Source organism: Pinus tabuliformis, chromosome 8, assembly GCF_031772625.1.
Source record: "Pinus tabuliformis cultivar Carrire ecotype Pingquan chromosome 8, CPIR1, whole genome shotgun sequence".
Classification (NCBI taxonomy): Eukaryota; Viridiplantae; Streptophyta; class Pinopsida; order Pinales; family Pinaceae; genus Pinus; species Pinus tabuliformis.
Window position 1 is genome coordinate 497,271,211 of NC_142294.1, and position 72,089 is coordinate 497,343,299.

Below are 72,089 nucleotides of genomic sequence, written 5' to 3' on the forward strand. Positions count from 1 at the left end.
GTTTTCAGAAATGAACGTGAATTTTTTAAATGTCAGCACTTCTAACTTGTTTTTATGGCTTGCGCAGGACATCATGGCTTTCCAATGGCAGGAGAGAGTTCACGATGTGGAAGATATAGCCGCTTGGGGGGATGTGAATTGCTGCAATGCCATGCGGGCTTGCGGTTTTATGAAATTCTTCCTCACGCCGTGCCTGAGAGCTCAGCATGATCTTCTTGAGCTACTGATTAGAGCATGGAACCCGGTGGATATGAAATTCACCATCCGCGGTCACGATATTGAGTTTGACCGTATGGATATCTTTTTCTTGACTGGGCTGTCGCGCCGAGGTGCAAGGCCCATCTTGGAGGGGCAGCGACCTAGCGGCGGCACTTTAGATGACCTGATGGCTCGGGTCTGCCCGGAGGCAGTGAAGACGCGAAGCGGGAAAGTAGCAATCCCCACGGTGAGAGACATAGTGCTTCGCACCATTCTGTTCATGGTGACCCGGGCAGCGGGTAGTATGGCCAACCATGAGGCTTCAAAGACTCATCTCCTACTAGCTCTTGATTGCCTCGAGCCTACAGTGTTTGATTGGTGCACGGCAGTGGCCAACAACATGAAGAGGCAACTGAGCAACTGCCGTCGCGGGGAGACAAAGCAGTTTGGCTATGGATCGATCCTGGTCCCGCTCATTCTGGAGCGAGTGCCAGCCATGCGGCTGCAGACGATGGCCGTGGATGCCCCCAGGGATCCTCGGGAGACGAGGGCCTCACGATGGGCTCGTATCATGCCACGTGGAGGTGGCGGCCGGCCACATAGCTGGGGAGCATTCTTCCGAGACTGGCTGGATCAGCAGGAGATCTTTGTGCAGGATTGGCCATATGCGGGTATGGATTTCCGCAATGACCCTGATTTGGCACTGCCCCCAGGTGAACAGTGGGATGATGCAGGTATGACACTTTGGCTTTGAGTTTTGCAATGTTTTTTAATTTTTTATGTACATGTCCTAATAAATGTCTTGTTATGCAGATGTGGGGCCTACTAGACCGATTGGCCTGGCTGCCACGGCACGGAGAGAAGGACAGGGAGCCGAGGTTTTGGCCTTAGCCCCTCCAGGGGTTAACGCATCGGAGACTGTGGCTCGCAACCTTGAGGGGTTGCTGGAGGGGGTGCCTGACTACCAGGGGGTCGAAGAGGTCCCCTTAGAGCATCAGATCAATACAGTGGGGGTGGAACCCAGGGTGCACCGCCTTCTGAGGCGGGTAGCACGAGCAGCTGTGTACTACAGAGAGCATCATCCAGCTGACTAGTTGTCTAGGTTTTATTTCCACTGCTATTTTGAGACATATGACTCAGATGTATTGAGATTTTTGGACATGCACATCTATTTTTGAGCGCCTTAGTGCGCCACACGATATATATATATATACATACCGATTTTTTGGATGGGTCATTGTTACATATGATGATGTGTTGTTTATGTTATGCGTTTATTCAGTACAATTGTGATCTTATGTATGAATTTGCACGACACATGACCCACGGATTTTATATTTTTTAATGCAAGCTTAAAAGCACACACATGCAAACTATGCTTGAAATGATTTATTTACACATGCTTATGGTCTTACTATGCTATCTATGCTTTCCTGTATGATGTTTATCTGTTACGCAAATGTCTATCTAATACATGATTTGCCAATGCATCAGTCAACGTATTTAATCGTCTCGGAATGTGTTGATAAGTAATGTAATCAAAATTCCGTTCCAACAATCTTACACGTAGGTACAACCTTAGTATGCGCTGGTCTCTGACGGAATATTGTCCGTTGAGTTGATGGACAACCAGCTGGGAGTCCAGGTTCACCACTAGCTCTCGGATGCCGAGATCAACTGCTTCGGCAAGTAATTCGATTACAGCGCTGTACTCGGCAACGTTGTTAGTGGTACGACCTAGGCAGACACCCTGAAGGTCTAACAACTCTCCGTGAGGATCGTAGATCACCCACGCTGCCGAAGACAAATTGCAAGTGCTACGGCAGGCACCATCAGCGAAACCAACAGAAGGGGTACTGGACATCTGCGCAGGAAAGACAAAGCATAATAAGGGGCAAGACACGCCTTTATACCAAAGCAAAATGAAACTCATGCACTAAAAGCTCAAAAACACACGTATATACAAATTGAATGTGAGAAGCTATGCATAGTATTTTTTCAGATATAGCCCATTACGGGGCTTGTCAAGAGGATTTCCTTCATAGTCAATCAACTCATATGCGCCCTTTTGTAAAACTCGTTTCACAATGTAGGGACCTAACCACATGGATTCGAGTTTTCCTGCCCCCAGCTTATCCTTAGCTTGATCGTAGAGCAGTACTAAGTCTCCCTCAACAAAGGAACGAGGATGAATATTCTGATCGAAGTGAGCTTTGACTCTCTTCTTCTGTGCTTCGATAGCCAGAGAAGCCAAACGACGAGTCTTGTCTAACCGTTCTAGGTAAAGAAGCCGTTCCTCCACCGGAGTGGTGTTGGGAAGCAACTCGACAGCTAATTTCAATGAAGGAATCTCGCATTCGACGGGAAGGGTAGCCTCCAGTCCATAGACCAGTTGAAACGGGGTGAAACTGGTGGCATCCTTCATAGAAGTCTGGTAGGCCCACAAGGCCGGGAAAAGCATTAGATGCCAGTTTGACTTGTGTGTATTGACGGTGCGTTGAAGCATGGTGATCAAAACTTTGTTCACAGCTTCGACTTGACCGTTAGATTGAGGATAGTACGGTGACGAACTATCTTGACGCAAGCCTAGCTGGGTCATTAATTCTGTCATCATATGATTTCAGAAATGCTTTCCGTGATCTATAACAATAGCCTGAGGGACTCCGAAACGAGAGATGATATGATTGAATAAAAACTGCGCCGCTGTGTGACCGTCTTCGTTTAATGTAGGCATCGCTTCGGCCCACTTGGTGAAATAATCCACAGCAACGATAATGTACCCATGCCCCCCGGCCGAACGAGGGTTACAGGACGTATAATCGATGCCCCATTTTGCAAATGGACCTACGGTTACGAGAGGGTGCAGTGGTGCAACAGGTGCACGCATCTTCCGGTGGTAAACCTGGCACTCGTGGCATGCGCGTACAACAAGGATGCAATCCTTGAAGATAGAAGGCCAGAAATAACCAGCGCGGAGGATCTTCTGAGCGGTAGCGTATCCGGACATATGGTCGCCACAAGCGCCGGAGTGGCAGTCATTCAAGACTTGCTCAGCCTCCTCGAAGGTTAAGCACCGGCGAAGAATAGAATCGACGCCGAGGCGGTACAGGGTGTCGCCCAGGATGCGATATGGTTGAGCTTGGTGACGAATTCGTCGTCGAGCATCCTTCGATGTATTGGGACGAAACGAAGACGTTTGTAAATATACGATAATGTCCCCGTACCATGGGTCGAGAGTGCTGATGAGAAATAGCGTTTCATCCGGAATATGCTCCTCTGAACGAGATGGTGCAGACTTAGATGGTAAGGAACAGAGCAGTTCAGCAAAGACCAGTGATTTCTTAGACTTGGCCGCAGTGAATTCCAAGTCGAACTCTTGGAGGATTACGATCCACTTCGAGTATTTGCCCCCCAGCAACTGACGTGACAGAATATAGGTCATGGGGTTGCAATCAGAGACCACGGTCGTCGTGCGCAACAGGATGTAATGACGGAAACGTTGGACGGCACAGACAGCGGCCAATGCCAACTTCTCGACATATGCATAGCGAGTCTCCGTATCCAGAAGGTTGCGGCTAAGATAGTATACAACATGCTCAGTGCCATCGTCGTCGTCTTGCACTAAAACCATGCCGATGGTGGTATCGGCAGCGGCCAAGTAAAGGGTGTAGTCACGGTGGTAATTTGGAGGTCTTAGGAGCGGAGCTGAGACCAGGAGGTCTTTAAGACGCTCAAAAGATTGTTGAGCGATATCGTCCCAACGAAAGGGCGTGTGTCGCTTTAGTAATCGTGTGAAACCCTTGGCCACCTCGGCATAATTTGGGATGAATCGTCTGAGAAAGTTAGCTTTTCCCTGCAAGCTCTGTAACTGCTGTAGAGTGGCAAGGGGAGGAAGATTCAAAATGGCCTCGACCTTAAGGGGATCCAGGCGGATGCCCTCCCGGGAGACGATAAACCCGAGTAGTCGGCCGGATTCCACGCAGAAGACACACTTATGCGGATTGAGTCGAATACGGTAGTGTCGACAGCGGAGAAAGATTTCGCGTAAATGAGATGGATGGTCTTGACGTTTAGCTGAATGAGCCAGTAGGTCATCCAGATAAGGCTGTACGATGTGTCGGATATCATGAAAAGCGTATGACATCGCACGCTGGAAAGTGGCGCCGGCATTTTTAAGACCGAAAGGTAGCTTCTTGTAAGCGAAGGTGCCCCAAGGACAAATGAAAGCGGTCTTGTGCTGGTCTGCGGGGGCTATGTTGATCTGGTTGTAACCAGAGAAGCCGTCCATAAACGAATAAATTTTGCTTCCTGCGCAATCGTCGATAAGCTGATCAATAAAAGGCGTAGGAAAGTTATCTTTTGGACAGGCGCGATTGATATCGCGGTAATCAACACAAACCCGAATAGTGCCCTGTTTTTTATTCACAGGGACTATATTAGATACCCACTCCGTAAGAGGAATGGCATAAATGAAACCAGCTCGGAGGAGTTTTTCAACTTCGGCCTTGATGGCTGCAGCCTTTCGAGGGTGCACTGGGCGTAAACGCTGACGAACAGGCTTAGCGCCGGGATAGGTAGGGATTTTGTGCTCCACGATACTGGGGTCAATGCCAGGAATTTCCTCGTAAGACCATGCGAAAACATCACGGAATTCACGAAATAAATCTGTATAAAGTTGAATTTCCTCAGGAGTACACGTGACTCCAATGTAAATATTCTCGACGACCCCTGTTTTGACAGAGATGTCGATAGCCAAAGTCTGCGTAATGTTACCCATGTTTCCTTCCGAAGACACTTGATATAACTGAATAGGCGTTTGGAGAGGGATAGATGGGACACATGAAGCAAACCGTCCGAGACATGTGGCCATTTCCGAATGAGGAGGGAGAAACGAAGAGCGATGGTGGTGATCTGACCAAGGGAGCTCTTCGGGAGACATAGTCTCGATGATAGCCTCGTCAGAGGGAAATGATTCCTTTAGGGGATCCGAAGTGGCCTTTTCTCTCAACCAAGGGAAGTGGTCAGATGAATCGGGAACGCTGCTTGGAAGAGCAGGTTCAGGGGGTGAAGCCGATGCAGCGACTATCTCGATGTAGTTGAGCTCGGCAGGGCTCAACGGCATCATCTCGCCCCAAGAGTCTTCCTGACTCAAGGGAGGGAGAACCCATGGATCAGAACGTACTGTGATCATGTTAACGGAGGCGAGATTTGGAGGCGGGAGGGGAAAGACTCCCATTAAGGAGGGATCTTTAAATAATCCGGCACCCACACTCACTAGCGATTTGGAGGTATGCTCCACGAATGGTACATTCCCTTCAGAAGAGGAAGCAAAAAAGGACAGCTGGTCCACCGTGACGATTTTCCCTTGATGGGGGAAACGAACGACACGGAATAAGGAGGAGGCCACGGCTTGCATGGCATAAGTCCAGCTTCGTCCAAGGAGGAGGTTGTAAGTGAGATTAGCGTCAACGACTTCAACCTCGACTTCTACCGTTTTCCCTTCTAAAGAGATAGGTAAACGCGGGAGGATACCATATGGACGAGATTCTCTTCCATCGAAAGCCTCAAGGGTGGTGGGAGACTGGCTCAGAGCAGGCGAACCAATAGCCTTCCAACAAGCAACCGACATGATGCAGGTTGAGGCTCCCTCGTCAATGACGGTACGATGGATCGTTTTGCCATTGATGAGAACTTGTATAAGGAAAGCCACCTGGTGAGGCAATCTCTGTGTGAAACCTTCGAGATCAAAAGAGATTAAATCCGAATCTGCCGGGTCTATGCCACCAATTGCTGATAGCAGGGACTTCCTCTGGGAGGGGCAGCTCTGGAGGACTTCTAACGCGGACATAGCAGACGGAGCCTGAGCTAAGTCCTCGACAATGCTATAATGATGGGCAACACGAGCATTGGGGTTATAAGATGACTTCCTGAGTACACCTTTGGGAGGGGGTCGGGGGATCGTCTCGGTGCTGGGCCGTTCGATGTGAAGAGGGCCAGAACTGGATGTAGGAGCGCTGGAGGGGACCTCCGGCTCTTTCCCGGCTGAAGATGGATAATCTTTCGCTCGAGTTGTGACATGGATGGGGATGGTTCCAGCCATGAACACTTGAGAACCGAACGAGGAAGAGGTTTGAGAGGGGTCTGCCACCTGATGCGTCTTCTGGGATGGGAAAGGCTCTTTAAGCACGGCAGGGGACCCTGAAGCACCTTTCAAAAGCCGACTAACCTCGGACCGCCTGGGGCAATCTTTGGTGTAGTGATCCTCCTCGCAAATGAGACAAGGATACTTAGGCTTCCGTTTGGCTCCTTCCTCGGAGGGAGGTTTAGGAGGGTTCTGCTTAGGTTGTCCGGATTTCTCTTTGGCCTTTCCTTTCTTTTTGCCTTTTGAGGATTTGTCTGCCGCGGTGGACTGAACGGCATTTACCTCGGAGGTATTCCCAGGAATAGATTGGCTCTGAGAAGCATTCTCGTTAGAGGCGTTTTGTTTCTGCTTCCCAGGGTTCGCGGTCGATTTCTTACTTGATGAATTCACGGAGCCAATAACCCCATCAACGGAAGGCTTTGGTGGAGCTTTGGTTTGTCCGTGCCTCGGGGCATCTGGCAAATACTCATACAAAGTACCTGACTGAGAATACACTAAGTCAAGGTATTGAGCTCGCGCGATTGCTTGCTCCTCAGTTACACATGCCCCCATTGCAATATCTTTGGAAATTTTAGGGACAAAGGACGTGGTAAACCAGTCGGTCAGGAGTTGATCGGGAATCCAAAATTTAATCAAACGACGGCGCCTTCTCCATTCATGTATATGATCGGAGATGTGCGTCGCCGTATCCTGTTTCAGAGACGTGAGCAGATGGGTCCCAGTCTCGTACCGAATGGGTAACTAAAAATGAGTTAAAAAGGCCATAGCCAACGAGTTAAAGTCTGAAAACATGCCGCGGTTGAGTTCGATGTACCATTTTGCAGCTGAACCAGTGAGAGTCCTCTGGAAGAGGCGTAGTCGGATAGAATCATCAAGCCATGAGTTAGATGAACACCAAAGGTGATAAGTCATTACATGGGCCTGAGGATCCTCTCCGGCTTTGCCGTCGAACTTTGGACAGTCACCTGGTATCTTGGTCGGAACCGGTGGCCAATATGAGTTATGCAAAATAGGATCGTTTGTTAACTTGGACACATCGGGTAATTCCAACGTAGACAAAAATGGTAGCTGCGGGTTGAAGGACATCTGTGGCTGAGGGTTCGAGGCGATATTAGGGTTCCACCCAGATTGGGGTTGCCCCCACGAACTTTGTCCGGACGGGCCGGACCCAAAAGGACCTGGCGCGTAGGAATTTTGTCCCGATGGACCTGGCCCAAAAGGACCCTGCGCATAGGGAGTTTGTCCGTGGGAGTTTTGTCCATATGCGGACGACTGTCCCTGTGTCTGCCCCCCAGCTCCCCATGAATTGGCAGCTTGCCCGACAGGTTGACCGTATTGATAATTTTGATAAGGGGTGACCTGTGGTTGCTAATAATTTTGATAAGGAGCGTACTGATTTTGCCCCTGGGGTTGCTGGTAGCCATATGACTGCTGGGTCCCATACGGAGCCTGGTAGGCAGGCTGCGTTTGGTACGAGGGTTGATAACCTGTTTGAGTTTGAGGCCCAGAGTAGTGTCCTTGAACCGGCTGGGGTTGAACCATGCGTCCCGAAGGTTGACTTGGTCGGATTCGAGATGGACCTGGTTGGCCAGCAGGATAGCCTTGCTGGGCGCCAGGTTGTCCATGTGCCGCCAAGGGTTGTCTTTGCGGAACGGGTGGTCGAATTGGCTGGATAGCTGGTTGACGCCGAGGTTGGCCAGCTTGTCCAGGTTGACGATGAGGGTGGACAACGGGTTGATTTGGCTGTATAGACGGTTGGCCCGTTTGTCCCCCAGCGTGACCAAATTGGGAAGAGGGTTGGGCTTGCTGTATGGCAGGCTGCCCTCCTTGGTGTATGGGCTGAGCGGAGGGTTGGCCTTGCTGTATAGCAGGTTGCCCCCCACGCCCAGAAGGATTCGTGATTTGAGGGGTAGGTTGGCCCTGTTGAACATAGGGTTGTCCACCCTGCCCAAGAGGATACCCTTGCTGGACGGCTGGTTGATTTGGAGGATTGTAAACTGAGCCAGTTTGTCCAGAGGGGTACCCTTGCTGGAAACCAAGTTGGTCTTGTTGAAAAGACGGTTGTTCTATTTGCCCAGTAGGTTGATTTTGATATGGATATGGCGGACCTCCAACGCCCATAGGCTGTTCCTGGTAAGGTTGACCTTGTGGGTGCCCAGATTGTCCTGGGTCGGGCGGGCCATACAGTGGTTGCCCCTGGGGGGTTCGCACGTGGAATGGCGGGCCTTGGTTGGTTGGTCCTATGGGCTGCAACACAGTAGTGTTATCGTACATGACATTCAAGGGTTCCTCGTTTTCTTCAAAAGGACGATTAGGGAGGCCTGGGATGCTCTCAAGAAACTCACCATTTTCATCATAGTAGAAGAAAGGACCTTCGTAATCTGGGTCCGTTATAGGTTCCCCATAAGCATCATACGGTCCTGATCCTGGAATTCCACCAACAAAAGAACCAGCTTGAGGGTTTTCAGACGAGGAAACCGGTACAGCACTGACGACCGGAGTCGAATGCGCTATACAGACAGTAGGTTGAGTGGGAACTGAGGTGACGGGCGTGTTAAGCCCTGTCGTAATGGGTGTAAAAAGGGGCTGCGAAACAAAAGGTCCGATGGAGGCAGCGAGATTAGGATCCCATATAGTTGTAGAAGTGGTTCTAGCGGCATACCTATCCCTCACTGATTGATATCGTGAAGGGAGGGGAGAGGAAGCCGGGATCGGGGTCTCGATGTCTGTGACCACGGGTGTCTCACCAGTACTGGAAGCTGTCTCATCCATTGGAGATGACATACCGAGAGGGGTACGAGGGGTACGGGGGGTATGATCCGGCTCCCAGATGGGATTCCAATCCTCTATGTAATCTGGGTTGCCTGGGGCACGTACGTTGATGGGCTGGATACTCGGAACAACGGGAAGAGTACCGCTTACAACTGGTACCTCGGGAGCAACAGAGGACGGAGAGCCTTGATCACTTGGACCTGGGGCTGATGGGTCAGCCAGGATGACCAGACCCCTTAGAAAACCTAAGAAAAACTACCGATAAAACTCTACTCAAAACTATCGCACACAAGATCTAAAAAGGGTAATGTTATCGTGGCCAAATTAATTTTAAGACGCAAGAACCAAACTTGACCTTTTCATATTTCAGGAGTCGAGAAAAGGACAAAAAGATGACTCCAGTCTCCTTCGAATGTTTAATGAGCACGAAGTGACAAGACGCTCACAGGCACCTTTTCGTTTAGGGAGTCCGAAAAGGATCAAAAGCGACTGCTCTGGAACTCTAGGTAGAGGGTGTGCCAAACTTTTCGCAAAACCACAGAATACTTTTTAGGGTACGGGTGGTCAATCTTCGTGAATGCTGTGTTCACTGCATTGCGAATCGTAGGGCGGCCGACTCGGCTTCCTATGGATAAAGGATAAAAGCCTAGTGGGGTCTCCCTATATACGCGATGGTACGTGGGAGCGCAGTCCGTGTTAGACCACTATCGAGTCACAGAAGGAGGAATCACCCAACCTAATGTGAAACAACAGTGACTATGTTTTAAGACGCCGGAACACGTCTCTAACCTAGACCTCTAAATGTTTGCGTTTAGTTCCAATGCGTTTTTAGATTCATTTGGTTCATTTTACAGTTGATCTTGAGATTAAGTTTCGATTTCAAGCTCTATCGTATGTCCACTCACAATTACTTAGATGCAATCTATATGCCAAAGAATTCCGTTTTGTTCGATGAATTCTAGCTATGGGAGAGCAAAGAATTTTAAATCAAACCAAACGAATACAAACAAACAAGCAGCTAAATGCAACTAAAGCGAGGAAAGGAAACTTTTCTTTTGAAGATGCAAGCCAACGAAATGTTCTTTTCCTTTTCAAATTTTTAAAGCAAACCACTAGTTTGATTTCTTTTCAACGACATAAAGCACCTAAAGCAATTTGGAGGAACCTGAACACCAAGTAAACTACTTAATGAGAGCACACAAAGTTCCCGAAACACTCAACCAAAGTTTCCAAATCAACGGAAAACAAAGTAATGCACGAGCTATGTAATCTAAGCTCCGCAAGACAAGCAAGGATTGCAAGAAAGGAGGAAGCGAAAAAGACCACTTGGAAACACAATCCAAAACACTCTAACAATCACTGAACAAATGCGAAAACAAGTCTAGAACCAGCTGGTCAAACAAGCAAACAGAAATCCTACGGTAGGCTTGACACACACACGGCCTCTAGATGTCCTAGGGCTCAGAGTGCAAAATCAATAGACAAAAGCAAACACCCGACGGATGAGAGTCACGACCAGTCAATTAAGGACTCAACACAATCCAGCAATTGCAAAAGTAAGGATGGAAACACGAACCAAGCAGCGAAAGCAAAAGAAGGGAAGGTATTTGCAAACTCAAAAACTGAGCAAAACGAAACCCTATGAAGCCAAGCTCCGTAATCAAGCAGTTCAAAGTTCAGACAGTGAAAAACAAGTCATTAGACAGGTGGAGAGAAGAAGGGAAAGTCACAGCAAAAGGTTTAGGAGGCCAATTTGGTCAAAAATGAATTTTTCAGGCTCAGCGCGGGTAGCCTTCAGCAACTCGGCGCTGACAGGGGGAGGCCTGTAGCAACTTTGCGACGTCAGCGCGGAAGGACACGGATAAAGCGCGCTGTCTCAGAAAAACGAGGTCAGCGCGGAAATAAAGCACACAGGCGCGATGACAGAAACCACAAAGAAGTGAGGGCGCGATGTCAGCGCGGAAGGACACGAATAAAGCGCGCTGCCCTTGAAAACGAGGTCAGCGCGACTGTTAGACGTACAGGCGCGATGAAGAGAAAACCAAAGAACAGGGTCGCGATGTCAGCGCGACTGTTCGGAATTAAAACGCGCTGAGAGCAAAAAACAAGGAAAGCCAAAATAAAAACTTCCAAAACCAAAGGCAGGAGCTTTTCAACAATAAAAATGTTTCCCAGAAACACCCAGCAAGCTCATAAGCAACAAAGACAATCCCAAAAACTCGGAAAGAGGTCAATCAAAGCCAAACACAAAAGTGGACTCAAGAGACAAAAAGGCTGATCCCCAGCGGAGTCGCCAAATTGTTGGAGAGGTAAATCCCCTCTACGGATAGAGGCGATCCCTACTAGCCCAGCAAGGGTCTAGCAAAAATCACACAATGCTGCCACGCATGTTCCTAATTGCAATTAAACAAGAGGTAAAGAGCACCTACTTGGATTCCCGCGCTGTCGTTTGACGAAGGGATGTTGTCTTCGCTCCTTCATTTCAGCTGGTCACGATCCTCCGCGATCCCCGCGAATAGATACCTGCACACACGAAGAGGAAACAAACGCAAGCGTGAAATCTAATAAAAGCAACCATACATCAGTCAGAAAAGACGTAATTCATGTTTAATCATTGCATAAACAAGTGAGAATGGAACAATAATAGTAGTCATCTATTATTAATCAGAATAGAGAAGAATACAACCAAATGTTCTGACGTCGGTAACCTTCTCAGGAGGGGCCAGTCAGCATGCGTCTCAAGCATTCACTTTTGAGGATGATTCTCCCAAGACAAACAACTCTCTCTCTCACACAAAAGTCACAAACAACCTTCCCTAAGCAATCAATCACTTCCACCTCTAGCACACCACACCTATAGCAGCAATCTGAGCACTACAAGCTCTATACAATCCAAGCTATTCCAAGCTAAGTCTAACTAGCTGCTCATGGTAATGGTGAGAGTTTATATAGGAGAAGGAGTCTCCTAAAAAGGTGGAAGGATGAGCTTATCTTCAAGGGAAGTTGTTGGAAAGGGTCGAACAGACATGCCATAGAAGGGAGTCGACAGTCACAAAGCTAACAACCAAGCCTGGAGGGATCTGGAAGGCAGGTTGTTTGAACAAATTCGCCTAAACTGGATCAGCGCGGATTATAGGGAAACTGCCGCGCTGTCGGCGCATCTCAATAACTGAAGAAGTCATGTCAGCGCGGAAGCACACGGCAAAGGTGCGCTGTGGACCATCGCGGAAAAGTGATGTTCTTCCGCGCTGGCAGCGCACAGCATACACTGGAAGGCGCCTGTCATCGCGGTTATTTTAGGAACAGACGCGCTGATGAACAAAACTTTGGAAAAATGGGTTTTTAAGCCAGTTCAGGGAGCAAGCACTTAGTGATTGTGAATTCTGGGCACAGCAGGGTGACTGACAGGAAGGCAGTGATAAATTACTGTGTAACAATAACCAAAATAAAGGAGAAGCTATCTTGATGAAGTCTTTTATAAATCTCCGATAGTATCTAGCTAAACCTAGAAAGCTTCTAACATCCCTCTGTTTTTGCAGAGGTGGGACACTTTGGATGATGGCTATCTTATTTGGGTCCACCTGCAGTCCTTTCAGGGATATTGAATGACCTAGAAAAGTCCCTATAATCATCAAGAACTCACATTTTTCGGGACTAAGGGACAAGTTCATTTCAATTCATTTGTTCAACACCTTACCTAAGTTGGACAGAGCCTCCTCGAAATCCCACCCATAGGGTGTAAAATCATCCATATAAATTTCTACTGCATCATGGACTAGATCGCCAAAGATACTCAGGATTGCTCTCTGGAAAGTGGCAGGGCATTGCACAGGCCAAAAGGAAGGACCCTATAAGCGAAAGTACCCCAAGGACAAGTGAAGGTGGTTTTATCATGGTCTTCTGGGCTGATCTAGATTTGATTGTACCCACTAAACCCATCTAGGAAAGAGAAAAACTTTTTCCATGCTAGGCCATCCAACACTTGGTCAATGAAAGGTAGAGGGAAATGGTCCTTCTTTATTGCTTTGTTTAACTCTCTGTAATCGACAAAAATCCTCCACTTCCCATTTTTGTTTGGAACCAACACCAAAGGAGAAACCCACTCACTATCCGAGATAGGGTAAATGAATCCTTCATGCAACAGATTTTGTAATTCTTCTTTGACTATATCGTTGAGAGTTGGATTCATTCTCCTTTGGGGTTGTCGGACTGGTTTGAAACCTTATTTGATATAAATGTGGTGAGTACACATCGAGGGGTGTAATCCCTTCATTTCCTTGTAACTCCAAGCAAAGGCATCCAGATGTTCCCTTAGCATGTTGCACAACTTTTCGTCTTGGTGTACAGAAAGAGGGGTTGATTTTCAAAGTTCATTCAAGGTCAAATTCTATGGTTTTTACATGGGTAGGGTTTGAATCATCTAAGCATAGATCAATCTGATGGTTGCTCTTGGTTTCCTTTACTACTTCCTCTAAGGATAAGGTGCTGGGAGTTGGAATTTGGAGGACGTGTTCAATCAAATCATCTTCATCCAGATGTCCTCCTCCCATGGTTGTTTCTAAAGTATAAATTTGGGCTGAGTAGATTTCATCTTCTTCCTCCTCTTCTAGCCATAAAGGTAAGTCATGTTCTAGAGATGGCTTAGAAGGAGGGTACACGACTAATTTCTTGGACATATGCCCATTTTTGATAGTCATATTTCCAGCCCTGCAGCTGATGTAGGCATCGACAGTGGCTAACCAAGGCCTCTCGAGTATGAGAGGGTAACTAGTAATCTTGGGCTTAGGCTAGAGAACTAGGAAGTCTTTAGGGTACTCCCAAGAGTCAATGGAGACCATCACTTCCTCAACAATCCCCTCAGTGGTCATTTTGGAACATTCTACAAGTTGCAAGACTGTTGTGGTATTTCTTAATGAACCCTAGAGATTGAGCTTGGGCATGGTGTCCTTAGTCATTACATTAATGGAAGCCCCAAGATTAATCAAAGTGTGTGGGACAATGGTGCCATTGATGTTCACATATACTACAAGGCTTCCAGGGTCCAAATACTTTGGAAATATTAGCTTCCCCAACATTAAGTCAAACAACTGTCTAATAACATTAATGGTAGGGGTGTCTCTTTTTCACCTCCCTAGATGTTTGAAACACTTCTCTTTAATCAACTTGTTGTAAATAGGTACATCCTTGATGGCTTGGAGAAGTGGAATTTTGACACAGATTTTTCAGTTCACCCAAAAGTTCATTCTCTTTTAGGGTAGGCTGGACTGGATGAGTTAATCTCTCAGGAAAGGGTAGTGGATTCAGTCTAGGCATGATTTCCTCTATTTCCTCCTCACTCTCCCTAGGTGGAGGTGGAGGTTGGTTGTCTGGGTGTACTCTTCCAGATCTTAGGTTGATTTCCTGAATCTCCACATCATAAGCAGGGTAGGATGTCTCTCCACTATACACTTGATGTGCATGTTGGTTGTTCAGGTTCAGCTTTGGCTTGGCAGGCATCTAAGGTTGTTTAGGTGGAGAAGGGTCTAAAATCTGTGGTTGAGTAGGAGGTGAAGGCAATAAAGCTGGAGCATTGTTGTATGGGGGCCTCCACCCCTGGGGTGGTGTATTCCACTGAGGTTGTAGCGGAGTATATGGCTGAAATGACTAGCTAGTCAACTTGGAATGGTACTGAGGTGCAAAAGACCAAGGAGGAGGTGTAGACCAAGAGGGATGAGCAGGCCCCCCCCAAGAGGGAATGGATGTGTTCTAGTTAGGGTTGTAATATGCATGGGATGACCCTTGCATGCCCTACTGGTATTGTCGAGGCCCATGAGGTCTCCTTTGATTTATGTTGCAGAGTTGTTCAGTCACTCCTTTAGTTCCCTGATACACAAATTTTAGTCCAGATAGAGAAGGGAACTTGTCTGTGGAGTGGTTTTCTTCACAGATCGAGCATATTTCAATTAGATTTAATGTACATTCATTCCTAGGGTGCCTCCTTATGCATCTAGGGTAGAAGATGGCTAATGCTCTTTCTCCTTCCTCCCGCTTTCTCTTGATGTGGATAGTGTCCATCTGTAGGGAAAGGGTTTGAAACATTTCACTCTTAAAATCTTCTAGTATATTTCAAATTTCACCTTTGATGGATGTATTGGAAGAGAATGGGTTGGCCATTGGTTGACTACCCATACCCTTTTTCTTAGCTTCCCTAGAATGATTCCTAAAGACAGTCTTAATTTCTTCATAGGGTAGTTGGTAGACATCACCTCCTGCTAGCAGGTTTAGGGTATCCAGAAGATCTTCCCTTACCCCTCGAAGTAGGACTAGCTTCAGTGACTCAGGATCAAGTGTGCACCTGGCCCTTTTGTAGCTAAGCTGGAACCTTTTTTCATAATCTTCTAGGGATTCATCATGCCTTAAAGTCATCCTAAAAATTTCTTCTTTAGTGTATTTGGACCTACAATAGTATCGATACTTGATGTTGGAGGCTTACTGCATATGAGCCCAGGTTGTGATGCTATCCCTAGGTAAACCCATGAACCAGCACAACACTGCATCCTTGAGAGTGGATGGGAATAGTTTCAACTTCTACTCATCAGTCTTGTAACCATAAGTTCTGCATATGAAATCAAACTCAAACAAGAAAGTGTCTGGATCTTCTGAGCTCAGGCCATGGAAATGAGGAAGAGAAGAGGGGCTTACGTTTTTCATCTTGGTATCCCCATTAATTTCTCTGATGGGAAAGGCACCCTAAATTCTTTCTCTATCTCCTCTATCATTTCTATTTTCAGCCATTAGGTCAGTTGGAATGGGTTCTCCTTCTTCTTCTCCCCTTGTAGGCTCTTCAAATATCTCTGGTTGTTCACCTAATGGGTCCTCCAATTCACAACCACCGAAGAAGAGGGAATGTTGGCTTTTTGAAGTGGTGGGGGTATTTGGTAGAAACTTTCCTAACTTATCCCTATTCCTACAAGGAATGAAAGAAGTGTTTTTGTTTTTTTTTGTGTTTTTTTTTTAAGCTTTGAGACTAACTGCATAATTGAAATCACAAATTGAATGGAAACTAACTGCTTGAATGAAATCTAAATTGTAGGATGGAAAAGAAAGAAAACTAACTTAGAATTATTTTTGCAGAAATGAAGCTAATAACAGAATGTCAAAGATGAGAAATGGAAGAAAGAAAGCATAAATCACATCTTACTCAGACACCTCCCCGACAATGGCGCCAAAAAGTGATGAGCACCAATATTGCAGCAAGAATGTTGTAACTCATGGGGATACCAACTTTACTTTATCAACCCAGGGTTCGTACAAACTTGGAGGTGACAGTGTTGTATACACAAGCAAATGTGATGAGTCCACTCTTTGTCACTACTAAGCTGGCGATAGACCACTATGGTTTTTCAAACCGGACTTTTATTGATTCAGAAGAATCTTGATTACCAATGAGGAAAAAGGAAATTTACACTAAATGAAATCTTGTCTACTGTAGTAATGAAAAGACTGAAATCAAATGCTTGAACACACCATTCAGCTAACTAACTGCTAAGAGGATTTTCTACAAAAGAATTCTAAGTTAACATGCGTGTAATCCTTTTGTCCTAGGCATGTAATTTGAAACATCAAACATTCTATTATTGTGCATGTAAATAAACACAATAACTCGTTTTCCTTTTTGTCTTTTTTTGTGTGAAAATGTGAATGATAACTTCTCTTGGTGATGTGGCAAGTAGATTAGGGATGATGGTGAATGGTCAGATGTCTTGGGAGGAAAGTAGGGGTCTTCTGCTATATTCCTAGGTGCTTTTCCCATAATTCAGCCTCAAACAGGCTAGTACAGGTTGACCTACAGGATGTCCTAATGCCTCCTACAAGATGTCCTAATGCTCCTACATTATTCCCTATATTCCTACAAGATCCAACCGAGAGAAAGAGGAGGGATTTGGAAGGTGGTGTAGGGCTCAGGGAAGGTAAATGGTGGGAGAAATGAGGTAAGGGAGTGGCTAGGACTCCTTTAGAGCTCAAAACAGAGTTTGTGAGATGGTTGGATTTGCTCGACAAGCTTGGAGGAATGTTCTTAAGGAATGAGGAATTTGGTGAGGGACTTAGTGGAAAAAGTGATATTCATGGATGGATGAGGTTAGGATGGGGTTGTTAGTCATGGAATCCCTCTGCACTACTAAAACTCTTGTACTGCATCAATCACTGACATTTATCCATGAATCATGTTAAAGAAGAAAGATTTTCAATGAACTAAAGAAAAATAGAATTTCATTATCTAGTTGCCTATTTCATGCATGGGAAAACTTACAGAATAATGTGAAACCCTTATGAGATCTAATGAAAGGCTGAAGATATTAGAAATGACAATTAAATCCTATTCTTTAAAACTTGTAAAATGTTGGTCTAAGTAACAGAAAACCCTAAATCCCATGAGAAACCAAAATTCTATCTTTTTGGGGCTGCATAGGAGTTCTTTCCTCAAACCATGGTCCCTGAAGAGAGGAGTGACACCAAATCCACCTACTAACAACTTTTTGATATCCCTTTATCTTCCTAAGCTATTGCTAAAGCAATGCACAAATGGAAGCAAACTAATCAAATCCACAACTACTTGAAATGAAATAATGCTAAAGATAGTTCAACCATCAATCTATGAAATCAACTAAGTATAAAAATACAAGAAGAGGAGACTTTACTGCCAGGTTTGGGCCCTAACCCAAGAGATTCATCCCTTTAATACAACTTAGTGCTGGATCAAGGAAATTCTCAGTCTCATTATCATATTAGAAAATTACATAACAATGTCTTCCAAAAGTCTTCAACTCGAAAAATTCTTAGTGATTTTACATCAAAAATTTGAATCCTAATGAGGATATAGACCTCCTTATTTATACAACTAAAGTCTCCAATGAATTCCTTAAATCTAGGGAGGCTTGGCTTCCAAAATCAAGATGAACTGGCTCTTTAACTGTCACTGGCTCGGCTGCTTGTAACTCCGAGCTAGTGTGATTTGATGTAGGAATAGTCGAATGAGTGAGGAGTAAATGAGGAGTATCTATCTCCTACAATCTCTCCTCCTTGTCTCATTTGAGTTTCTACCCTTAATTATCCAAAATTTCCATGATTTACTCTCGAAAACCTGCAATCAATGCACATTAGTCCACTAGGAATAACATCTCACTTTTACTCATCTCATTAAGCAAAATATAATCAAAATATGTAAGGAATTATGAGAAGAGTTGACTTAAATAAGCTTGGAGGTGTATTAAGGTCCATAGATTTACCGAATGATGAGGCTCATCAGTCTTCTCCAAGATTCCATGGAAGTCTCTTTTGCCATGAAATCCCCTACATCATACTTCCATGAACACATAACTATCAGTGTATAAATAAATATAACTATATACCAGTTATCTTATCTTGTTGTGCCAAGCAAATTTCTCTATAACTAAACACGTCCATGCCATGTCTCAAGGGAATCTGATTCCCTTAACAGATCCAACTAGAAACCAGCTAATATACCTATCAAATACACGTTCACGAATATATTATATATCCACATAATGTTAGAAAAAATCAAGGTTAAGAAGACTTCGTGTATTCATGCGAAGCACTCATTTGTTTGGAATTGTGGTTTCCAAACATAACCAAAGGAATTCTCACCCAATTACTTTCTTTTCCCTTTTTCCTTGTTGCAATTGAGTCTTGGGTACTGTCACATCACCTAGCTGTTAGTTATATAAAAAAATTAACAGTTACCATGTCATGCTAATATCGAGCATGTTTCCTCACAAATGTTCACACATGTTAGCCACATGTTCCAAAGATCAAAACATAATGTTTATTAATATGAATTAAACCTTTACCAAGACTAATATCCATATCATAATCAACAATTATCTCACAATCATTAGTCATAATACTACAACTAGCAACCACTTACACTCAAGTACATATCAGTTGTATTAACACATATTGTGTTAGTACAACCATCTTAAAACAAGATCATTCCTTCAAGAAATCTTATAGATGCATACTCATATCATGCAATTAATCAAACATTCAGAAAACCTATAAGCATACCATGTTAAATAAACCAAATAGATGACATAATCAAGCTCATACCTCAATGTATCTCAAGGGAGGTTATCACATCTGCACAAATAAGTCCAAATTAGTATGACACAACATCACAAGTATATCGACTCATACCTAAATATCATTACCATAACCATCTACACAGGCCAATCTAGATTAGCATGATACATAATAACATGAAGATCTTAGCTGCAATGGCCATAATAATCATGCATGTGACCATAATGCATATAAAAACAAGTTACCACCATTCATGACTATCCAACACATATGTGTATGACCAAACTGATTAACTAACATTTATCATGCATGTAACCACAAAAACAATAATATGATAGGCATTTTTATAACCATAATTCTTATAACAGGCATTAACCATCATACCTGCTTTTCCAACATAGAAACCTACATGACGATCTACTCTTACCCGAGGTCTAGTGTTGCAACCTCGATTTGATGATTTCCTTCTCCTAGACTATCTCAAACAACATATCATCATCATAACATACCAACAACATCATGATGAAAAAAACTGCAAAATGACTATCACAATGTGTGCATAACAATCACATAGACAACTAACATGCATGCATGACAAACACATTATGCCCATCTAGTCCAAGTGTTGAACCATTCCCTGATACCACTCTGTGGTATCAGATATCACCCAAAGAGAATAAAAACCCACCCTAATACCAATATGTAACCCCTCCTCCCACACTTACCCAAGATTACCAGTCCACTGGGGTAAATATGTGACAAAGAATTACTATGATATGATTCAACATCATAGGTCACCTTAAGGAAATGGAATCGATAAAATGAAACCTTACTGACTTCCCTCAAGTGCTACAGGACCCCCAAGAGCTAAACCACCCTTCTAGGTGCCCATACCCTTAGCTAACTTTGTTTTTCACTAAATTGAACCCCCAGTTGCATGCACAATCCTGCAAGGGAGAGATTGAAGGCCTCTAGTCTCATGCACAGGCCTGGGAGGGAGAGACTGTAGTCTTTTTTTATAAAGTTTTGTGCCTACGACCGGAAGATTTGAGACACTTTTTGAGGGATAGGATCCATACCACTTCCTAGAACTTGATGATACTTTCCAAAACAATAGATGACACAAAGGAAAAACCTCTAACACAAAACTTGATCAAGGACCTCACCTAACCAAGCCATGGAAGACATGTAATCTATAGATCATGAATGCATATCTGTTGTAGTCTAGTTGGTTAGGATACTTGGCTCTCACTTGAGAGACCGAGGTTCAAGTCCCGGTAATGGAACCATTTGTTAGCTTAGGGGGCCTCACCCAGAATCAGAGTTAGTTGCACCAAATAAATCCATAGACTACTGGCCCTTTCAGCATCAATCTACATTGTGCGGACTAAAGTCTCACCCGAAGAAGTATGGGGGGATGCTAACCAAAGTTTCTGCAGCCAAAGATCAGTGTGATGTCCTTTTGCGACCTAGATCTGCCTTTGCACAGATCTCTAGACCCTTATGGCCTATTGCTATAACTTCCCTTAAATGGCTTCTAAACCTCTGCAAAGGTCTACAACTAGCTTTTGCGAACCAAGAATAGGTCAATTAACTACTTACGTGCACCTTAGATTACTCTTAGATTAGTAATTGCTCGGATCTACCTAAGTGTTCGATAATTTTAATAGAAAGCGTTATGATCTTCGCGTATTCACTTTATATTAATTATGTTCAGATAACAATACAGAGCAAGTAAAGTCGTGTATCAAAACATCATTATCTCATAAAACCATCACAACATAGAGCACATTCATATATAATAGAAATAAAGAGATTAAACACAGGATTTCTGTAACAATCTTCTTTATTGATATTCAGTTAAGCTTGTAGACTCAAAAATTCCATGCAAAATTAGATGCAGAGGTTCACGCACTCAGTTGCCAACACTACTCTAGGCCTCTACGCACGCAACTACGGATCCTCTTCCTCCTCTAAGAATACTATCTTGATCTTCTATTGACCCATTATATTCCTCTTATATCATTGTCATCCTCCTTGTCTTAGACTCTCTAAGACACACCTATTTATACAATCCCATGGTCCGTGGACCATGGGTAAATCTTCAAAAACCAACTCAAGTTACATGAAAGAAGGGTAAACCCCTTTTTGACTCTTTACTAGCTACGTGCTCCATGACCACAACTTGCGGAGACTTTACATCTTTTTACATCAAAACTTGGGCTTTTGCCCCAAAACTGACCTAGGGGATGCAATCCCAACAGGTTCTGAAACTTATTTGAGATTCACTAAGAAGTTATAATGCCCTCTCATAATAACTGCAATAAAAAATTTAGTCCATGCATTCATCAACCATTGATATATTTATCAAACATGTCAAGAGTCATAAACCATATACATCATATAACCAACGTATAAACCAACAAATAACCAACATATAAACCATGACAACTCAGCCTTAAAATCACCATCATAATCAATACATATATACATGAATCACAGTATAAAATACCTCTTATTAACATATGAAAATTCCAACCAAGTCAGGGACTTCCACGTACCACCCGACTATACACTGGGCTAAACCAAATCTTTCTTTCAGTCACCCACCCACATGCCATATTCCAAGCATGAATGTGGGATCTCATGGAATAAACCAAACATAACCAAACCAGGGCTTCTAGATGTTGTACCTCATCAACCCTCAACCAATGATTACACCTCATGGTCAGACATTGCTAACTATGATTAGAGAAGTGTCTACCCAAGCTGTCTAGGGCTCTGGAGCATTTGTTCCAACCCTTCTTCTAGGACTAGTAATGCAATCCATAGTTTTCTGTTGGGTCCCTATAATACTAATGATTACCCCATTACTATTGTAGTTATACCCCTTATTTATATTGTTGTGCCCCTATTACCCCCATATTGTTATTTCTGTGCCCCATAGAATCCCTCTATTGTTATTTTTGTGGCTTTATATTATTATTGTTAGGTCGGCTGGATTATATTGTGACTCCTTAGACTCCTATATATACAAAGGAGGTTTTGTCATTTGTATCATCCAATAATTGTTCATTTATGTAATGTAAGGGAGGTTTCCCCCTCGAAGACGCTGAATTCTAAGGCGTTGATCTTTCTTTTCTATCTTTTCTTGAGCTGGTTTCATAACATTTGGTATCAGAGCTTTGGATTCTAGGGTTTTGCTGCTCCAAACAGGTCATCGTGGAATTTTCACTATAACTTTTTTTCTGTGACGTTTCAGAAGTCGCAAAAAAAACCCATTTGAGAAGAAATCACGCTGAATCTTGGGTCCAAATTTCAGAGCTTTTCGCGCGATATTTTCGGAGATATGATCTGATGAAGTTGGTCTTTTTTCAGACTCCTGAATTACACTCAAAACAGGTGACCTGGAGAAAATCGTCATAACTTTCTTTATGAGCATCGGATGGAAATTTTGTAAGAAGGTACAGAAAGAGGACAGACTGTTGTTTTTTTTTATATATTTTTCAGAGTCAAAGGTTGCAGCAGTGACACGTGGCACTTCATACAAGTTCGCTCTACTGAACTAGTCTATAATCAGGTAACTACGAGAGATTGTGCATAACTCTTTCTTGGAGAATCCAATTTGGATCAGACTAGTGGAATTGGAAAGAGGACATACAAGGCTGCTACAGGTCACAATTTCAGAATTGGATGATTCAAAATTACAGAGATACATCAGATTCAATATCAGGCTTCTACAAAGTAAAAAAAGGTGTGTAGTTTTTTTTTTTAAAATTTTGCATAAGCTTGGTTTGAAGGAATTCAAAGTGCATAGTAAAGCATTATTATCGGTAACTGATGCACTGAGGAAAGAAAATGCAAACACCTAGTAAGGAACCTGAAAGCTCTAGCATGACTCATGAAGAAGAGGAAGAAATGCTACATGATATATCAAAATTACAAGAACAAGTGCAACAAATGTCACGCTCACAAAAGCTAACAGATGCTAAGATAAATGGCATGGAATCTAAGATAAAGGGCGTGGAAGCTAAGATGGATGATCTGAAGACAGATTTGAGGACAGATTTGAAGACAGACATGGCAGATTTGAAGACAGATTTGACAAATTTTCTACAAGAAATACTTACTAATGGTGAAAAGGTTGTAAAGGAAACTCATGATGTGAACAAAAGAAATGTTAATCATGATTCCATAGACTCTAATGTTGGATCGAAGACCCACCATATTCCAAAAATCGATATGAGGAAGTTTGATGGCAAGGATCCCGCCACATGGATATTACAGATGGAGCAATTCTTCGATCTCAATAATGTGCAAAACACACAAAAGGTACGTATGGCAACTTTATATTTGGAACCAAATCAGTTTGTATGGTATCAATGGCTTTGTTCTCGTAAACAATTTATCACTTGGGCAATTTTTACGGAAGAATTGATAGCACATTATGAGGATACAAAAAGCAACACTTTTTTTAGCCAATTGATAAGTCTCAAACAAAAGGGTTCAATAATGGAGCACATTGAGGAGTTCCAAAAATTGAACATAAGGGTAAAAGATATTCCAGAGGAGCATAGGATTGATGTGTTCATAGGGTCTTTAAAGGATAATATCCAACATGATGTGCGCCTTTGGGAACCTGATTCATTAGAGAAGGCATTCAGGTTAGCAAGAAAAATGGAAAGCAAAATTATGGCAACTAGGAAGCATACCATTCACAACTATAAAGACGGAAGTGTTGTTGCCCATAGTCTTCCACAACCTACAAGGTTGACACCACAACAATTGGAAGAAAAAAGAGCAAAAGGGCTTTGTTACAATTGTGATAGCAAATACACAAAAGGTCATAAGTGTGCTGAGAAGAAATTATTCTACATAGATTGTGAAGAGGAAGAAGAAAAGGAGCAAGAAAGGTCAAAAGAAGAGGATATATTCCAGGAACAAAGCCTAGATGAAGAACAAATAAATCCGACCATATCTTGTAATGCATTGGCGGGAATTACCACTCCTCAAACCATCAAGATAGAAGGACAAATCAAGAAGAAAAAGGTAATAGTGTTGATTGATTCAGGAAGCACCCACAATTTTATTCATTGTAGGGTAGCAAAAGAATTGAATTGCTTCCTATATCCAGCACCAGAGTGTCAAGTGATGATTGCAAATGGAGGAACAATAAATTGTTCTGGAAAGTGCCATAATATCAAGCTATCCATGGGAGAATATGTATTGACTAGCCCAATGCTTTCCATTCCAATGGGAGGTGCTGATGTTGTACTAGGAGTCCAATGGCTACAATCCTTGGGTACAATAGCTTTTAATTTTCAAGAACTTTTCATGAAATTTTCTGTGGAAGGAAAGGAAGTTGAATTAAGGGGTATTGCAGGGAAACCAGGAAAGATAATCAGCTCTAATGGCATGACAAAGCTTCTAAAAAAGGAGCAAAGAGGTGTAATTGCACAATTATGTTCGCTAGATGTTTCCACATTGGAATCATCTATTTCTCCAGATCTCCAAAAAGTCCTGGACAATCATTCCAAGGTATTTGAGACTCCCAAAGGTCTCCCACCTATGCGTGATCATGATCATGCTATTCATCTGATTCCAGGAAGTGTTCCTCCAAACATCAGGCCGTACAGATATCCATATGTCCAAAAAAGTGAAATTGAACGTATGGTTGCAGAAATGCTAGAGGCTGGTATAATTCAACCGAGTCAAAGTTCTTTCTCAGCTCCAGTAGTATTGGTGCACAAGAAGGATGGATCATGGCGCATGTGTCCAGATTATAGGGAGCTCAACAAGCTCACTATTAAAGATAAGTTCCCCATTCCTGTCATTGATGAATTACTGGATGAATTGCATGGATCAATTTACTTCACCAAGTTGGATCTTCGTTCGGGATATCATCAAATCAGAATGAAGATTGAAGACATTCCGAAAACGGCATTTAGAACTCATGAGGGTCATTATGAATTTTTGGTCATGCCTTTTGGCCTTACCAATGCACCTTCAACATTTCAAGGTTTGATGAATTCAATTTTCAAACCATTCCTTAGAAAATTTGTGTTAGTATTTTTTGATGATATACTAATCTACAACAAGTCTTGGAAGGATCATGTTGAACATGTTGACAAGGTGCTACAACTATTGGAGGAGAAACAATTATATGCAAAAAGATCCAAATGTTTCTTTGGAGTCCAGGAGGTGGAATATTTGGGTCATATTGTATCTCATGAAGGAGTTAAGGTAGACCCTAGCAAAATTAAAGCCATTAAGGAATGGAAAATCCCCACATCCATAAAGCATCTGCGAGGATTTCTTGGGTTGACAGGGTATTATCGCAAGTTTGTTAAGAATTATGGGAGAATAGCAGCACCTCTAACAACATTATTGAAGAAAGATTCATTTTCATGGACTCCGGAAGCAACAAAGGCCTTTGAACATCTTAAAGAGGCAATGTGCCAAGCACCGGTCTTAGCTACACCGGACTTCACAAAAACCTTTATTGTGGAATGTGATGCTTCAGGAAATGGAATTGGTGTTGTTCTAATGCAAGATGAAAGACCCATTGCTTTTGAAAGTCGTCCAATCAAGGGAAAGTTTTTAAGCAAAGCTATTTATGAGAAGGAAATGTTGGCAATACTCCATGCACTTAAGAAATGGCGACCCTACCTAATGGGAAGACACTTCAAGGTAAAAACGGATCATGATAGCCTTAAATACTTTTTAGAACAAAGATTATCCTCTGAAGAGCAACAAAAGTGGGTCACAAAGATGTTGGGTTATGACTTTGAAATCATCTACAAAAAAGGGAAGCAAAATGTGGTGGCAGATGCACTCTCAAGAAAGGATGAGGATGTGGAAGCATTGTTGTGTGCCATTTCTATTATCCAACCAGATTGGATAAACGAAGCAAAGGAGGAATGGAAGAATGACGAAGAAGTGTGGGCACTTATTCGAAAGCTACAACAAGATTCCAGTACTTCTGATACATTTAGCTGGAAAAATGATTCGTTATGGTACAAAGATCGCTTATACCTCTGTAAGAATTCCCAGCTAAAACAAAAGATTCTTATGGAATTGCACACTTCTCCCTTAGGAGGGCACTCAGGATTTTTAAAAACTTACCACAGGGTTAAGAAGGAATTTTTTTGGGATGGCCTTAAATCAGATATTCAAAAGTTTGTGGCGGAATGTTTGGTTTGCCAACAAAATAAAGTTGAAACAATTAAGACACCGGGTCTATTACAACCTTTATCCATTCCAAGCCAACGTTGGGAGGAGGTTTCAATGGATTTTATCACAGGTTTACCCAAGTCTGAGGGAAAGAGTGTCATCATGGTGGTAGTTGACAGACTTACCAAGTATGCACACTTTTGTGCATTATCACATCCATTTAAAGCCAGTACAGTTTCTACTGCATTTATGGAAACAGTTCAAAAGCTACATGGAAACCCAAAGATTATTGTAAGTGACAGAGATCCCATTTTCACTGGAAATTTTTGGACAGAATTATTTTCTTGTCTTGGTACTCAGTTAGCTCATAGCTCATCTTATCATCCTCAATCTGATGGGCAAACTGAGATAGTAAACAAATGTTTGGAAGGATATCTTCGTTGCTTTGTATCTGATAAACAGACACAATGGGTCAAATGGTTGCCTCTGGCTGAATGGTGGTATAACACTTCCTTCCATACAACAACAAAAATGACCCCATTTATGGCACTTTATGGGTATCAACCACCATCCATCACATCATATTTAAGAGAAAATTCTAAGGTTCAGGCAGTGGAACATCACATCGAACATCAACAACAAGTCCTCCAACTCTTAAAGGATAACCTCGTGTTGGCACAAAATAGAATGAAACAACAGGCAGATCAACATCGCAGTGAAAGAAGTTTTGATGTAGGTGATTGGGTATTCCTACGGCTACAACCATATAAGCAAATGTCCCTAAAGCAAGCTAAGAAGGATAATAAATTATCACCAAAGTATTATGGTCCGTACAAGGTGTTGGAAAAGATTGGTACTATGGCATACAAATTGGAGCTTCCTGCAGCTTCTCGATTGCACCCAGTTTTCCATGTTTCATGTTTAAAGAAGGTTATAGGCGACAAGCTCCCAGTTCAAACAATATTGCCAGAACTTGACGAGGAAGGAAAAATTATATTGGAACCGGAAGCAGTCACAGAAACAAGAACTCGACAGCTACGAAATCGATCAATTTCAGAGTATCTTATCAAGTGGAAGAACTTATCCGCTGAAGATTCCACATGGGAGGATGAGAATTTTATGCAGAAGTATCCAGAACTACTCAAGCGTTGAGGACAACACTTTTTTGAAGGAGAGGGGCATGTTGGGTCCCTATAATACTAGTGATTACCCCATTACTATTGTAGTTATACCCCTTATTTATATTGTTGTGCCCCTATTACCCCCATATTGTTATTTCTGTGCCCCATAGAATCCCTCTATTGTTATTTTTGTGGCTTTATATTATTATTGTTAGGTCGGCTGGATTATATTGTGACTCCTTAGACTCCTATATATAGAAAGGAGGTTTTGTCATTTGTATCATCCAAGAATTGTTCATTTATGTAATGTAAGGGAGGTTGCCCCCTCGAAGAGGCTGAATTCTAAGGCGTTGATCTTTCTTTTCTATCTTTTCTTGAGCTGGTTTCATAACATTTTCACTAGGCTCTAGAGCGTTTGTCCAACCAAGGAATCAAGTATTAGTAACTCAACCCACCAAGGGCTCTAGAGAATTTGTCCAACCAAGGCTTCTAGGACCAGTAACTCAACCCAAGTTGTTATAAGGCTTCCAGAGCATTTGTCCAACCAAGGATTCCATGAAATAATAACTCAACCCACAACCATAAGGAATAGGAGCAACAATAAAAAACAAATGAAAAACCCACAAAACCATGACTATCCAGGAAATCCTCCATGCCAATGACAACTCATAACCAAGAAACCACATACATGTACCATGCATGCCAAAACTATCAAGGTAACCATACATGCGAAATCGATACCTGCAAAGAAATCCAGTTGTAGATATTAATCATGTAGTCCCCTTACACTTTTTTACTTTCTTTTTCCTTCTTTCTCCAAATTCAATATGGTCTAAGAATACTCTAAGTGTGAAAGAGTATGAGATAATAGACAGAAAGGTCCAAGATAAAACTGATAAATGACTAACACTAACAAAAATCCAACCAACAAAATCCATGAACTGATCCTTAAAATCCTTTTTATCATTGAGGCCTCTAATTTCTTCAATTTCCTTCATTTCCTTCTCATGCAAATCTATGACCTTTCAACGTCATTTTCTCCTAATTTCCTTTATTTTGATCAATAAAATTCCAATTAATACCTCTTTTCCTTTTTCAACGCCTTTTCCAATTTCCTTAGACATAATAAACCGAAAGTGACACCCACTAGGATGTTTCTTTCCACCATTTAGCTTGGAATATGTGTCCCATGACCTTGGTATTATATATATATATATTACATGGAAATTCAACCAGGGTTGTTAGACATCTCTAGTTGGAATGAAAAGACATCATGAAACTAATACCTTTTATTGGTATAAGGAATTATCACCTTACAATAATGATAACCTCTTACATTCTTACTCGTAGTAAGCTAATGTGTCTCCTCCTTCAAGAGAGTGGCAAGAGGTTAAAAAGAAGGGGAAAAAGGGAAAGACTGAGAATTATTTTTTAAAGGGAAATATATGACATGTACAATAATTATGTAATTTTAATCTTGTAAGTTTAGTATGTGCATGTACTTTATTTTATTTGCATCGTGCTTTTAGCAACTAAAGAATGTGATTTTCATATTATAATGGAATAAGAATTTTTTCCATGATAAAAAAGGAAAAATATATCTTTATTATATAATTCCATATACTAATATATAATTTTTACGTGGTTTACTTTCGCAATAAATGTTCATTGCATTTCCATCCATTCTAATTAATATGATTTCTAATAGTATGGACATTTTAATAATGCATTTCTATTTGTATTCTAATCATGCTTATTTTATTTGCATTCTATTTTTCTCATATTTAGGGTATTATGTTTCTCTTATTTCTATTTGGATTTTATTGTATGATGTTTACTCTCATTCTATTCCTATATGTATTGTAATTCAACCTCACATTTGACATAACAATTTTGAATTCTTCATAGATCATTGATAGAATGCATGCCTCTAGTTTGTTTTGAATTATATTGTTAGTAAAATTAATGTTTTAGATTCTTTTGCATTTTGTACTTTTTAAATCAACAAATCACACTATTTTGAACCATGTTGTTGTTGAAACTAATGCAATAACATTTTTCGTTGTTGTTAAAATCAAATTGTTGTGCACTATATCTTGATACAGAATGGATCATTATATTATTTGTCACTCATTTTTATTCTCTTAAAGTTGAAAAAGTAGAGGAATCAGCTCACCAGATCATTTTTACTGGCAAGTCCTAGTTTGGTAAATTAAGATATGAAACCTTTTGGAAGCAATTAGAGGCATAATTTTTTTTTATTGGGTAATATTTTCCACTTAAGTACTATTACCCCAAGCACTATTCTACACATAGATACCTACCCAACAACGCATGAATCACCTTAATTGGGATTTGTATGAAAAATTTATGCCACCCAAAAGTTGACCTTCCTTTCTTTACCACCATGATTCGAGAGAGGTCCATGTTATTCATGGAAAAGGGTAAAGCCAGATAATCATGATGAATAAAACTATAATAGTTGATATTATAACTCTAGCTAAAATTTAAAGAAGTCAAACTTAACCACTAATATGCTATCGTGATGTGTTATAACCATACCACTAGGAGGAAATTGGGTTCATTTTATTCAAGTGCATTTTGTTCCATATATGAGAAAAGTAACTGAGAGTGGATAGGAAGAGAGAAAACAAGGAGGGTTTATACACTATATGATCTATTTTTGTATGATTAGTTTTTCTATGCTAATAACAATTACATATTTATAAATATTTTCTTGCTTATTGCTCATTGTTCTAAGGTTTCATTAGTTGTTTGTGCATACAATCTTTCCTTAAGTTTAAAAAGGCATTCATGAGAAAAATAGATTTATAAGCAAATAATGAACATCAAACATGTATAGTGCAACAAACCATCAAATAGATACATTAACACAATGTTTTGATGAAGGATTTCACCCCTCCCAGGCTACATCTCCTTGGTTTAGCTTCCATTGCTTGGGCCTCTATATTAGCTCAATGTGGAAATAATGTTGTTTAAAAAGCTCTATGGTTCCTGATACCTGCACCAATATGTTCAGAATGTCCAAATTAGCCAAGAACACCTCTTTCTAAGCTCAATTTGGTCGAAAATTTCTCAAGATATGCTTCATTCAATGTTTCCCTAGGAAACTCCGCTAAAACAGGAGAAGACTCCAGCTAGCACCGCAAATTTGGCAATTCCGCCGAAATTGGTGTGCCTCCAAAACTATCACCAACCTTAAAAATGGATTAGTTAATTTAAATTTCAATTAGCGGCGCTAAGTGCGCTTATCCATTAGCGTTGGCCCATGGTCTAATCGGTGTGGTCGTATTGTGAGTGGGCTGGCTCCCCTCTGCTCTGCCGTCCGCATTTATTGTAAGGATAAACATAGTATGGTGATCACCATTTTACAAATCTAGTGCTTGGTTCAATGGTAATGAAATGAAGTTGGGAGGGGAGGTCATGGGTTTGATCCGCCCTCTACCCATCCCTTAATATATTTTGTTGCCCATTAAATTTGCCATTCAATTGTTTGTATATATGTGGATTTGGATAAAGTTCGATGCCTTTCGATTTAATGTGTAATTATATATATATATATATATATATATATATATATAGATATTTCTAAAAAATACAATTTCTACATAATATTCATCATGAACCCATAATTCCACCTTGGAGGACATTGGGTTATTTCACCTTCACACAACCAAACTAGCGAATCTTGAAGTGACACTTGTCACAGCCTCATTGGGAAAAAAAACTGAAGAATATTCCCATCATGCTGACTATAATGCCATGTCATCATTCTGTCCTATTTTGCAATTTTTTTAGTTGTTTTCTAACAGCAGGCCTTTTCTCCTTTATCTAGACTCGGATTTTAGTGAATCGAATTGCGTTGCGATCTTCTTGACGAGACGGACGCATTCGTATAGGTTTAGATCCAATATGAGAACTTTGATATTTGAGCTAAATACTGAGCACCTAATCATTTCTCCCCACTGGAAGCCTTTTGGACCCCAAAAGATCACTATTATCTGACAAGTAGATGAGGGTACAACCCCCTCACCTTTCCAAGCTCGATCCAATTGGATTTTGACAAATTTGTTTCCTTAAGCTCCTCTCTAAGGAAATCAACATTCACTTGCCTTGAGGACCCCGTTCTTCTATCATGGATGGCATCTTGTTGAAACTGATTCAGAAATTCTGTAGGAATGCATTCAGAATGTGAAATTTGAACATTCTCTCCTTGTTCAACAACTTGAAGCCTCTTTTTGAAAAAATGACACCAGCTTGCACCGTCGACTTAAAACTTGTGTTTGACATAACGCCTGTACTTGTCTTTGCCCTTTTCAAGCTGATCTTGCACTGTTTGTTGCACCATTTTCAATCGTTCATAGAAACTCATGGTTTTGTCCATGTCACCATCAAAAGCAACATCCTTCTTACCAAGATGACATAACAAAATATAATGCAAATGGATGACAAATTTCACTACTTGGTTTACATGACTCAAGCCTGATTGTACATCTTGAAAGTATGAAATTTTCTGAACATAAATTTCATGTAAAACATAATGACGTCTGAATACAATAGTTTCATAACCAACAAGCCTAAAAGGCATAACAATGAACTTGTTGCTTATACCTCTTTTGTAACTTCGAACCAAATGAAAATTTTGACAAGTATCCATCCAATGAAAGTGCATGGATCGCTGCAACTTAATATTTACACCATGGAAATATCCTGAATGAAATAAGATGGTGAAGCTGCTTGCATAAACTGAAACTCAAATGAACCTTTTAAGTTTGAAAGAGCATAAAAAAGAATTGAACTGATCTTTTGGTTTGAAGCAACACATGCCTCTTGCTGTTTGCCTCCCCACTTGAAGACTTTGCACACACACGACAATGCATGCCAAGGAACTTAGAAAGAAAAAATGTCAGCAACAACTCTCCTCCAACATTGGGTTGCTCCCAACAAGCCTCTTATCAAAATGATGATCTTGGGTGTTGAAAAATAAACAATGGCATCCAACTTGGGGAGGCTTGCCTCCAACTTACCTCCTCTAGTATCATGGCCCAAATTCATCAAAGAAGTGAAACCCAAATTGTACTTCGATATCTTCAAAACATCAAATAATTTTCCTTCATAGATGACATGTGCATAAGAAAACTTTATAAACATGTTTATGTCACCCAAGTGGACAATTTCTTCAAGAAATGACTCTTTTTTTAATGCAGTGCGTAAAACCCCCATACTTAAATTCAAAAAGAGTCAAGGGATCTCTACTTGAATGGTTCATGAGGCACAATACTTGCTAAGGTTTTGCAAATGGGGTAGCAAGCTAAGTGGGCTTGATTGTGGGGAAAAACTCCACAGTTAAGCGCGCTTGAGCCAGAGGAGTTCTGGGATGGGTGACCTCCTGGGAAGTCCTGGTTACCGGGTGCAAGCCCCGGAAGTGATGATTGATGCTATGTGATTCGTTCTCCACATTTCACTAGTTTCAATCCCACTTCTTCACCCCTATGAGCATCACCCGATGCAATGAGTGCTAAGTGAACTATTCAAAAATCATGAGAAATTAGTCAGTTACGATTACCTCTCATGGAAATGGTCATACGTGAATGATCTTACTTAATGCAGTTGAATCCCAAAATGATATCTAATATAATGCACTGCGTAAAACCCCCATACTTAAATTCAAAAAGAGTCAAGGGATCTCTACTTGAATGGTTCATGAGGCACAATACTTGCTAAGGTTTTGCAAATGGGGTAGCAAGCTAAGTGGGCTTGATTGTGGGGAAAAACTCCACAGTTAAGCGCGCTTGAGCCAGAGGAGTTCTGGGATGGGTGACCTCCTGGGAAGTCCTGGTTACCGGGTGCAAGCCCCGGAAGTGATGATTGATGCTATGTGATTCGTTCTCCACATTTCACTAGTTTCAATCCCACTTCTTCGCCCCTGTGAGCATCACCCGATGCAATGAGTGCTAAGTGAACTATTCAAAAATCATGAGAAATTAGTCAGTTACGACTACCTCTCATGGAAATGGTCATACGTGAATGATCTTACTTAACGCAGTTGAATCCCAAAATGATATCTAATATAATGCACTGCGTAAAACCCCCATACTTAGACTCTTTTTTTCTATAATTCAAATACATGTATGTAATAGAAGTGCTACAAAGAACATACAACATTAAAATCCACACAAACCATTATTGTTTGGTGTTATGTATATTCTTGCACTGACCTATTTTTACAACTTTGCTTTGGCAAAAACTACTCCTTTTGTCCTCTTTCTTGAAATGCTTACCATTCTTCTTTGGCACCATAACCATTGGTGCACAACATGGCATAAGGGATGATTGAATGAGCCCATTGTTCAACAAACTTTTGTATTGCATTGGTGTCTCTACACTTTGAAATTTTTTTAACCCTTGCATGCTAACATCACAAAGAGAAACCTATTGCTGCAAAGATATTTCATGTGAAGTTTGTTTGTCCTTGAAGGACGATTCTTTCACAACCTGAAATACATTATCAATCACTGTGATGAACTGAACCAACCAAATCAGAATTGAAATTTCCATTACATGCAACAACATTTTCATAAACAATATCATCATTTGGATTGAACATGAGAAGTACTAAAATTTTACTTGAATTCACTAGTATTTTTTCTTGCCCTGCATTAACAATTGATATGTTTAACTTTTTGAGATGGGCTATCACTACATACTCCACACCGTCCTTGAACAAGTGATACTTGTTTTCATGGTGGTAAAATATTTCTTTCTGGTCATACAAATATGGACTACCCAACACCACACCTGAAATATCAAGTGGTAGCACATCTAACTCTACTTCATTAAAAAAATTTGCAGTGATTGAAAACTTAAAGAAACATTTTCTTGTAATTTGTAAACTGGTGTCTCTTGTTATCCATCACAAAGGGTATGGTTTATGGGGAGGTACAGTTTCAATATTCAATATGTTGACTAAGTCTTTAGAGATTAGATTCGCTTGTGACACACTATCGAAGAGTGTGTCAATCTTGGTGTGTTTAGATATGACCTTAACATGAAATAACTCAATTCGTCTCTTTTCATTTGGAGTAGTAGTAGTGTTACATTTTTGTGAACTAGTGCTTGCAATATCTTGTTTTCCTTTGATTCCCATGACAGTGATTTTGTTTTCATCACCTGATTCAGAACTTAAATCTTCTTGAGTGATAGCAGTAGCTTTCTGTTTCCCTTTATTGTAGAACTTATTTGGTCTCATTTCTGGATGGATTATCCAACAATGACCCTCATTATGTCCCTCTTGTAAACAATGCTTACAGATAACTTCCCCCCCTTCTTTCTTCACACTTGCCTTCTTCTTTCCCTTCCATTTCTCTCCTTTCTCTTTACCCTTAAATGGCTTTCTCTTACTACCCTATTCTTGAATATTCTTTCCTCTAGATTCAAGGTGTGTGGCTTGCACACATACCTCATCCAAATTAGTTGGATTGAACATAAGAATAGTGTGTTTAGTATAGGAATGTAAACCACAAATATATTTTAGTAGTCTATCTTGGGAATTAACATTCATTCCTAATAACAAAGCCCTTTTCCTAAACTCTTGTGTATAATCTTGGACTGTTTGGCCTTTAAGCTGCCTTAAATTCTACCAACTCACAATGGATTTTTTCATATAGGCTAAAGGATAAAATTGTCTTTTAATTGAAGAAACAAATTCAACCCAAGTGATGGATATCTTACCATGGATTCTCATTTCCTCTTGAGTCTTTGCTTCCCACCAAACTAGTGTAACTCCTTCTAGCCTCAATGAATCCAAATGGATATTTATGTCGTCTTCTTGAAGGTTTTGAATTCTACAGTATACCTCCAACTATCAAATCCTATTGTCCAACTTTTTTGCATTTACCTCTCCATTGTACATGGGAAGTTTGAATTTTATGTCCAATTTCAATAATGGAGTCTTTCCTTTTAGGGTTTTGGAATGAGTATGAGAAGTTTCAGTGGTGGTAGTGGAAGATGATGCTATGTGAGATGGTGAAGATGATGAGGATGGTGGAGATGGAGGTGGATTTCTACCATTCCCTTTGGAATCCTTCTTCTCATCCTTTTTTCCTCTGAGCTTCCTTCTCCATATGGAGGTTTAGAACTCTCTCCAACCATTCTAGTGTTCCTCTAGTCATAGAGGACTTTAACCATCTTAGTCAAAGTATAGAAAGATTTCTTGAATTCTTCCTCTTCTTTTGAGGGACTTTCAGGCTCTCTTTTTCCAAACATAATGGCTATGGATTCAGGCTTAGAAATGGGTACTGCTTGTACCTCTTCAATCTCAGTTGAAGACAAAACTTGAGGAGTTTCAAGTACAGTTGGAATTGGAACTTTGGGTGTTGGAGAATGTGGCCTTGTGTCTCTCCTTCTTCTAATCATTACCTCAGGAGTTGCAACCAATAGCTTCCCTTCTCCTTTCTGCAACTTTAACCTTGTAAGCATCACAATTTTGCAACCATTAAAACCCTAATTGCACAAACTCTAGCAATCAAGCAATTCAACCTTTCCTCTAATACCAACTTGATTTATTTTTGTATGATTAGTTTTTCTATGATAATAACGATTACAAATTTATAAATATGTGCTTACTTACTGCTCCTTGTGCTGGGGTTTCATTAGCTATTTGTGCATACAATCATGTAAATTTCCTTAAGTTTAAAAAGAAATTCATTAGAAAAATAGATTTAGGAACAAATACTGAACAACAAACATGTAAAATGTAGAAAACCATCAAAGGGACAAATTAACACAGTGTTTTTATGAAGGATTTCACCCCTCCTAGGCTACATCTCCTTGGTCCAGCTTCCATGGCTTGGGCCTCTGTATTAGCTCAATGTGGAAAAAATGTTGTTTACAAAGCTCTATGGCTCCTGATACCTGCACCAATGTGTTTAGAATGTCCAAATTAGCCAAGAACACCTCTTTTTGAGCTCAATTTGGTCGAAAATTTCTCAAGATATGCTTCATTCAATGTTTTCCTAGGAAACTCCGCTAAAACTGGAGAAGACTCCAGTTAGCATTGCCAATTTGGAAATTCTGCCGAAATTGGCGTGCCTCAAAAACTTCCACCAACCTTAAAAACAGATTAATTAATTGAAATCTAGATTAGTTGCGCTAAGCATGCTTATCTATTAGCGTTGTCCCATGGTCTAATCGGTGGGGTCGTATGGTGAGGGGGCTGGTACACTCCTCTCCACCATCTGCATTTATTTTAAGCATAAATATAGTATGGTGATCACCGTTTTAAAAATTCAGCACTTGGTTCAATGGTAATGCAATGAAGTTGGGAGGGGGAGGTCACGGGTTCGACCTGCCCTCCGCCCATCCCTTAATACATTTTTCCGCCCATTGAATTTTCCATTCAATTATTTACATATATGGGGATTTGGATATAGTTCAATGCCTCTGGATTTACTATGGAATTATATATATATTTCTAAAAAACACAATTTCCACATAATATTCATCATGAACCCATAATTCCACCTTGGAGGACATTGGGCTATTCACACAACCAAACTGGCAAATCCTGAAGTGACACTTGTCACAACCTCATTAGGCAAAAACTGAAGAAGATTCCGATCATGCTGATTGTACTACCATGTCATCATTTTGCCCTGTTTTGCAATTTTTTTAGTTGTTTAGGAAAACAAACAACATGTCTTTTCTCCTTCATTCAGACTCAGATTTTAGTGAAACAAATTGTGTTGCAATCATCTTGACGAGAGAGACGCAGTCATATAGGCTTTGAGCCAATATGAGAACTTTGATTTTTGAGCCATTCATATATCCTCTGATTCCTTCTTTCGAGACAGTGATTAGTTGGATCATGGTGAGGAACGGATTGCCAAGGAGAATCTCCGTTTCAAGTCCTTTTTTATGAGAAAATCTAACTTTAGATAGTTGGATCTTCAATTCATGAATTCCTCTCCTTATCAGTCGAGCCCCTCTTCTTAACAGTCGAGCGTGCTTATGCACCCTGTCGGTCCTCACCCATCGGTCCTCACCCATATGATGGATGAGCTTCCAAATCGATGGCGGCCTTAGCAGTCAAGTACTGAGCACCTGATCACTATAGTATCCCATGATCCACATGTCTCACTTCCTTGTACTTGCATCCATTTCCATTCATAGAAAGGGAGAGTAGAGAAACCTCACCTTTTAGTTGGGTTTTCACCCAAAAGGGTTTCCAAGGTCATATCTTGTGTTATTATGGTTCGTGAGTGATCACTCTATTTTTTGCATAATTTTAATTTCCATTCATATGAAATAAGTAGTTATTAACATATCCATAAATCTAAGGATAAATAACCCCTCATATTATAGATCTCGTATTTTGTAAAATAGTCATGTAGATATATTATGACAAAATGTATAGTGGAATATCCATTATAGTTTAGGGATCATATTGGTATCAAAGAATGTTTCTTTGGGTATATTTTGGGGATTTGTAGGGGATCCATATTAACTAAGCCAAAATTCATAAAACCCTGACCATGGCCAACAAATATGTCAATAATTTTCATTATCCCACAAAGGAGAGGTTTGCGTAGTTAGAAGAACTAGTTGCAGATATAAACCATAATGTGAGCCTCTTTGTTGGTGGGAAAAAATTCCCTAAGGTAAGGGTTGACAACCTCAATAGATCGAAGGCAAAAGATCAACAAGAAGCATACATTGAAGCAAGAAAACTATATAAACTACTAAATTTTGGTTTGAGAGGAGTACTCATAGGTCCTAGGTTTGATGTCAATTCTATAGGGTCCAAAGCCTCTACTTCCTCTAAAGCGATCAGACCTGACACAATTCAGAGAAGCATATATATATATATATCTATATATATATATATATATATATATATATATATATATATATATATATATATATATATATATATATCGAGCAGTTCAAAGTGCGTGCATAATAAACATGTTAGACCATCAAGCATATACATATGAATAATGACATATTATACATGAGATCATAACATATTAGGAACAAAACAAGGCTTCTTTATAGATATCAACAAATAGTAGTGGAAAGATACAACCTGATCCGTACATGGCACCAACAAAACCTTCCTCTGGATCCGTCCAACCCAAGCCTCAAAGATCACCTCTCAAGCATGGGCAAAAGGATGCCATATAATGAAGGATGGACATCTATGCAAGGAAGCAAGGATTTCCTATGAATGGGAGTGTAGGGGGCAAGGGAAATTTTAAGGGCTAATATTTGCAAGTGGGCTAATTTTCCATGCCTTTTCCAAAAAAAATTGTTAATTTCCATTTTTTCTAAAAACTAATCGCCCAAATTTTATAGTATAAAATTGTTTTACCTTAAAAATCGTCAAAATTTTATATGGGGACTATTCAAAATTATTATAATTTTGAATAATTTTACAAAAACATTGTCAAACATTCTACAAATTTGATATTATGTGCTCGTGATATTCGCCAAGGTTTCCAAACTTTAAAATACATTTCGATCCTTAAATTTTTCCATGGTAGGAGGCACAAGGAAAATCAGACTTGATCTAGGGACAGAAGGACTATGATGTTGATATCCTATCTCCTTCTTCTCCTTAGGCCTTCTCATGAGGTGGATAAATACCTTCAGAAATCAGTTGATTCAGTTAGGCCATGGGCTCCTGTAGGTGGGCTTTCAGTGAAACCCATAAACCCTGCCCGAAAATTAGGATATTGTTTTATTTTTTCATATTTTAAATTATATATGCAAATTATGTATTATGGTACCCGCGTGTATACTCGCTTTTGAAAGGGAATATTCCTGTATGGAATTGAAAATATTGTTTTATAATAAATGATCAATTCTGAATGGTAAAGGGTTTCCCAAGGCCATATCAGAGCATCAAAACTACAGGAGTGCTAAATGATGCTATAACACTCTTTATGGCAGTCATGAGAAATAATATCAAGTTATTTGGAGAAGATGGAGGTTCTAAAATGGAGGTCAAATTAGAAGGAAACTGGACAGACTAGGAAGAAACAAAGAGGAATTCTATGAAAGAAACCAAAAAATATCAACCCATTTTGAGTACCATGAACCATTCATAGTTCCTATTCAAAATGGATGTGAAGGTTGACATTAAGCCTTATCAAGGGCAGATTGAAACTTTGAAGTTAAACCACTGGTTGTAGCAATTAGAAGTTTTTTTTTTTTTGCATTCATCATATAGAGGAAGAATAAAATATTTCCTTGGCTTGATTGAAATTAGAGGGCCATGCTCTAACCTAGTGGGAAATACACACAAATATGACTAAGTGGGGGGATTTCAAAACCCTAAGTGGGGGGATTTCAAAACCCTCATAAAGTGATATCTTTACCCTATTGGGTATGTAGAGGAAAAGTTGATCTAGTGGAATTAATTCAAATAGAAGTAGGGGTAGAGTGTATAAGAATAAACCACATAATTCAAAAATATGGCCATAATGTTGGATATCTCCACAAAGAACCTATATGTACTCCTTAAGTATCTGGGGAGTCTACATAGCCATCTATGGAAGCAAGTGATGTTGTTCAAGCCCAGATCGATGGATGAGTCTTGTGTACATGCACAATACTTGGAGAACATAGGCCAAAAGAAAAGGAAATCAAGTGGGTCAAAGCAAAAATAGCACCATGGAGCTTCCAAGGAGGGAAAGAAGAAGTGGAAAGGGGGAAGGATTAAAATATGGTAGCCACAACACACTACTGCAAAGATCAAAACAACTACTGCAACCATTATAACATTGATACGCATATACTAGAGAAGCGTTAGAAGTTTCATATAAAGCTCAACCCAATGAACAAAACAAAAGATACTATGAAGAAAAATATCATGGCCAAAAATTTGAGGAATCAAGTGGAAATAAACTTGGACATGGATGAGAATATTGTTTATACATCAATCTAAGTGAATTTTAATATTAGCAAGAGAACAAAAATACCAACCTCTTTCATATAAATATAAAGGTCAAGAAAACATATTTATTTTATATTTGGACCGGGATCACAGGAAAACCACATTGCAACATAGATGGTCAATAAATTGGGTTTGGGAGTTTGTGACCATCCAAGCCCATATCCATTGTGATGGTAAATAAGGATGTGGAAATAAATGTAACCAAACAATGCAAAATCAAATTTGTTATCAAGGTTGATTTTATTGATGAAGTAGAACAAGATGTAGCTCCCCTTCATGTATGTGGAGTCATGTGCTTGAAGTACCTATATGTACATTTGGGATGCAATATTCATGCAGAGAGACAACCATTATGGCCTCATCAAGGATGAAAGTCATTTACTATCAATGTGCACAAGGGAAAGTCCAAATTTTCACTAGTAAGTGGCAATCAAGCCAAAAAACAAATTTGTTCAAGAAAGAAGCATGTTTTACTATATTTAAGAGGAAACCAATCTATAGAAGGGTCAACAAGAGAAAATTCATCCTTGAAGGGGTGTACTAGGGAACAAAAAAACAAATGGAAGAGTTGTTAAAAGTATACATGGATGCGTTCTTGGAGCCCAAAGGTTGACCACCCAAGAGGGAAGTGGAGCTCAAAATTTAGTTGTTTCTAGGCTCCCCATTACTAAACATTGAGTTTTAGAGGAAGTTCATTAGTATAAGCAAGTGAGGTGAATTAGTTTTAGCATCTAATAGAATAGGGTGTCATTGAAACAAGTACCTCACCATGTGTGTTACCCATCATTAATGTGCCAAAAAAGGATGAGATTTGGTCGATGTGTATTGATTACAAGGCATTAAAAAAATTACACTCAAGAATAGGTTATCCCTACCTAAAGTAGATGATATTTTGGATCAGTTTCAACAAGCCAAATACTTTAGTGGGATAGTCTTAAAGTCAAGATATCACTAGGTTCAAGTCACAGAAGAAGGTACATGGAGCATTGCCTTCCAAGCTAGGCAAGGTTTGTATGAGTGGTTAGTCATGTCATTTTGTCTATGAAATCTACTAAATAAATTTATGAGGTTAGTGAATGATACACTACACCCTTTTATAGACTCATTTTTTACTATCTATTTGGATGATATAATCATATACCTGGGAGGAGAACATCTCACATTTGATGCAGGTGCTAGAGGCATTAAAGAAGCACTAGTTGCTGGAAAATATAAAAAAGTGTGAGTTTGAACAATAGTCTTTGGCATATTTAGGGTATGTGATAAGTGGAGGAGAGGTTAAGATAGCTCCTACCAAGATGGAGGCCATCATGAAACAATCAATTCCTACTAGTGTTTCTAAGGTTAGGAGTTTTGTTAGGGTAGGTACATGAGGAAATTCACAACCTTGTGTTTAGTAGTAGTAGCATTATTCCATGTCATAATAGGGAGTGGTAAGAGTTTCCAGTGGGGAAGGGCTCCACATAGTGTCCTTGAGGAGTTAAAGAAGAAGATCAATCAAGCACCAGTCCTATAGATACTGAACTTGTAACAACCCTTTGAAGTGGAGATATATGTGAGCGGGCATGCTATGGGAGCGGTCTTGACATAGGGAGGAAGGCATGTATGCTACTATTATGAAGTATTTCATGAGGTAGTTATCAACTACCTTACCTAGAACAAGGAGATCTATGCTGCTGGTGTAAGCTATGAAGAGGAGGAAACATTATTTTATGGGAATCCACACATATCACTAGAAACTATAATATCTACAAGCCCAAAATAGGCTACAACAAACCAAGCATTACAAGTGGATGGGGTTTATATAAAAATTTCATTTAGTTATCAAATACAATAAGGGTAGCATAAACAAATTGTCTGACATGCTTTTAAGGCCGCCCACATCAAGGATCAAAACTTTGGAAACTCTTATGAACATGGATCCATTCACCCATGAAGCATACACAGAGGCATATTCAAAGGATGAGGACTTCAAGGAGGTGTTTTGGCAGTTGAAAATCTAAATTCATGTACACGATGGTGACACCATAGTTGACTACCATCTCCTGGATGGGTTACTCTACATATTGGATAAATTATGTGTTCCTAAAGGTGAGTGACTATATTTAATCAGAGAGGATCACACCTCCATCATTGTAGGGAACTTTGGTGTAGGGAAGATAGTGGCCAACTTAAAAAGGAATTTGTATTGGCCCAAGATGCAAGAAGAGGAATCTAGGTTCATTAGAGAATGCATTATTTATTGTGCTACCAATATTAGTAACAAGAAACAAGTTCTATATCATCCCTTATTTGTACCCACTCTTCCTTGGGAAAGCATTTCCATGGAATTTGTGGGAGGTTTACCAACAACCAGGAAGGGACATGACTATCTATCCATGGTAGTTAATAGGTTTAGCTAGACGTGTGTTCTAATTCCCTGTAAAAATGCCATCAGTGGGAAAGAGAGCCTTGAACTTATCCTTCGACAGGTTTGGATGCACTTAGGGATAGGGCATCATTTCAAATAGGGAAAAAATATTTCTTAGTGCATTTTGGACTACATTGTGGGAGAAGATGGATATGGAGTTAAATAAGTATACAACATTCCATCCATAGACAAATGGGAAAACAAAAGTAGTGAATAGGATTTTGGTGCAAATTTTAAGGGGATACAATTAGAAGCATACAAAGACATCGATGAAAATTTGGTATAAATATAACACTCTTATAACATATCACTTCACACTTCTATTGGTAAGTCTCCATTTGAAACTTGTTTTTGATATTTTCCACCTTTACCTTTGACATTGGATATGGGAAACACAGACTGGAGTGAGGGAAGATCTTATAGGGGTTTTCTTAAGGGCAGAAAAATTTGTTAATAAGATAAGGAAAATCCATCTATGGGTACAAGATACATTATACAAGTCACATGTATTAACACCTGGATTGAACCTCAGGCTAAAGGAAGGCAATGCCAGGGTAACCACAAACCATGCTTAGCCAAGTAGCTAGCCCTACTAGGCCGAGAGAGGGCTCTCTCAGTAAGGCTCTCATCCAAATTGACTGGATCTAGAAACTGAAATTAGGCTAGGTATAGTAGCACAAGGTTTGATTTGATTTTGAAGGGGTTTTGCTGGATTAGGAGGAGCCAAACAGTTAGGGAAAGGAAATTAGGTCAAAAATGTCGGGAGTTTGATGGGGTAAGGTAGGCACAACGATCAAAACCTCAGGGTTTGATGGATGAGGTGAAAGACAGGTGAGGAGCTATGAAGAGCATGTAAACCTCATGGATTCTACCTAAACTGAAGAAAACACAGACTGTGAAATGTCTACCCAAAATAGAGCATAAAAGTTATGGATTCTACCTTTCAGACTTGTATACATTCACAGAAAGAGTATGAAATGATGAAATGCAGTCAACAATACATTTTAATACATGAAAACATTGTAGAAATTTTCTAGAAATCAGCTAGCTCTGATACCATGTAGAAATTCCCACCTGTAGATCACCTGATAATGCAATATACTAAAGCAAAATACTTGATCTACTTCTACAACCAATTTAGCGGAAGATTAATCGAACATGAGCAACATCAATAAGAACACATATAACTAATAAGAAGGAATCAATCACACATAACACATAAGAATTTACCCGGGGAAAGCCTCAGCCTAAAACCCCAACTCTATATTATCATACAAGTAGAAATATAGCCAGTATTACAAAAAGAATCAGCTCAAATGCTATCATGCTCTCTCTGCAATACCTCTGCTGCTCATAGACAGTCAAAGGCCTCTATCTAACCTCTGGCCTACCCTCCAGGCCTCCTATTTCTTTGCGCAATTTTGATTAGGGTCTAGTGTAGCCACTTGTGTGAATTGGCCTATTCACACACTCACTAACCTCTGATCCAACCACGCAATCCTGAAGGAGATAAATCCTCATCATGGATGAGATTCCTTTATAGGAAAAATATCCATCCAACTGATAGTACATTTTCCCTTCTTTGATCTCAAATAGGTCTCTGTCTGAACTGACATGCATGAGTTATTCATGAGAGAATCTTTAGTTATCTGAAGTGCAACAGTTATATGCAAGCATGCATTAACTAATTGAACTTACTTAATTTAAACAAACTGTTTAAATCAAATATAACTAGACTTGACTCAGTTAATTGAGTCAACTAATTACTACTCAATATAGAACTCATCCTTATCTCTTTAACTGATGGATAAATTCCTCAATTAATAGATAAATTGTTGCATGTCCTCACATAAACTTCAAGTTTGTTTTTCCTCAACTAATTAACTTAAGATGAATTAATTAATTAATTTACAAATTGCTGTTAATATCAAATTCGAATTTTAATTCCTATTTCTAGTCCAGGGACTGACTAAAAGAGGAATCCATACTGAACTGCTAAAAATAGAATGTTATTTTTAGCACTCCCATTTTTCATTCCCTGTTGCCTAATCTAGCATTGGTACCCAAACTACTATTTATAGCAGTGCTATTTTTAGCACTTCTATTTTTAGCATTTCTTGTTTCCATTTTCAACACTCCAACTCAACAAGAAAGGCTTCCTCTCGAACCCGATCCTGTACCTTCGGAATGTTCTGCATGAAACACTTCTACCAAGTGTGGTTGCTCCAGCAACTCTCGAAATTAAAAAACTCCCAACTGACCTCTCTGTTGGGCTAGAAACATACTCTGATGTTGAAGCTCTACCTGCTACTGACAAGTGCTACCTCTCTGACCTCTATGCTACTGCAACATCTCCATGCATCTTGCACCATTGCACACCTCTCTCTGCCGTCCTGCACTGGTGCAACACACTTGTGCCTCTCGCATTACTGTAGCCTGCTAGCTCTGCGCTGTCTTGGGATTCGTGCATTGTAGCTCTCTTTGTGCTCCATCAGAATCTGTATCTACCCAATTAGTCAGTCTTGCTACTCCTCGTTGGGGCTACTATAGCAAATTCAAATCAAAGAGGTTGGGTACCTCAAGCATCTTGCCCCTCCTCCTTGGGATGATCACTCCACATTGCCCCACCTCCTACCTGGAGGTATGGCTACATGTGATCCCTCTGCCCACCTGGCTCGAAGTTTACTCCTACTGGAGGTCTCTACATGAGTGGATGCCTCCACTCTATCTCCTCTCGGCTTCCCCAGTTGTGGTTGTTCCACAACCTCCTGAAGCTGCTTCACCAATTGTGGCTCCTCCATAGTCGTCTGAGACTTCTTCTGGCACTGCATGTTGAGAGGTAATTTACTCTCCCTCTCAACCACCAAGTATCTAACCTCTGCCTTGCTCCTAAAGGATTTGCATGCATCTTGTACCTCAAGTGCATACAGGTTCTTGGCTAGCACACCAATCTATTTCATATTTCCCGCCGTCACGAATTTTTCTAGAAAAAGAGCTGATTTTAAATCAGCACTATCTCCCTCATCCAAAATCCAATTCAGCCGATTCCCTTTTTGAATTTGGGTATTTTTCCATAAGGAATCCAAATCTAATATTTGTTTCTGAAAATTTTGTACAAAAAATTTCAGATCTTCTCTACAAACTCTCTACCCAAAACTCAAAACTTTGAAATTTCCTCTCAGTATACTGTTCTCTCCTTTGATCACCTTTGCTCTGATAACATGTAGAAATTTTCTACAAATCAGCTAGCTCTGATACCATGTAGAAATTCCCAACTATAGATCACCTAATAATGCAATATACTAAAGCAAAATACTTGATCTACTTCTACAACCAATTTAGCAGAAGCTTAATCAAACATGAGCAACATCAATAAGAACACATATAACTGATAAGAAGGAATCAATCACACATAACACAGAAGAATTTACCCGGGGAAAACCTCAATCTAAAACCCCAACTCTATATTATCATACAAGTGGAAATAAAGCCAGTATTACAAAAAGAATCAGCTCAAAAGCTATCCTACTCTCTCTGCAATACCTCTGCTGCTCATAGACAGTCAAAGGCCTCTATCTAACCTCTGGTCTACCCTCCAAGCCTCCTATTTATTTGTGCAATTTTGATTGGGATCTAGTGCAGCCACTTGTGTGAATTGGTCTCTTCAAACACTCACTAACCTCTGATCCAACCATGTAGTCCTGAAGGAGATAAATCCTCATCATGGATGAGCTTCCTTTATAGGAAAAACATTCATCCAACTGATAGTACACTGTCCCTTCTTTGATCTCAACTGGGTCTCTGTCTGAACTAACATGCATGAGTTATTCATGAGAGAAACTTCATTTATCTGAAGTGCAGCAGTTATATGCAAGAATGCATTAACTAACTGAAGTTACTTAATTTAAACAAACTTTTTAAATCAAATATAACTGGACTTGACTTAGTTAACTGAGCCAACTAATTACTACTCAATATAGAACTCATCCTAATCTCTTTAACTGATGGATAAATTCCTCAATTAATAGATAAACTGTTGCATGTCCTCACATAGAATTCAAGTTTGTTTTTCCTTAACTAATTAACTCAAGATGAATTAATTAATTAATTTAGAAACTGCTGTTAATATCAAATTCAAATTTTACTTCCTATTTCTAGTCCAGGGACACACTAAAATAGGAATCCATACTGAACTGCTAAAAATAGAATGCTATTTTTAGCACTTCCATTTTTCATTCCCTATTGCCCAATCTAGCACTGGTAACCAAACTGCTATTTATAGCAGTGCTATTTTTAGCACTTCTATTTTTAGCATTTATTGTTTCCATTTTCAACACTCCCTCTCAACAAGAAAGGCTTCCTCTCGAACCTGATCCTATACCTATGGAATGTTCTGCATGCAACACTTCTACCAAGTGTGGTTGCTCCAGCAACTCTCGGAACAAAAAAACTCCCAACTGACCTCTCTGTTGGGCTAGAAACATACTTTGATGTTGAAGCTCTACCTGCTGCTGAGAAGTGCTCCCTCTCTAACCTCTATGCTACTGAAACATCTCCATGCATCTCACACCGTTACACTAAGAAAAAATGAACTGAGCATCATACCACATGGATCCCAAAGAAATAGCTTCAATTTTTCATTAATCTCCTGCTAAAACTGATACAAAATGATGCCTACTCAAAGCATAAGCATCCCACTTGTAGGTTTTAACCCCATATAGAAATTACCTGCATACGAATTCTAAAACACAGAAAATAAACAATGCGAGAGCATAACGCATAAAACACATATACACAGAGATTTTCCCCGAGATCCCAAAACCGGGACTACCAGCTTGATTTTTCATTATGTTCCTTTCAATGTTATAATACATATTTATACATGCCAAAGCATCCAATACCATGGACTGAAAACCATCACGTCCAAAACCATGGACTAAAAACCATCGCGTCCAAAACCATGGACCGAAAACCATCGCATCCAAAACCATGTGTGAAAATCATGCGCGAAACCATAGGTAGGTCCGCCCAACCTAACATAGGGTCCAAAACCAAAATTTTCTGAGGCGCTGCCCCAGATCCCAGAGAGGGGGTTACCGACACCCCTCAAACCCCCTGTGACCCCCTCGCTATGCAATTGGCACAACGAAGGGGGGGCTCCGCCCCCCTTCTATCCCCCCGGTTAACTACGTCGACTAGTCGTGGAAAGAATATAACACAACCCAATTCTCCCACTTGTTTTTTTCTTTCCACAGGGGGCCACAAGAGAGCTTAGTGTCACACGGAATCTGTCAAGGGTGCGGACACGACTGACCTTCCTAGAAGTCTAAGACATTCTAATGACAAACAAGACAAAATGGAGTGATCTTTCTCTAAATACACCTTTTACAACATGAAAACCACAAGTGTTTAGGCTTACCTTATTCCAAAACGCCGTTGTTGAAGTCCGTTCTTGACGATCCGGATGAGCTCCTCCTTCAAGTCAATTCCTGTAACCACAAACAATCAAACAATTACCAAGCACTTGCATTTCATATAATAAAACATATATTCAACATGCAGACCAAGGAACACATGAAATAACTCATTAACACAAGCTATTGAGAAAAATAAACCAGTTTGTATTAATAACGAAACAAAGAAACTCTTACAACCTGGCCTTGGTGTTGTGCAAGTTCCTCCCAGGGTCCATCAAGGGTTTTCCTCTACTTTGACAAAGCTCACCCTCTCCCAAGTAGAATCAAGTGAAGACAATCTCTCCTCACAAAGGCTCTAATGGAAGACCTAAATCCTGCAGCATTTACCCAAAGAAAATGTATAGCTCCAACCTCTCCTCCTTCTGGCTCAATGCCTTTATTTATAGTGCTGTAAAGAGGTTATTCAGGTCCACTATCAATGGGATCATCCCCCTCTTTGGGTGGGATAGCTCCCTTATGATGGGATAAGTTCCCCCTTAATAGAGATACATGAACCAACTGGAGGCGCATCCATTTCATCAAACCGACCTCTAGAATGTTCTAGAAGTAACCACAAGTAACTTTTTCAAGATAAAACTCGCGCATTTTGCCTTTTACAGAGGGACGCACCTGTCCCTTAACATACAGAGCGTCTATGGACGCAGATTTTGTGAACATGGTCAGCGTCCCCGCAGGTAAGGCTAGAGAGAACCTGCGACCCCAGAGATAAACATGATTTTTACAAGACTTTCTCTCTTCTTTGAGTTTGAGATGGATAACAGAGGCATGAGACTTGCCTAAGAGGGTAGCATGACTTGTTGATTTGAGCCATACTAACTGTAAGTAGTCAAGGTGACATTTTTTAGTGTAACAGATTGCCCCCTAAAGTGCGAAGCCTGGAATAGAATAGGGTTTTGTAATTCTAGGAAGGGTGAAGCGCTTTATCATTTCAAGGATTGCCTTGTGGATGGCCTGGTTGGAACCTGCAATTTTCAACACAAAATACATGGATAAGATTATATCATCACTGAGATAGGCATTCCCATACTCAGATTCAAAACTTTAACTAATGGACTAACTATCCTGATACAGGAATGATCTTGCAGTACATTATTTTTATAGACTTTTGTAGACACAGTATGGACGCAGCCATCTGTTTATGATAAGTCTACATAGACAATGAATACAAAACTCCTCGCAGCCTGGATGGTAGAAACTAGATCCAGGGTCTTCACTTCTACTTCCCGAATTGGTACGATTCTAGCCATGTGATTAAATGATTCGATGTCGAACATGGTAGAAACCACTTGATTACCAGTTAATGATGTAAACTGTTAACAAGCATGAGAGAAACCACCAGTAATGTCAATGGTCCCCAAAGTACCAAGCACAACCCGTGAAATGTGAATAGATGTTTTGATGTCGAACACTTCACGGAATCCTCTGATCGAAAGTCAATGATGTAAACTGACGTCAAAGGCGAGAAACCTGCCATTGATGCATGCAGACTTCAAGGTACTGTCGATTCCTAAGTCATCTTTCTAGATAATGTGTCGATGTCGATAGAAAGCGACCCGTTGCAGGCAAGCCCGCAACACGAAATCATTGTTCAAGTTGAAGAAATGTTGCTGTAAGGACTGACTCAGGGATGGTCAAATGGATGACAAGTATTTTGCAGATGAAAGTTTTGCTTGCAGACCTCTTGAACACATAACGACACAACAGATGGTTTGGTGACGAATAACTCAAAGTTGATCCCTGAACCCGGTTAAAGATTTTCAAAGTGATTTAGTCAACTGTGAGGTAAAAGATTTCCCAACCTAGGTGAATGAAAAGTGTCGTGTTCAAGAGCGGTAATAAAGTTTCTTCTGAGGCAAAAGGTGACAAATAGGTTCATTCTTCTCTTTTTTCCCCCACCATTTCTGGCAAGTACCTCTTTATTTTTAACAAGCTTGAGGAGGATAACATATGCTTGATTATAAGCTCATCCTTCGGACGAGTCCAACCTAGTTTAAATGCGAACCCTAGGAAGGAGTGGTTCGTTCCTGTTTGTAATTGAACAGGTCCTTTACTGTAAAAGTTTAACGAGCCCAGTATAGGAGAAACTCGGCGTTTTTCAATTTTAGAGAGTCTGAAAAACTTAAGGAAACTCCACGTTGAACTTTTTCGTATATTTGTGTCCCTCAAGCCCGAAAAAGTATAAAATAATACCTGGGGGAACCGCTTGATCTTGCGACCAAGGAGTACTTTCATAATAGTATCGTTGACCTGAAAAGTAAAAAGCGATCAAAGACACGTCGTTTTATTCCCTTATCGAGTTTGAAACGACAAAAACCCGGCAATCTTTTCCTGATTTTGCGGTCAGAAAAGAGCTAAAAGGGGACCGTCTTTTAATTCCGTTTTAACGAGTGAAAAAGAAACACTCGGCGATCTTTTCATGTTTTAGGAGTCAGAAAAGGGCTTAAAAGATGACTCTGAAATTTTGTTTGTGAAAAATTACAATTTCCCTCGAAATCCCTTCGTCCTGCACAAAAGCGACACATTACTCATACCTGTTTAAAATAGGCAAAAATACATTTGAAAACATCTTTTCATGGTAAAAAATGAACTAATTCATCCAAAAAACCTATAAAAAGACCTTTTACCATGTCATTTTTACCGTTTCACTGTTGAGGTTGAAAAAGGAGCTTTTGACAAGAAACTTCCCGTGGTTGCTGCGGAAAATCTGACCGTCGGAATCGAACGCCGCTTCACCGAGGTATTTTACACATCCCACTCTTCATTTTTATCCGTTTAGTTTTTTGTTTTTGGTCTCTGTTTCATTTTTTGGGGGGGTTTTGGGTTCAAAATGCGCCCCTCGGCGGACGCAGGTGCCCTTCGGGTGACCCGCGTCCCCCGACTTTTTCTCACACGGGAAAAAGGTCTGGGGACGCAGTCCGCCTTCAGGCGAGCTGCGTCCGGACGCCCTGTGCTAAAAAGCCGGGGTGCGTCTTCCGCAAAGGGCGCATTTCAAAACCCTAACTCTCTCAAAAAACCACCAAATTTTCTCAAATTAATTTCTAATTGACTCTTTTGATGTGCAGGGCCCAAAACATGTTAGACTGGAGAGAGAGAGAGCACGTAGAAGACGATGAAGCTGCGATTAACCACCAACCCTCTCTGGATGCCTTAAGAACATGTGGATTGTACAAATATTGGACCATACCGGGCATGAGGGGCCAGGTAAGATTTTTGGAATGGCTGGTTGAGCGATGGAACGTTCAAGATCAATGCTTTTACATTGGAGGGCACCAGCTCGAGATAGAGCCCTCGGATGTATACTTTCTCACTGGCTTGCCAAACAGAGGTGAGCAACTCAACCTTGCGGGGACCAGGCCGGGTGGCCAATCCCTTGATGATCTCCGCGAGGAGTGGTGCAGACCAGGGACTCGCCATAAAAAAGGCGTGGAGATAAAGCACATCGCTCTGGCGGAACTTAGAGTTATTGCATTTACGGTCACTAGGATTTGTGGCGCGGCCGCCTTGCACATTGCCTCCGGATCCCAAATGCGGATGGCAGTTGACTGTTACCAAGGCACCATCTTCAACTGGTGCGAAGCTGTGTCGGCTCATATGAAGAGCCAACTAACCAAGGCAAAGAACGGACGACTAAAGACTTTTGGATATGGGCCTCTAGTCGTGAGCTTTGCCTTGGAGAGAGTTCCTATGCTGATCCCTCAGCAACTCACTGTTGATGACTTGGGTCCTCGGGAGCCAAAGCTTGTTCGATGGGTTGCGGTGATGGCCCGGCATCCTGACGAGGGTGCTGCAGTGGTTCGATTCTCGGACAGTTACTTCGACTGGCTAGAGGGCCAGCTTTTTGTGATACAAGACTTTCCATATGCCGGAATGGATTTCAGAGGTGATCCGGACATGGTTCTTCCACAGGGAGAACAATGGGATGACAGAGGTACTTTCATTTTCACAAGTTTTCTAATTATGTATTTTTTATTTTTCATATATATCGTCTCAAAGTAACAGTAAAATTTTAAAAATGCAGATGTTGGACCACAGCGTCCAGCCAATCTCCGGCCTTACGACAGACGACATCCAGCTGCACCGGCACCGGCCTTACAGGATGCGACAGCAGAAGTACTAGCCGATTTGGAGCATGATCTAGAGCGTCTCACGGCAGATATACCTGAGACTACTATGGATGATATTCCAATGAGGCTTCAGCGCTTCGTGGTCGCAGTCCCTGGACCGTTTAGGAGATTTCTGCGCAAGATAGCCCTAGTACTTTCATTTTCACAAGTTTTCTAATTATGTATTTTTTATTTTTCATATATATCGTCTCAAAGTAACAGTAAAATTTTAAAAATGCAGATGTTGGACCACAGCGTCCAGCCAATCTCCGGCCTTACGACAGACGACATCCAGCTGCACCGGCACCGGCCTTACAGGATGCGACAGCAGAAGTACTAGCCGATTTGGAGCATGATCTAGAGCGTCTCACGGCAGATATACCTGAGACTACTATGGATGATATTCCAATGAGGCTTCAGCGCTTCGTGGTCGCAGTCCCTGGACCGTTTAGGAGATTTCTGCGCAGTCCCTAGTTTTGACATAAACCTGCTCAATACTCCCACTGCATGTGCAATGTCTGGTCTGGTACAGACCATTACATACATTAGGCTACCAACTGCACTTGCATATGGAACACGGGACATGTCCTTTTCCTCTTCTTGTGTCTTGGGACACTATTCAGTAGATAACCTCACATCTACAGGAATAGGAACCTTCACCGGTTTACTATCATGCATATTAAACCTTTGTAGTATTGTCTCGACATACTTCCTCTAGTTTAACTAGAGCTTCCTCTTTTCTCGATCTCTTTTAATTTCCATGCCAAAAATATAGTTTGCAGCACCAATATCTTTCATGTTGAATTTGAAGGACAATTGGGTCTTCAAATCCTAGATAATTTCTTTGTCATTTCTAACTAGCAACATATCATCCACATACAAGACCAGATAAATAACACGGTCACCAATTAATTTAATATACACACAGTGATTTTCTTTGCTTTTGGTGAAGCCAAGTCCCCGTATAAATGTATCAAATTTCTGATACCACATCCTTTGTGACTATTTTAAAAGAGACTTCTTTAACTTGCATACCAGTTCTTTCTTACCCTTCACCGCAAAACCTTCAGGTTGCTTCATGTAGATTTACTCTTCTAGATCCCCATGAATAAATGTTTTCTTCACATCCATCTATTCTACCTCAAAATCAAAAGCAGAAACAACAGATAAAAGTAATCTAATAGAAGTTACCTTGGCAACAGGAGAAAAATATCACCAAAATCAATTCTCAGCACCTGGGAATAACATTTTGCTACCAGCCAAGATTTGTATTTCTCCACCTTTCCTTATGCATTTGTCTTCTTCTTGAACACCCATTTGCTGCCAATGGGTTTCCTTCCATCCAGCAACTCCACTAGATCCCAAGCCTCATTTTTGTGCAAAGATGCCATTTCATCAACCATGGCCTCTTTTCAGAGTTTTCCATTCTCTGAATCTACTTCTTCCTTCACAGTTCTGGAATCATCATCAGTAATAGATAAAGCAAAATTTGAATAGAAAGTAGATAGACTATACCTTTCTGGCTGCCTTCTTTCTTGTACTGATCTTCTCACACCCAGAGTTTGTGGCTCTTCATCTTCTAATTCCTCCTCTGCTGTAGAGTTTGATTCTTCCTCCTTAATCTCAAACTCTATCTTCTCAGGTTCCTTTGGTTGGACTTCATGTTTAATAACATCTTTTACCTCTCTGAACACCACATTTCGGTTGTACACAACCTTCCTTGTTACTGGGTTCCAAAGTTTATCACCATTTAAACCATACTTATACCCAATAAAAATGCACTTTTCAGATTTACTATCCAACTTTGTTCTTTTCTCCTTTGGAACATGTACATATGCATCACATCCAAATACCCTCAGATGTGAAAGAGAGGGTTTCTTACCAGTCCATACCTCTTGTGGAGTGTTATCCTTCAACACTGATAAAGGTGATCTGTTGACCAGGTAACAGGCAGTCTCCATTGCCTCTGCCCAGAATTCTTGCCCTAACCTGGCACCACAGAGCATGCTTCTTGCCCTTTCCATCAACATCTTGTTCATTTTTTCTGCAACTCCATTTTTCTGAGGTGTATATGGAGTAGTCTTCTGCCATGCTATACCACACTTCTTATAGAATTATTCAAATTCCTTACTGCAAAACTCTCCATCGTTATCTGTCCTCAGCACTTTTATCTTCTTCTTTGTCTGGTTTTCCACCAGAGCCTTAAATTCTTTAAACCTGTCAAAGACTTCAGATTTCTTCTTAAAGAAATATATCCATGTATTCCTTGAGAAGTCATCTATAAATGATACGTAGTACATAGACTTACCCAGTGATGGAACCTTCACAGGTCCAAACACATCACTGTGCACAAGCTCTAATATGTTTCACCCTCTTACCACCAGAGGGGAAACTCACCTGATTCTACTTCCCATATACACAATTTCCATAGAAATAAAAATCTAGAGAGCTATTACTCATACCTTTACAATGAATTATTCGAAGGCCCTTCACTCCACTATGTCCAAGCCTTTGATGCCACAACATGGTTTTCTCTCCAGAAACCACAAGATTTTCTGCTCCTCATTCAGGAACTATAGAATTGTTGCACCCATCAACAACAGTGCTACCTTGCAGCTTGTACAAAGTTCCAATCCGAACTCCCCACATTAATACCAGTGCTCCCTGAACCATCTTGCAGGTATCCTTCTCGAACACTATTTTTACACCTGCATCATCCAACTTGCTTATGGAAATCATATTTTTGGCCAATGCAAGAATATGTAGAACACCCGGAAGTGTTTTAACCCTTCCACCTTGCAATTTCAACTTTACTTTTCCGCGACCAATGATTCTAGCCTTCCTGTTATCCCCCAAGAAGACATCACCACCATCATATTTCTCATTCTCATAGAACCACTCTCTATGGGGAGTGAAGTGAAAGGATGCACCTGAGTCAATCAACCATGCCTCATGATCTACTTATGTACTTGAAGAAGCCAAGTACACATCCCCACCTTCATCTGAGGTGGTTTTCACCTCTTTAGACGGAGCATCATCATATTCCTTTCCTTTATCAGGAGCTTTAGATTTACAGTCCCTTTTGTAGTGACCTTCCTTTCTGCATTTCCAACAAACCACCTTTACAAGTTTTCCTGGAGATTTAGATCTGCCACTCGATGACTTATTTTTGTTTTTTGTTCTAGGATCATTCTCGGACAGAAAAGGCATCACCATTCTGGCTCTCCATATTTTTCCGTCTCATCTCCTCTGTCAGCAAGGATGAGACTATTTCATCAAACTACAAGGCAGTTGCATTGCTACCTATTGCAATAACCAGACTATCCCACGAATCTGGTAGAGAACACAACAAACTGATGCACTTATATTCATCTAAAATTTTAATATCAATAGATAATAACTGACTTACCATAGTATTAAATCCATTCAAATGCTCTGTCACCGAGTCTCCATCTTTCATCCTCAGGTTATACAACTTTTTCCGTAGGAACAATTTATTCACCAGAGACTTAGATTGGTACAAAGTCCCTAACTTGTCCCACAAAGCCTTCACTATAGCTTCCCCTAATACAGTAAACAATAATGAATCTGAGACACACAATCGTATTGTGCTCTTTTCCTTTTGATCCAACTTCTTCCATTCTTCATCGGACACTCCCATTGGTTTATTACCCAGATCTATCGCGATCCACTGATATTTATCCACCAACAGATACTCCATCTTGAGTTTCCACAACTCAAAACTCTGACCATTAAATTTCTTGATCTCTATCTTTCCACTTCTCACCATCTTCTTTCACCACCAGAATCTGTCTCATAGATCTCCCACTGAACAGGGTCTACCACAGGCCCAAGCGGAACCCCTTAGCAACAAAGGCGTCCCCTTGAAGCCAAAACAACTCTGAAACCAAATGTAGGTTTTAACCCTGTACAGAAATTACCTGCATATGAATTCTAAAGCACAGAAAATAAAAAATGCGAGAGCTTAACACATAAAACACATATACACAGAGATTTCCCCTGGATCCCAAAACCGGAACTACCAGCTTGATTTTTCATTATGTTCCTTTTAATGTTACAATACATATTTATACATGCCGAAGCATCCAATACCATGGAACGAAAACCATGGAACCCATAGAGGGGGGTTACCTACACCCCTCAAACCCCCTGTGATCCCCCCACTATGCAATTGACGCAACGAAGGGTGGGCTCTGCCCCCCTTCTAACCCACTGGTTAACTACGTCGGCTGGTCATGGAAAGAATATAACACAACCCAACACCACTGAGTCCAACCCTTTACAATGAGAAATAAAAAGAAGATACAGACATTAATTCAACCTCCTCCCATCCTCAGGGGTCAAATCCCTAAGATGAGGAACTAATCCATAGAAATTTGAACAAGAAACTGGAATCTAGGCAACCCTAACAACTTGCCTCTAAAAGGGAGGAAACTGATTCATTTTACTTCAAGAGAACTTTTGATCCAATGAATCTACCCTCTAGTAACTAATATCCATCCTATTTACATGCCTAGTCACCATTTACATCAGTAAAAACATCATTCATGAGAGAAAACCTAAAAATTAAAGTGATGGCACAGTAAAGTGAAAATTCAACATAAAATTGTCCTATGCACAGTGCTCAATCTCTATGCGCAACACTTTTTGAAGGGCCATTTTGGAGGGATTCCTGGTGTCCAAATTGAGCTCATGATAGCTCATTGGAAAGCATGTCCTGTATATTTTCCAAATCTGCCTTTAGTTTCCCATTTTTAGTTTATTTGACCCCTAAAAAACTGATTCTCCAAAGACTGCTTCTATGTGCAATGCCATGGTCAAAAAGAAGGCAAAAAGGTCATGTTTTAGGTGTTTTTTGACCTTTTGGATGACCATTTTTGCTCCAAAAGCTTAGAAAATGCACAGGGTGTATGTAATCATCATTGTGAATCTAAAAATTCTAACGATTTATTGATTGGATGCCCCTAGGAAAAGCACAATTCCAGTGGTGCTGCGCATAGAGCCAATTTTTCTAAGCCAAAAATTGCTAAATTCTTCAAAAACGAAAAAATACTCAAAACTTACTCAAAATTTGTGGATAACACCACCATCAAGTGTCTAGGTCAGCCAAGGAAGCTTCAGCAAGCAGCCTAAGCCTATCACCCTCCCTTTTGGCTTTGAGTGCTTGTTTTAGCCTTGTCTTCATTTGCTTGACTCTTATGTTACAAATCTTGTTCCAGGTCCTGTAATAGCGAGCCATGTGCATAATGATTTGATTTTCCTTGTTGGAACTTTGTAGAAGCTTCTCGAAATGCAAATTGACCTTGTCAAGCCATGTTTCTCTATCCTCCTCAATCACCTATTCAAGCCTTTGTTTTGTAGTCAAGGTGGCTGGGGTCTCTTCCTCTTGCATTACTGATTTGCCTTTGTCACCTTGCCTCTTTGCTTTGAGAAGTTCCAGCTCCATGAGGACTTGTTTGTCACTTAGCTACTTGTTCTCTTGCTCAAGGTATGAAATGACATACTTAGCTCTCACCAAGTTGTCCATCAGTGCTTGGATCTGTGCATCTTTTTCCCTTATGGTTATATTTTCATTTGTTGCCTCATCTTGAGCCTCCAAGTCGACTATCTCAATGCCATGATGAATGTGTGGTTGTTCTGGTTCATCATGTTCCATCAAATCAAATTCCCTTTCCTTTTCATCATTGAGGTTTTCCTCCAGCATCTTTTATTTCCCTTTATGCACCTGTTGTGTTGATGAAGAAGGCAAAACCCCTTCCACAGTTTGTGGAGGGGGCATTTGCCTATGAGTTGGTGAAGAAGGCAGGGCCCCTTCCACATTAGGTGGAGTAAACACTTGCCTATCCACTGCAAGCAACTTTCTAGCCCCTCTCTGATATGTTTTGTAGGTTTATGACTTCTCAACAACTTTAGTCTCTTTAGCCTTCTTCCTTTTCTTTACTTTGGTGTTGTTGGAAGGCCTTTCTGCTTCTTGAGGAACCGATGGAGGAATTTGAGGACCATTGAAGGTGTCATTGGCAATAAATGTATCCCAGGAGATGTTTAGGAGGTTGAGATGATGTAGCACAATAATCTTAATCAAGGAATAGTGATAAATACTATTCATCTGCTAGGTGTATGGACTTTTCGGTACAATGTAGGCCATCTTCTCAATGTTCCTGAATAAGAAGTACATGATGTTCATTATTTTCACTCTTATGAAGTGCATAAGAAGCATAATATGATAGGTGTACAATCTGGAAAATCTGCCCTCACATGTAAAATACTTCATAATGATCCTCATCATAGGGGCATACTTGTCGTGAAGGAACCTGAAAGGAAAGGTCCTCTTCTTTTCATTCATGTACCTGGATTTGATGTATGGCTCATAGTAGTGCTCATCCAAATCTTGTTCTTTATACCATTTTCCCCCACATTCGAAATCCTTGTAGCATCAACAATGATGGAGGAGGAAATTGTAAATGTTACCCCAGCAAGAGTTACCTTGTTATCACGGAGATTGGCTACAAAATCTTGGTCAACTCAGGATGATGTTGAACTCTTTGTACCTGCTCACAAAAATCATAACACCCTAGATGCCTGAAAAAAGAGACAATCATATGAGAAGTTTGTAACTCTATGATGTTTGATGGTTCCTCTCTGATAATTCTGCCTCCCTTATGTGGTTTTCTCTGATGCTGAGGTCCATCTCCTATGCTTTCACTGCCACTGTTTTCCTCCTCCTCATAATCTTTATCCTCTTTATCCATGTTTTTTGAATTTAAATCTTTAGAAACCTTAGAGAAGGTAATCAAGAAGTGAGTTATGGTGAATAGAGATAGGGGAAGAGGAGAGGAGTTTGTGTGATGTAGGATGAGATATGTATGATGTGAGAGTGAGAAGAAGGGTATTTTTTAGTAGGTACTGTTTAGTAAGTAGGGGTTTAGGGATTTTGTTTGAGGGATTAGGGTATAGGGGATATGAGTATTTGATAGTAGGAAATAGGGAATAGGGTGATATTTAGGGATATGAAAATAGAATGTGGGAATGATGGATGTGAAAACAAGATGTGGGAATAAGGGATATGGTAAGAAGGGAGGGCTTTTAGACGACCTAGGGTTTGAAAATTTAAATAGTAAACAAACTAAAAAATCATGAAATGAGTGTTGGGAGGATGGTTTAAGGAGTGTACTTACTTTCTTAGAGGCTCTAGGTAGCAAAAGAGTGATTTAGATGGTTGTTAGGGTAGTCTTTGTGTTTGCTGGCCCTATGCGTAGCACCTTGTATAGGTGCGCAATGCTCTATTGCATGTGCAGCGCCATGAAAAAATAGATTGGCACCCAGGCTCTATGCGCAATGCTTTGGTTGTATGTGCAATGATCCCTCATCTATGCGCAGTGCCTCCACAATTTTTCCCTATGTGCAGCGCTCCTTGCTCAATGTGCAACGCCCATGATTTGCTCAGTTACCAATTCTGTTCAACTTCCTTCTCTCCTTCAACTCTCTTCTCTCTCTTTGTTAAATGAGTATGATGAAGTTTGAAAAATGATTTTGAAATCTTATATAGAGGGTGATTTTGATTTTTCCTTAGAAAAAACCCACTTTATAATGTTTTTTGGAACTTTTACTTTGTCTTCAAATCTTAGTTTAATGCTTTTCTTTCTTTGTCTCTTTTTAGGTGGATGATGCTTTGATTGAACTGATTTCTTCAATGGCTCATTTCTTGCAGCAAGGAGAAATGCCTGGGCAACTTATGGGAACACTTATTACATGAAATGACTTGAATTACATAAAAAAAAATATATAAATCAACTAAAATACTTTGTTTTCATCTCAAAAACATGTTTTTGAGATGAAAGTTACATCGGTGAAACAAGATCTTTATACAATAACCATGAATTACTACCAATCACTCTTTTTTTATTGGTATTCCTCATACCTTTGCTTCCCTTTATTTACACTGAAACTATGCTTTTGACCTTGGAAATGAACCCTAAGACCTAATGGAAACATGACTGCCTTGACTATAAAAATAACATAACTAAAACCATAACTGAATTCAACATGGAGATGGGTCAACAAATGTACCTCATGAGGGAAATTTTGATTTTCTGAGAAGAAGACAACCATCAGTGGACCATTTTGGCATGACCTAGTGGAATGGTCAAAAATTCAGTGTGAGACACCTAAAATGAAAATGCAAAGAGCAAATTTGATCCCTGATGGAAGTATGCATTTACTGACACTAACAACATGAAAAATACAAGGTTAGGAATGATTAACACGAAATAGAGAAGTCCTTCAAGGTGGGAGACAAAGTACTGTTATAGTTGAACAAGGAATCAAGGCAATGTGATATGGTCCCTTTGAGATATTATAGAATGTTGGAGATAACATCTATAGAATCAATATACCCCCATATTATTATATGCATTTACTCAATTTTTAATGTAGATAATCTAAAATTATATGAACCTTACATGCTCAATCAGGAAGAGGAAGAGGTCCTACATTTTGTATAGGATTTGGCTCTAGATGTTAAGGAAGAGGTGACATAGGATATAGTTTTGCAGAAGAGGTATAGAACTAAAAGATAGGGTCAACATGGCCTTTGGGACATTGATTTGAAAAGACAACTACTAGGAAAAGCTAAATGGTACATTTGAGATAAGGTGGAGGAAAAGTTTCCTCACCTCATTTAGCAGAGAAGCTTTTTGGGACCAAAAGCCTCCCAAAATGGGTATTTCACATAGTTTTGTTATCGATGACAATAAGTGTCATTGATGTCAAAGGGAATGTCTAAGGAAACACTAGTGTCACTTATGAAGCAATATGATAGCATGCGCTCTTGTATATTATCATCACATGAAGTCAAATAGGTTTGAAGTTATTGATTTTTTTTTTCATTATTTTATGATGTCATAAAGATCCTATCGATAATATTTTTGCATAGTCCTCATCGAGACCTTTCCAACGATATATCACACTCTAAAAAATAGCTCTCGGATGAGAACTTATAGCCATTTGAAAAGCAACAATAGTAGAAGATCCAAACTATGGGGGGGAACTCAAATCAGAAAATTCATTAAAGAGTGTGTATGTTAATAGAAGATCAAGGGGCTAGTGATCTAATTGACAATGAATAGTGAAAAAGGTGCATGAACTTTAAACATGTGAAAGTTTGAGAAAGTGTTCTCTAATCGAATGTCTCTAATAGCCAGATGTGGAATTAGATGACATATATCTGCATAAATTTTTTGAATGTTATCTAGAAATGTTGGCCTATACCACAATGACACATGGAGCATCTCATAGGTTTCCACATGTCATGATGACATCATCATGTCAAGTGTTGGACACCTAATCCTCTAAGGGTTGGTGTGGAAGCTGAATAGTCTAAGGAAGTCTAAGAGACCTTGGAATATGAAACCAAAGGTCATGTGAATGTACTATAAATGTTTATCATTTTCAATAATAGATACACTCTCATGGTTATCATTCATCTTTTCTTACTGCCATATATGTGTTTAACATGGTATCAGAGCGGGCGATCTCCTACCCTACTCATATTTGAGGCCTTTCTCTGCTTATTAGTTTCCATCCAATAGACCTGCCCACTCACCTTTACCCATGAATTAGAAGAATTATTAATGCTAATGTGGTACCATCATGTCACCCATCAAACCAACGAACACTCCTATCTCTCAGCAAAATCACAGTAGATCAAGTAAACGCTCCCTTGTCAGTCATGAAATCCGAGTAACTTCTCTCCTCCTTGTGGGTTATGACAGAGGTAACATCCCTCAGTTCTGCCATTCCTGTGTATTACGCAAACCTATTCTTATGATTGTAGAGAATAATATTTCTTTCTCTGTCCTCGATGAATAATGGACTATCCTTATCATTTCTATGATAGATTCCCAAAATTCAGTGTTTGTTTCACAGTGCACATGTCTATTTCAGAATTAACACTTTGCTTGTAGCTGGACTGTTCATTTGGAATAGGTTGTGAGTGTACAATCCTAAGAAGTTATGCCTTCTCAAGGTATCACTCCTTTTTCTGTGTTTTGTGGAGTTGAAGGACTACGTTCCATTCAATAATGCCTTAACATTTCCCTTCACCATAAGTTTGATTATGGAACATAGTGGCTAGTGGCTACAGATATTTCCATGGGCGAACCAGGGATGGAAGAATTAACAAACGTTGGTGTTAGTTCTTTGAAAATCAAGGTTGGTGACTAGTTTTCCTTCATCAACAGGGATAAGGTTGAAACCTTTGTTTCTCTTTCTCTATGACTTGGTTGTTGCTGCATTAAATTTTATTGATTGTTATTGTTGTTATGATTTCCTTTCCTTCTTCATGTGAGGTAGCTTTAGATGGTGCAAAGACCACTAAAATTATTCAAGCTATGGCTGGCCATTCAACATATTTGTCAGTTGAGAATATTACTCCAGTTCCAGATCCTTGAGATATAACTGCAACAGTTGTTTGTGATCAGTAGCCGAATCGACAAAGGAATACCAAAGATTCCCTACTTATGGACGAGCAGCCCGCTTCAAGCCACTCTACCTCTGCCTTCTAATCGACTTCTCCATGGCCTTACGTTTCAACCCATTCACATCCTCCCACTACATACCACCGTCACCATACCTGGAGAAAACAACTATTGTCATTCTATTCTACTCAGATCTGAGGGATGTGATATTTGAAACCCGGGAATTGGAAGTCTATGCTCAAATTTATTCATCACTCTCCTAAACGAGCTCATTCTGACTTAATTTCCTCGAAAGAATTCAAGACTGGTTATGTGCGTTGGAATGGAGCATTGAATAAATTGTGTTTAAGCCTTCTCTGTAGTTATTGAATGCCATGAAAATATTTGTGTGTTGATTCCTTTTGGTGAACTTATGTGTAAGATGGTGTGGCTATTGGGATCCAGGCATGGATAACTAACTGTGTTGTGAATGGCACTCGAGCTCCGACTATTGTAAGAATTGCACAGGTAAAACAAGACAAGTGGTCATGCTGAAATAGAGACTTTTTGGCTTTGCAATGTGAGATTATATTGCTTCTCTTGGACATTTCTTGTGTGTTCTTAAAGGTTGGAGTAGTCGTGGGCTACCTGCATGTTTCTATCAATTGTGGGGTTCAGTTAAAAAGAATCTCATAACTAAATTTTGGGGAGACATAGCAGTTGCAAGAATAATGAGTAGATGTGAGTGTTAATGATGAAATTTTTTAGAAGAAGCCTTTACAAAATGTCAATGCTACAACGCGGCAGGTCGATCATGATTTTCCACGGAATTTACATTCTCATCCCTGGGTGGACACTCTAGAGGGACATGAATCGCTACAAAGGATGCTTATTGGATACATCGCCTCCTTATTTGATTTTGTGAAATTTGTTCCCCAGTAAGACGCGCAAGCTTTGTAGCTGGAATACACTACAAACTAGCTGAAGAGAAGGAGACCCTCAGGAACACTCTCAACTATTTGGCAGTCACAGTTGCATTCAAAGGCATCTTCTCATCTTCAGATGGATGGTTATGCTAGAGGTTGAGCATGTAAAATTCTTGATGGTTTGTGCAATGGAGGAAAACACTTCATTCAATCATGACCGAAACAATTAATTACAAGGCACTCCTCGGTAAGTAAATTCGCCCACCTTATATGAAGAGAGTTACAAAACTTTTGTTTGAATAAGGTGAAATGTTTTTGGGAACAATTCTTTATTTGGAAATTAATTAAATAAATTAAGCAATTGGGCATCGTTACATCGTTGAGTATGTGTTTTCCAAAAGAACTGCCTGGAGAAAGAATTTGCAGTACTTTGTATTCCTAAATACAACATTGAATGTTGCATGTGTTACCTCGGCTTCATACGTTGGTTGTGAAGGTGGTTTGAACAATGCGACCATCATGCAATGTGATATGATGTTGTGTATGCATTGGTCATTTTGGTATGCTTCTTTTGAAGTGTGTTAAGTTTGTTGAAGACTCTTGGAAATGACTAGATATCAAATGGAGCCAAGTTGCATTGATATCTAAACGTGGGTTAGATTTGTCACTTCAGAACTCAGACTAAAATAGGATTTCAGAGGTTCTGTCCTTAAGGGAAGAAATAAGGTGACTTTTCTCTAGCATAAGATCTCAGCTGCTGTAAAAATATCCTTGTAAGAAATCAAATACTCCTTGAAAAAAAAAAAATTCCTTGATTCTTGTTGAAAAGTTGGCAAATTAATTTTCTAAAACCATTATTGTTTCTACAAGTGCATTTTTTGGTCATTTGTTGATTTGATTGTTTGAATAATGGAGAAAATTCATGGATTATTAGAGTTATTAAGCACTCTAATCTTATCTACTGGTGGAAGCACAGTTAAAGTCAGCAAAGACACTCTAAGAGATATTCAAACATCTTTACAACATGCACAAGAAACCATTGAATTTTTGCAACTTGAATCATAGCTACAGCAAGAGGAGTTACAAAAGTATAGTCATCATTATGAACCTGTTTTTGTTTAGAACATTGAAATAGACTCCCATAAGCAACAAGTTGATTCAGATCCATTTCCCAATGAAGCAGCAAAGTCACATGCAGATGCAAAAGTTCAGTTTGCGCTTCCCAAGCCCATCATTAGACCTTGGGAAGAGCTTGTCCACAACAAGCACAAAACTGGTCTTGGATATGACAGGAATGTGTCCTTTCATATTCCATATTACTCAAAGCCCATCTAGTTTCAGAGTGTTGGATTCCTTCATGACAGTTCACCTTCAACTGTTCTAGATTTTCCCCCTCTTCCACAGCAACAACAACAGAATGTGAAATTCCAACACTGTGATCGAGTTGGCCATCTAAAAGATAATTGTTTTGATCTTCATCCATGTAAGCACTGTCATAAAACCAGTCATTCTTAAAATAGATGCTTCAGAAAAAAACCTCCTGCAAGAAAAAAGATTCATCTTGGATGGATTGCCTCTTGGCAATGGGCTTCAAAAACCAAGAAGATATTTTACTCATACAACAAGATTTGTTCTTAAATATTGAAAAGTCTTGAAGTTGATATCTCTTCATCTTCTTACCTTGTATCTAACACGGGGGAAAGTGATGGTCATCTACAAGCTTCAAAGCCACATCAAACAAGCTTGAGCCACAACCTGCTATACTAGATTTAGAGTTGTAGCCATAGAAAAATATGCCCCTGAGCATGCCTTCAGTCGGTGATACCTCTTCAAAGAATTGGGGACACTTCCTCTAGCAGAAGACTTCAGCTTCTTGCCATTTTTGGAAGAGTTCCAGGAATTGCATTAATCATTCCAGAGTTGTTGGTCATCCTTAGACCATCACAGGTTGAGACCTCCCTTTTCAGGTTTAGGTTCTCCCTTTTATGCGGGGTGAGACCTCCTTTTATTGGTTGAAGGTTTCCCTCTAGAAAACATCGGGAGCACTTCCTCTACCAGAAGACTTGAGCTTCATGCTAGACTTGGAAGAGTTCTGGGAACTACACTAAGCATTCCAGTGTTGGTGGTCATCCTTAAACCACCTCCCTTATACCAACATTTCATAGAGCACATTCAGCCTAGTGACACCATGCATTTTTGCACGTTTTGTATTACAACTCTCTTCTTGGACTCATACATAACCCTTTGGATTAAAGGGGGAATGTTGGACACCTAATCCTCTAAGGGTTGGTGTGGAAGTTGAATAGTCTAAGGAAGTCCAAGAGACGTTGGAATACGAAACCAAAGGTCATGTGAATGTACTATAAAAGTTTATCATTGTCAATAATAGATACACTCTCATGTTTATCATTCATCTTCTGTTGCTGCCATGTATGTGTTTAACACCAAGGACCATTAAGCCCCCGAGAGCAGGTTATGGGGAATCATATGGATTACGAAATTAGACCCAAAATCCAAGGTGAAAGTCAAGGGCACGGTCACATGGTCAACTTGGTGAAAATATTAAGGTGTAAACTCTTGAATTAAGTGCATGACCCATGTTCAACTCCATAAGTTTTGATCCACCAATTGCATATATAAATATCCATGCCATGTAGGGGGATTACAACAAACTCGTGAAATAAATAACATAAGTTCTATGTTCTAGTCATGAGTTTAGAATTGATGTGTAATTTTTCAAATTCATTAACAACATATTTAATGATGATGAGTGGAGGTTGAAGTTTTTCTATGGGTAACTGGGTGATTGAGTTTTGATTACTATTTGAATAGTCAATAGATACTGGTGGCCTAGCTCCACCATCCATTTGGTATTGGATAAAGGTTTGTGGCCAAGTTATATTCTTATTTAATCAATGAATGAGGCACTTGGGGCATGTGACCAACCTCCATCACTATTGTAGATAGAGTCTGAGCGCCATTGATATCGTAAACAAAGGCTAAGATCCATCGGTATCAAAGATGGAGGTCGAGCACTGTCATTATTTAATAAAACACAGAGGCTTGTAAGGAAAAGACCAAGCCCCATTATTTTTAATCATTGACAGAGACCCAATCTCATGGTTGAGTTTCTCTATTGGTTAGTTAGAATCTAGTCATTGAACTTTATTTTGTTACAGTTGTTCATCATCGACATTGGTTGTAATTTCTTTTGTGATGATTGGAGTTGAAAGTTTAGCCCTAGTTCATTAATGGTGATGGTTGTTTAGGATTCAATCATACTTGGATCATGTTGAGGGCGTGGATGTGGTGTAACAATGAATAGAGTATCATTGGTCTCATTCTAAACTCTAGAAAAAATCTGACTACATTGGCATACATTGCGAAGATGGCCAATCATGACAGAGGTTACCATATTTTCTCTCAATTAAGGCACAACTAAAACTTAGAGTTTGGTTAACCATGTATAATTTTTTTTTTCTTATGATAGATGGGATTACATAAACAATATTTAGGCTGAGTTGTAGTGCCAATGATTGGCCGTTGTAAAGGCATGTAATATTTGTAACACTCAGTTCAATATTGAAGTAATTGGTTGAGGACCAATAATAGGATCGACTCCCCACTAATTTTTAAGTAAGTTCATACATAATAAACAAATAATAAGGATGGTATGACAAGCCACGTTGCATATCCTAGTTGGTAGCAGATGCGCATGGTGTAGCCGAGGTCATGTGTTTGAAATTAGTCATTCAATAGGTCATTTTTTTTCTCATAAGTTTACATTTTATTGAACATTCAAGTTGTCAAAAATGCACGTTTCATAGAGATATTTATGAAAAGCACTTATTTTGTAGAACACACCCTAAAAGGGCCTTTTTGTAGAACAATTAATTTATTTTTTTTGTTTTATATGGTTTTTGGGGCTTTCTAGGCTCATTTCTTGGCCAATTTGGATTCTGGAAGAAGTGTGATGATCAGGGTATAATATTGAATAGTTATAAAGGCATGAAAAACCTCGACGATATATTCTTGATGATTAAAACCTATATTATATATTTTGGAAGTTTATAAGCAGGTTGTAGTTGATGTTGGGAATATGGAAAGAATAGGTTCTGAGGAGGGTTTTATGTGGCCATATTGATGAGCAGGTTGTTTGGACAAGGTATGATAGGTTGTTGACAATACTATGAGAACAATAAGTTGGTCAGGTTGAATATTTGTGTTGATTGAAGAGTAGGTGGATCCAATTTTAAATACTTTGCAAACTGGTCCACGTGAAGTTGAAGAAGGAGGTGGGTGTCTCCACTGAGGTTGGTGCTTCAATTAGGTAGAAGCCTAGAGTAAGTTGAATCTTGCTCATCATTGAGGTTGGTGCCTTAATTAGGTTGGATCATAAAGCAAGTCAAATATTTCTCATCTTTGAGGTTGGTGCCTCAATTAGGTTGTTGTTATAATCCTATTTTCCACTCCACTATAGTGAGAGAAACCCAAGTTCAACTTACCTTAGTTTCTAGCTAGAATGCATCCCCTTTCACCTTTGATTTTACTTATGTGGGATTTATTCCATTGTTAAAAGGGTGTAATTACACAATTGACTAATTTCTCATAAATATTTTGTCAAAATTTTATAAGTATGAGATATTTGTTATTTCACAATTGAGGAAAAGCTCATAATTAAGAAAAACATTCTAGATTTTGTCATTCTCAAGGAGAGAAAATTGATCCATTTATGTATGAGTTGGCTAGGGGTCCATTATTGTAGAAGTTTCCTAACTTATCAAGCCCATAGGTGTCTTGATACGTTCTCCTGAAGGATACAATGAAATGGTATAATCTCACCCTATCAAGAGGAAAGGGGCTAGATCTAGGGTCTATAATATAGTGTAGGAGCTCTGTTGCATTGGGAGAAAGAGACTGAGTTGCAAGTTGAAGGAGATGTGTTCTCATGTGTGGAAGGTATATCACTTTATGTATTTTTCATTTATTATTAATGAAAGTTCATGATTCCTTTCCCTTACATCTTATTTACATCATGTATTCATGTATTTTTTGTTTATGTTAATTTGGCCTCCATGGAAGGAAACGTTTCTTTATTTGTTGGTGTATGTGTGTAGATTTATTGGATTGTGATAGCTAGTATCAAGTTCTTCAAGTTGAAGTTGGTTCTCCGACATCGAACTCAACATCATACAACAACCCGGGAAGGATTAGGTGCATCCCTTAGAACCATTTACTTGAGATCTCATGTATGAATGTTTGTACATGTGCACACATATACAATGTGGTGATATTCAAGGTAAAATTCAAATATCAACAACTCCTTATGATTGTGCATTCATAACCATAAAAAGGTTGGTGCTTTTAATGAGAGTTAGCCCTTGTTTGGTTTAGATCTCCTCTTTATTCTCCATTTTTGTTTTTTGAATTGAGACTTTTGTGATCCATATCAAATTTTTGAAGAATTCTTCGGCGAAAATCACATGGAGAAATTTTTGTCGACGCGTTTCGAACCAACCAGTGTGGTTCATCGTCAGGACAAGTTGAATGAGCAGATCTGGCCTATGCACTTTAAATAGACCGGGCAGAATATCCCATGACTCAGATTACTAGAAAGACCACAGTTCGATTTGGCCTGATAACGGCTAGTTTGACCATTATATTAATTAATATAATGGTCAAACTAGCCGTTATCAGGCCAAATCGAGCTGTGGTCTTTCTAGTAATATGAGTCATGGGATATTCTGCCCGGTCTATTTAAAGTGCATAGGCCAGATCTGCTCATTCAACTTGTCCTGACGATGAACCACACTGGTTGGTTCGAAACGCGTCGACAAAAATTTCTCCATGTGATTTTCGCCGAAGAATTCTTCAAAAATTTTGGTTTTTTGTCAACTCATCCCATTTCTTTGTTTTTTTTAAACCTCATATAGATCTCCATTAGTCTCATTTTATTTATATCTGCATGATCTTAGATCCAAATTTTTAATTTTTAATTTTTATATGAAAATTTTGAAAAAATAACAGATCACAACTTTCATATCAAATTATGTACCTTTTTTTGTGTAGAATTTGATTGAATTAACCACATATCTGAATCCTTCTCATATTTTCACCTAAAATAAATTTAAAAAATCACTTGAAATAAAGTTCAAATAAGGAATATATGGTTGATTAAAAGATCAACTTATTTTCATATTTGTTTTCCAATTTTAGGGTTTTCCTTCAAGTTGCTTTGTTTGATTTTTGAGGGGTTTTTCATCATATTTTTCTTTGATATTTTGAATTTGTATTCCTACTATTTGTTACATTTCATATCTGTATTAGATGTGGTTTATAACTCTTGTTTTGAATTGGATCTACTTCATTTTCTTATTTTAGGGTTTTTGTTGATCTTGTTTTGCTTGATTTTAGAGCATTTATCTTTAAGATCTTGTTGTTACTTTTTGGATATATATTATTACTATTTTTTATAGTTCGGATCTACTTGATATCCGATTTACAACTCTTCTTTGAATTGGGTTTGTTTTCTTTCCAATTTTATGGTTTTCCTTAAGATTGTTTTGGGTTGTTTTAAGGGGCCTACCCTTAGGATCTTGTCTTGATATTTTTGGATCTGTATTCTTGCTGAGCATGCCATTTTAAACCTATTTTATATTTTCATTAGATATTTTGTATTAAAGTCAATCTGATCTATTTTCATCTTTGGTGTTTCCATTGAAGGATTTTATGCTTGAATTTTCTTGCTTTTAGTAGCTTCTTGTTTTCGACCTATTGTGGTTATGCAATAATAGACTTGAAAGGTTTGGATGAGCGCCTTAGATCTCTTCATAACATCTTATTCAAACTATTCTCATTATTTCATTCATTTCTTGCATTTACCTTATATTAGGGTTAGGTTTTCTCCCTTGTAAACGTTGATAGTTATTCCTTGTCACATATGACTAACTCACCCAGTAATAATTAAATAAATAACTATTTATTTATTATTATTTAATTTTATTTTTTTGAATAATTGTTAAATCACTATTTAATAATTGTTTTAATTTCACACCTTCTTAATCCTTACGAAATAATTAATAAATCATTTTATTTGTTAATTATTTCTAAATAAAGATATTTGACCATTTTGAATATATTTTCCCTCTCCAAAAAATATATTAAAGTCTTCCTCATGGTTAGATCTGGATTTGGTCAATAATATTTTATTATTTACCATTTTGAAGATCTACTCAATACTTTGTTATAAATAAGAGGGGTTTCCATTGATTTTTCACCATGGTCATTATCATCGTCACCACTATCGTCTTCTAGCATTTGAGCTCCCACTTGAGTTCAAGTGTTTGTTTTGGGTTTTCACACATTGAGAGAGAGAATCGATCACTGAAGCACAAGGGCATCAAAGGACCCATCCCATGAGGGGTATTTGTAAAAAATTGTTGTAGATCTCATTCACCAGGTGTTATTAATGAAATATTATTAATTTTAAAAGTCTTTCTCTATTGGGTTATTACATTGGATATTGAGACTTATATTAGATTAGTAGGTCTCACCACCTCTATTCCTTCATCCTTCATTGCATTGCTTCAACTCTCTCTCTCTCTCTCTCTCTCTCTCTCTCTCTCTGTTGTTGGGAAAAGTATCCAATACGGAATGACCCTATCCCACTCTAAGGGTGATAGTACCTCAGCAACAATCAAAGCAAAGCTATTTGAGATTACTTCTTTATGAGATGTAAGAGAGGGGAGAAAGAGATCCACTAACCGATGTCTTCCGCTAATGATTGATCCAATCTTCTCTCTTTTCTGCTTGCTCCCAGCTCCTTGCTCTTTCACTGGCCCAGCTACACCAAGATCCTGCAAAATGGCAAGAGAGGGAAACTACAAGAAGCATACATTCATAATTGATTCAAGGATTAGAATAAATCAAATATAAAAGCATAACAATACACCATTGAGACACATGCATATAGAAGAACCTCAAATACTTTATTAATGGAAGAAGTAAAGTTCAGGAAGTGATACAACCATAAAAGGCCCAATCCAGCATCACCTCCCAGCAGAAAGAAATCTCCTCTTCACCTCCTTCAAGCAAATCACCCAATAGTTCTATACTCAAACCAACAACACTTCCTTACATTCACAAGATTCCAGCCTCCCTAGACCTCATGAGAGAGCTCTATATATAGGAGTTTTGGAGAAAGGATGAGTCAGCTTGAGGCTGGCATGGAGCT